This window comes from Manis pentadactyla, chromosome 5, assembly GCF_030020395.1.
Source record: "Manis pentadactyla isolate mManPen7 chromosome 5, mManPen7.hap1, whole genome shotgun sequence".
Taxonomy (NCBI): Eukaryota; Metazoa; Chordata; class Mammalia; order Pholidota; family Manidae; genus Manis; species Manis pentadactyla.
The window spans coordinates 26382124-26454212 of record NC_080023.1 but is presented as its reverse complement, the minus strand read 5'-3'; the positions used below and the strand labels follow the sequence as shown (position 1 = coordinate 26454212).

Here is a 72089-nt window from a genome sequence, read left to right as displayed (position 1 = left end):
CATCCTACACATGCCTTGGATACTGTGGAAAACTCATAAGTATTTGGAATGAGTGTACATTTGTTGAATTCTAAATTCCTTAAACTTAGAATGACAATACTGCAAGTATAAATAATTTTTTAATAAAAAGTAAATATTATACATCTATTTATATAAATTAACTTTTTTTTAAATTTGGAAAATAATTTAAAATAAATAGCATTGATTATTGAAGATAAAAACTTATAAATCATCCTTTTATGATTCCGCAGAAGCTAGAAATGTGTTCATAAATATTGGGCACAAACTATGTGCTTATTATCTATAATTACTTTTAATTTTAGATTTTATTCATATTTGATTCATTTACCTCATATATATATATAATATACAACATATATAAAATAATATTTATTATATATAATTATATATATAATATACAATTTGTGTGCACCAATACACATGTGTATATAATTTTACTAGGCAACAGAACTGCTCTGTAGTTTTTCTTTTATATTATAAAATAGGGACAGTATATTTTTGTAAACATGTAGAGGGTTAATATATGAAAAATACTTGTCAAAAAGAAAATGCTAAGTTTTAGCATTTTTAAAATTCTCATTACTCCAGTACTTTTAACCAAATGGTATTAAATGCTTGAATGCTTTGGATTTAAATTTGTTTCTTTATTAAATGGTTCTTATTAACCTATGCTTCAGTGTAGAAAAGGAAAATTGGATTAATATCAGTGTTTGCAGAGCACATACATTACATTTTTGGTAAGCAATGTAATAAATAGTTTCTTTTATGTACAAAATAACCTTCTATTTTTCAAAATTTTTAAATTTAGATTTTTTTTTTAACATTCTAGAAGGCTAAACTCACAAAGTAAATCAGCAGAACTTTTGAAATCACAGGTTTATTCCATAATAGTTCATTACCAATAATACAATGAGAAAAAAACTAAAATAGCTGAACACAACACAAAATCACACTTTTTGAAAAACAAATACAGATCATTTGCCAAACAGAAATTTAGAGTATTTTGAGAAATAAGGACCTGCCTTAAATGGAATTTCTTCCATGAAATTATTAATTTTCTTCCAATTTTCTTTTTTTCTTGTTAAGGAAATATATATAAGAAACAAATCAATACACACAAAAGTAACAAGCTCTCAATTTTGGTTTCTCTTTGCTAAGAATGTGAATACAGTAAGTTTTACACTAAAAGGCAGTAGACATGTTTTCACAAATTGTGTTTTTGGTCATACCTGCTGAGAAAATTGAAAGTACGGCCCTGATCATCTCCTTTGCCCTCCTCTGTTTTGCCCTTTATATTGATATGCCATGTATATCAGTGAGACGGCACGTGTATCACACATTGCAGAAGTAAATATTAAAACAGCTCTCATTTAGACATTGTCAAAACAGGTTACTCAGCAAATTTCAGTTTCATGTTTTAGGAGACATGTTAGCAGATACCTGGTTTTAATTAAGTATATTGATATATGTGCCAATTTTATTGCTTCTCTTTTTCTCTACTTGTGTCAACATATAAGATATTAGATGTTTTAGTAAATTATTGCTTGGTTGAGCTTACTCTTGTAAGAAAAAAGATATACTATGACCATTCAAAAGGAAGTATTTTAAGCATTAAGAAACAGAATAAGCATTTGAAATTAGAAATTGTGATGAAAAAAATGCTCCAAATGTCCCTGCATTGTGCCATGTTTTCTACAGGTGGTGGTCACAGAATCACTGAGAGCCCCTTTTTCAGACTGGAGAATAGCATGAGTTTCTATCAATCATTTCTCCAGAAAGGTGAATCATGGAGTAAACCATTTTCCAGTGAAATCACTATACATTTGCTCCACCAGTTCACACCTTACTCTGAAATAAGATATATAGTATATTTCTTTTCTTCAGTTCTCTTAGTTCTTATTATACTTATCTATAGGCTTATAGATTTCAAATGAAATTGATTCTAAACTGGCTCTATTCAATATTTAGGGCTGTTTTAATTCTCCAGGTTCTTGATAAATCTATTAAACAATTCCCAGTGGTACAGTGGTTCCAGTGAAAGATATTCTTGTTTATCTGGAAAGATGGGTTTTTCTAGTGATGTTAATGAAGAGAGAACATTACATAAATTTTACAGCTCTCCTCCTGTATTTCTTTAGTTTTCTTTTCGAAACAATCATGTGAGTTACAGAAACTGTGATATAGGAAAGTGAACAAACTGGCCCAAAGCACAAGTAATAAAGATCAGAACTAGAATACAAATCTGTATCTTGCAACTCCAAGTCCCGATCCCTCTTCCAGCAGCACAGTCACTTTGAGTCATTCCTTTGGGAAATATACTATATATACCCCAAAAACCATAAATGAAATATTTCAAAATCATGAGAAATAAATCTTGATTTCACATACTTACGAGAAAGTTTGGAGATGTTTTGGCTACATGATAGACACAATTAGAGAACTTTTTTCTAATAGCATAATACTGCAACACTCTCTGAATCCTATACATTTTCACCATTTTGTGAAATATCAAATATACTCATGTCAAGTGATATCGACACCAATGGCAGCTTCTGGACTTAGGTCTAATACATTTTGAAAGCCACCGTTTTACCAAATACATTCTTCTTGTAAGAGAATCATCACTTTTCATCTTTAAAGCTTCAACCTAAGGACTCCCACTTAAAATATCTTTAGTTATGTTTCTAAATTAACCAACACTTTTGCTGGGAGTGAGTAGTTACAGCACTCTACTTGTGGTGAAACTATCCATATCAATTTTATAGGAAGCATTTATATTAAATGTGGCTGTTAGTTTGATTTCTGGGATGTTTAGAAAGACAGTTGTTAGGATCTTTCTTTAAACTACAAAATATCTAACAGTTACATATAAATTTGATATTTTTGAAGTCTGTTGTACTTAAAAATACAACTCAGTTGTGTATCTAAAAATTTTCCAAGCACAGGGGACTTGAAGAATACTGAAACTAGGACTAATCATCACTAGTAGAATTGATTCAGCTCACCAGATATATACAAACATTCACCAAATTAAGTAGTTTCTTCACATGTAATTATTCAGTTCCAACATCTTACAAAATGAAAGGGTTAAGATATCCTGGTATTTCGTATAACAGAATGAGTGTATACCAATTTAATAATAAAAGAAAAAATGATCATTTTTGCTTTATGTCTTTACTTAAAAAAAATTGATTATTTAAAGAATCCATTCGTGTATTATTAATTTTTAAAGGATTGGCCAGGGAATTTGGTCTTAAATATGCAATAAATGCAAATTGGTGAAAATCTCTTGGGTGGCCAAAGCCAATATCGTGTGTGTATCTCTTGACAAAGGCCAATGTCTGTCTTCCCAGAGCCTGAGCAACTGCAAAATAGTCTGGGATCTGACACTCAGTATTTCAAGACAAGAAATGCCTATCTCTGAAGGGTGAACACACACTGATAAAATTGGCCAGAGTGGGGAGAAAATTAAAAAGAAAATTGTTTAATTTATAATGAGAAATAGAGTCTCTAAAGAAATACGGTTGGATACAGCAAATTCATTCAATATGTGGAGGTGAATTTGCGTAGTTCTCCTATGATTTATTACGTAACGATTTGAAAATGTCAATTTTAAGGCCATTTTCCTCATTTCCGTATCTTTTGGGAAATCTTCACTGATGCCTCTCTCTCTCTCCCCCTAATGTGATAACCCCTTTTTCCCCTCTCCAAAGGGAAAAAACTCAATTATTATTGACAAGAATAAAGTCTACTGTACCAATTTTTAAACTTGTATCTACTGTGAGAACAATCAGCCAAATTTCTACCTAAAAAGAATTTAATTCTGTGCTTACATCTATCTAATTACATTCTGCCTGGCAGTCCATTTTGTGTGATCTGTTTTTCTTATGGTTTTTAGAGGTACTGTCCCTTGTAGATGCCTTTATTCCTCATGTCGCCACAAAACCTGTGGCAATCAGCTTCCCTTCATGTTCTGGGGTTGATGTTTCTCATCTGGGGCAGCTGTATCTGCTCCCAAAATAAAAATATGCATGATCCCTCTTCCCACCCCCTTTTAAAATCATATGGGAAATTTATATCTTTATTGATCAAGTTTGAGGTTCTGGACATTTATATTCAAACACACTCTATTTTATTTTAAAATAATATATGCTCTCAATGCAGTATCAAATGTTTTTTTTTCTATTATTCTTAAATTTTTTCAACAAAATTCTAATTTAATGAATGCTTTTCCTTTTTTTCTTTTGATTTTAGAGGACACAAAAAATTCAGCATATTACAAGAATATAGCTTATTCATATGGGCACTGGAAAGTCTACTTATATCTTCGTTCAAAATCATTTCATGCTTCTGAATTGCTTATATCTTCGTTCAAAATCAGATCATGCTAGTTAACAAGATCTGAGAAAAATGTTGAAGATTATCAATAAGCTTTTGTTGTTGGCAGGGTATGCTTAGTAGTAGTTAGAAAAAAGTGGTCGGAAAATAAATGGCAAACACATTGCAATCTCTAATACAAATATTTTTCCATTCATACCTAGTTGTGGAAAAAGACATTTTAATAATACATTCAGCAAAACATTTAGCCCATGTAAGGAATTTCCATTTATAAATCATTTTTTTCACAATGAAATTTTTAGAGCCTTCAATGCAAATTTAGTTCTTTTACAATATGCTAAACTTGTTAAAGATTGTATAACTCAGTATCAATGTGGCAACCTACATTAACTTTATAATCAATCCTACTGCAGCTGATAATCAATATATATAGTCAGCTGATAGATAATTTTGTTTCAATGAAAATTTTTGTACAACTGGACAAAAGCATTAAAATTGCAACTGTACATCCTATCAGCTATCTAATGGAAAATTTTGCATTATAATTAGTTGGAATTATTCCAGTGATGCAGGAAATTCTAACTAATAGGGCTCTCAACAAAATAACCTTTCCTCATGAGTTCACCCAGAGGAAATTATATGCAAAATAATAGAGTAAGACAAAATAAAACAAACTGTACTTTATTATGAAGTGATCTTAATGTCCCAATCACACTACAAAATCCTACTACGTCATACTGGATCATGTGCAATATTCTTTTGACCCAACCTGGGTAGTCTACTTAGCCGAGTATAAGCACATGCTGTTCTCCCAAGTATATGCGTACGATTTCCTAAGAATGTTCTAACATTGTTCTTAGGGGAACTGCCAGTAGCCACACCATTCCTTGACCCCTTCCTCAAATGCATAGGTATGTTTCCACATAAATATCTTTGCACTTTCTGATCCCTCCCCTATCTACTCCCTGGCTTCTTTATGTCTCAGTCTCTCATATTCTTCAGATTCTAATTCAAATTTCACCAACTCAGAGAGTCCTTCCCAGGCATTCTATTTAAATCCACCACTTATCTCTATCTCTTTAAATTTTTTATTCCCCTTCTCCAACTTTTCTGATTATCAGTTGTATTTACAAACTCCTAAGACATAATATATTTTACTTATTTGTCTTATTTATTAAACTTCCTCCTTCTGGTGTGATATCTCCTTTACAGGGATAGGGAGCCTAAAGTATATCTTTGGAAAACACATTATCATAAATGCTAGGATTTATAGCTATGTGTCACTTGAGAGCCATCAGCTTGCAAGCAACAAAATGGACTCTGGTAGCTAAATCTTCACAGTCCATGGCACATGAGAATTATTCAATAAGTAATTTGTACTGAGTGGATAAATTGTTCTCTTTTTTCTTTTAAATAGCCTTTTATTAGAAAAGTAATGTATGCATTTATGAAGGGCCTCTCTTTCTAAGAGCAATCATACATCCTTTCAGGAATAAAAGTTTTTATAAATGTGTATGCATACACATATATTTATAGTTTTATACACAAATGGGAGCATACTAAACTCAGGTAACAATAGTCATTGCAAATTATTCTATTTTAACATAGATATCTATCATTTCTTAGGAACACTATGTTGTATGGATGTATCATGAATTTACTCTCTCTAGAACTCCTTTATGAACATTTAATATAGTGTTATTAATAAATGATGGTTAACTCTTAGATATTTTCAAATATAACAGCCTTCTGTACAGAGTCAGAGAAGAGTGACAATTTTAGATAAAACGTGAAGGAGAGACTCTTAAATTTGTCATATTTATGTTAACAACTAAAGGAAGTAAGGAACCAAGACAAAAAGGTATCTAGAACACAGATTTCCAGCAATGGAAACGGGTGCAAAGACAGCAAGATAGGAAAACATTTCTGATGTGTTGAAGAGAGTCAGTAGGAACAGAGGGTGGCTTTTGCCAGTTTTCCTGAAAAAAGGTTGGGACAATCCTAGGAAATTGTAAAGTGTGTTTTTTCTTTTTGCAGAATGACATCCTAAAAATAATGAAAGGATTACTTCGCTTAGAAAAGTATTTTAAGAAATTACTTACAAAAATAATAGAATATATTACTTCTCTATCTCTAACCTGTTACCTTAAAAACATGTAATATTTGGGGCTAACATGGTCTCTTCAGTCTCCTTCATGGCTGATATTGTATACATTAATAAGCATATTAGGTAAAAGGATATAAACTTCTAAATTCTCATGATAAGGAAGTAAAGAAAAAAAATACTCAAGTTCGCTGTGGAAGTTAGTGGCAGAGGAGAAACTCAGACCTAAAGAATCTGTGAACTATATCACTAGCTGTATTACAAGAGCATTTAGGTCTGATTATAATTAGATGCATCCATTCCTAGAAGAAGGAAGACATCAATTAGCCTTGACATTCAATGGATGCTGTCAGACTTGACTTGGAGAGTCTCAAATGCCCAGGTGCCTAAAGCTGTCACATTCTCTTCTAGTGAGTAAGGATTTTCTACCTTTTAAATGGATATAGCTGCCTGGTCACGTGATAGACTCAGCCTAGTATCTGTAGAACAAGCTGACTAAACCAATCTGCCCAGCACTTGTCTGTCAGGTTTCTAAGAAAGAAAGTCCTCTTCTTGGGGTACATCAACTAATGAGATGCGAGTATTGACAGACCATCATGACTAGTATATCCAGAGAAAGTCTGTGCAAAGTATGAAAAGAGACAAAAACCATATGGCATTGCTGAAGCCACGGGGCTCAGCCAGCCTGAAGTCTGCCATTTGGACTTGTCCATTCAAAGGACCAGTAAAAACTACTTCATTGCATCATTCCCTTCCTTTCTTCCCCCTCCCTTTCTCTTTTCTCTTTCTGTCTCTTTCTTTCTTTCTTATATTTGGTTTAAGGTATTTAAACTGGGACTTTATCTGCAGCCAAAGTATCCTAAATACTGATTTATTAATATATCTAATATTTCACTTAGTTTCACATCTACTTTATATTCTATGCCTGTAATAGTATCTAGGAAATATTACTGAACAATGAATGAATTTTCCCAGGACAGACTGTTATAATATAAGGACGAAAAGATGATAGCTTCTTTAATATCTGTTGGACATAAACAGTTATTACATAACCTCTAAGAGGCTAAAATGCTGATTTTTCTACCACCTGATATTACAGTCATATAACATGGGATAAAGTCTCTGAAAAATAAATGAAAGCTAGACATATGTACTTTCTGGAAACAAACTTTCCTGTGTCCACTGCATTCCTTACTCACTGTCCCCAGCTCATAATGCAGGGCATAATTTCTCACCAATTGGATGCTATATGTGGTCTCCTTGCTTTGGTTCATATATATATATTTCCACATATTATAATATTTTTAAAATACAAATATTAATCTATTACTCTTAAACTTAAAATATTTCAATAGCCAGACAGGGACCTCAGGATATATTCCAGTTCCTGCCTCTTCAACCTCTCCTTCACCACCTATCACCTGGCACTGTGCCATCTCAAATAGTCAATGCTTTTTTTTCTTCTCAGAACTCTGAATCCATGTTTATTTGGTCTGTAATATTTTTCAGGCTCCTTTCATCATGTTCAAAAACTTTCATCATTCAGAATTCCGGTTACCATCACTTCCCCCATCCCAGAGCTTTTCCACATGCCCTGCAGATTTCTTGATAGCAGGAGTGTAGAATAATGGCCCTCCATCTCCAGTACCTAGCACTTGGAAAGCACTCAGTTAGTGTTTGCTGAGTGGATGAATCAGTGAATGAGTGAATGAATGATTACTGAAACAGACAAACTTGACTTTCATCTCAGAGCTTGATTCATTTCCCTTTTCTGCTTTTAGGTTTACCCCTGGTTAGAGAAAGAGGACAAGATTAAACGATTTTCTGAAGCTTCATTTAGCTTTTGCCTTGAAAAGTAAATTATGTATTTTTTCGCCTTGCTAGATATCAAAATGGCTCTAATCACACCTGGGAAAAACAGAATGATTATCTACACACCTCAAAATGAAATTACAAAAAAAAAAAAAATCCTGCCTGTTTCCTAATCTGTGTTTTCAGCTCAGCAGCAGAAAATGCAAGCCTTTTGTCATCTCCAGTTTCTGTCACTGAAGATAATAGCAATGCTTGGTTAATGGCTCAAGGAAAATAAAATGAACCCACTGAGTTCTCTGTTTTATTTATTCTATTATGATATTTTATAGCATGCAATTTCATTTATGGTATTATTTACCATTAAGTAATATACCATAAGTGATGTGACAGGGCTTAAAATAATGACAAAATATAAATATAATATTTTAGCTGTTTAACTTGAAATTTAGGATTGGAAAGCATGCTAAGTCATCTGAAGGTGTAATTCTTAGGGGATCCTTACTGGTATTTCAGCATATTGACAGTGGTTTATGTCTATGTTTATTTTTTCCTTTTGTTTTTGTTCACATGAGCTTAATGTGGTCATCACAATTCCTTTACAAGCAGCATTCTGTCTCTCAGTGCCAATTCTCAAGTTGCTAGTTAACACTTTTATATTGAATTCACAATGTAAGAGAGTATTTCTCCTTCTGGCCCTTCATTCCCTTTTTGAGAGCCAGCAAACCCCACTAGACGTTGTACGATCCAATATGGATGGTCATCTGCTAGGTTTACTTTGGGGAAACTTTGTCCACGTGTAACACAGCTGTTATAAGAGGAGAGAGAGCAGGTTGTCTCTGCTAGTTGACCAAAGGCAGTGATTTTATTTTCATATATATTATTTTTAAAGAAGAGAATAAGTTTAATCAGACTGGACATGACATCTGTTCTTTTTTCTTAACTGTATCCCGGTTCTGCTTCTCTGAATCTCAGGTTCCTAATTTGAAGAGAAGGAAAATATTGCAATCTAAAAAGGGATAATTAAATGCTATAATACATCAGGGACACAACAGACACTTAACATATATTAAGCACTCGCTGAAGAGTGTGTCTTAGAGGTAATTCCATCTCATGACAAAAATCAAACCACAAGTTTCAGACAATATCTGTAGAATAATATTTAATGTGATGAAAGAGGAGCAGAGTAAGAAAAAATATATAAATGGATGTGTATCAACTTCGAGAGTTCTGTCATCTTTTTTGTTTTTTTTAGCTCTACATCCTTAAAGAAAGTTTTTCTTTAATTCTTGCTGCTAGATGCTGCCTTTCACCTCAAACTTCCAAGCAATATAACAGGATTTTGATTCCTTCTCTTCACTTCTCCTAATAGATGACGTTTGAGACTATATGTGAAGAGAAAAAGTTAGGAATTTTGTTAGATATTTATTAGAAACTTAACTGGAGATATTTGGTAGGGAGTTAGATCTATAACTCTGCCCTAAAAGACAAGAGTGGATCAGAACTCCAAGAGAAGCAATGCTTTAAAATTAGGAGTTTCTGGTGGAGGAAGTTTGGTCATGATTACTGAGTGGCAATGATAACCCTGAACTGGGGCACATTAATTTCATGCCCCAAGTTCCACGATGTAAATGAGTGAGCTTCCATGTAATTTCCCTTCTCCTATGAGGATCTTCTTAGTAGGTCTAGAATTGATCCCCAAAAGAAAATCCAGTCTTTGGGTCATCTGGGAAAATGGTTCATAATTCTAACATATCTTTTTATGTTCACTTAAGGCCTACTTGCTAATGTCCACCTGGCAGACTCAAGAAAAACAAAAAGAAGTGAAAAAAAGAAAACTCAACTTTTGGCACTAAATTGCCTCACCAGAAAACAAAATCCTACAGTCTAGTTTTTACCTGTTTTTCTGAGTGATTATCTCCACTAGAGGCTGACTACTTTTTGAAAGAATAGTTTTAAATTTGTCATTTATTTAGAAAATGACCTTTATTTGAAAGAATATATTGATAATCACTAATCTTCACTTAACAACTTTAGCTTAACATGATTTCTAGTTTTGTTTTGTTTCTTTCATTGTTAATGTAGAGTATCAACTAAGTGACTCACTTGCAAGTCTTCTCAAGCAGACTAGGTAAAAAGTGTGTTGACTCCCATTTATTTAGAGGCTGAAGTTAGCATAGCTGGATTCATTAACTCAACAATAATCATTTTACTTCCTACTCTGAGGTCTTCTGCCCTTTGGGCTTCAGATGGTAGCTTCTAACATATCTTGGCTACATATTCACACTCAGAAGGAAAAGACTGACTTTATTTTAACAATCCCAGCAAAAATCCTATTGTCTGTTCTTAAGGCTTGTTGGATCACAGGTCTATTCCTGAAGCAAAGAAGCTAGCCCGATTAGTGGACTGCTCAGTGCTCAGACCTGAAGTACTGAAAGAAGCATGGAAGTATGGTAAGTAGACCAAAAAGATAATGCTCACAGCAGATGATGAATGATACATCAACACAATTTTGTGCCATTAAATTTAAAGTCTTTTAAAATGAGAAATATATTATATTCCTAAACATATGAATGATTTTCATTTTTCTTAAAGGAGATTAAAAAACAATGACCCAAATTACCCTAAATATGTTTGCATAGTAACATTTTTTTAAAATTTTATTTTGGTATCATTAATCTACAGTTACATGAAGGACATTATGTTTACTAGGCTCCCCCCTTCACCAAGTCCCCCCCACATCCCCATTCACAGTCACTGTCCATCAACATAGTAAGATGCTGTAAAATCACTTCTTGTCTTCTCTGTGTTGCACAGCCCTCCCCATGCCCCAACCCACTCTATACATGCTAATCGTAATGCCCCCATTCTTTTTTTTCCCACCCTTATCCCTCCCTTCCCACCCGTCCTCCCCAGTCCCTTTCCCTTTGGTAACTATTAGTCCATTCTTGGGTTCTGTGCTTCTGCTGCTGTTTTGTTCCTTCAGTTTCTTTTGTTCTTATACTCCACATATAAGTGAAATCATATGGTACTTGTCTTTCTCTGCCTTGCTTATTTCACTGAGCATAATACCCTCTAGCTCCATCCATGTTGTTGCAAATGGTAGGATCTGTTTTCTTATGGCTGAGTAATATTCCATTGTGTATATGTACCACCTCTTCTTTATCCATTCATCTATTGATGGACATTTAGGTTGCTTCCATATCTTGGCTATTGTAAATAGTGCAGTGATAAACATAGGGGTGCATCTGTCTTTTTCAAACTGGAATGCTGCATTCTTGGGGTAAATTCCTAGAAGTGGAATTCCTGGGTCAAATGGTAAGTTTATTTTGAGCATTTTGAGGAACCTCCATACTGCTTTCCACAATGGTTGAACTAATTTACATTCCCACCAGCAGTGTAGGAGGGTTCCCCTTTCTCCACAACGTCGCCAAAGTTTGTTGTTGTTTGTCTTTTGGATGGTAGCCATCCTTACTGGTGTGAGATGATATCGCATTGTGGTTTTAATTTGCATTTCACTGATGACAAGCGATGTGGAGCATCTTTTCATGTGTCTGTTGGCCATCTGAATTTCTTCTTTAGAGAACTGTCTATTCAGCTCCTCTGCCAAATTTTTAATTGGGTTATTTGCTTTTTGTTTGTTGAGGTGTATGAGCTCTTTATATACTTTGGATGTCAACCCTTTATTGGATCTGTCATTTAAGAATATATTCTCCCATACTGTAGGATAACTTTTTTGCTCTATTGATGGTGTCCTTTGCTGTACAGAAGATTTTCAGCTTGATATGGTCCCATTTGTTCATTTTTGCATTTGTTTCCCTTGCCCGGGGAGATATGTTCAAGAAGAGCTCACTCATGTTTATGTCTAAAAGATTTTTGCCTATGTTTTTTCTAAGAGTATTATGGTTTCATGACTTTCATTCAAGTCTTTGATCCATTTAGAATTTACTTTTGTGCCTAGGGTTAGACAGTGATCCAGTTTCATTCTCTTACATGTAGCTGTCCAGTTTTGCCAGCACCATCTGTTGAAGAGACTGTCATTTCCCCATTGTATGTCCATGGCCCCTTTATCGAATATTAATTGACCATATATGTTTGGGTCAATGTTTGGAGTCTCTATTCTGTTCCATTGGTCTGTGGCTCTGTTCTTGTGCCAGTATCAAATTGTCTTGATTACTGTGGCTTTGTAGTAGAGCTTGAAGTTGGGGAGTGAGATCCCCCCCCCACTTTACTCTTTCTTCTCAGGATTGCTTTAGCTATTCGGGGTCTTTGGTGTATCCATAAGAATTTTTGAACTATTTGTTCCAGTTCATTGAAGAATACTGTTGGTAGTTTGATAGGGATTGCATTGAATCTGTATATTGTTTTGGGCAGGATGGCCATTTTGACGATATTAATTCTTCCTAGCCAGGAGCATGGGATGAGTTTCCATTTGTTAGTAACCTCTTTAATTTCTCTTAAGAGTGTCTTATAGTTTTCAGGGTATAGGTCTTTCACTTCCTTGGTTAGGTTTATTCCTAGATATTTTATTCTTTTTGTTGCTATTGTGAATGGAATTGTCTTCCTGATTTCTCTTTCTATTAGTTTATTGTTAGTGTATAGGAAAGCTACAGATTTCTGTGTGTTAATTTTGTATCCTGCAACTTTGCTGAATTCCAATATTAGCTATAGTAGTTTCGGAGTGGAGTCTTTAGGGTTTTTTTATGTACGATATCATGTCATCTGCAAATAGTGACAGTTTATCTTCTTCTTTACCTATCTGGATTCTTTGTATTTCTTTGTTTTGTCTAATTGCCGTGTCTAGGACCTCCAGTACTATGTTGAATAACAGTGGGGAGTGGGCTTCCCTGTCTTGTTCCCTATCTCAGAGGAAAAGCTTTCAGCTTCTTGCTGTTCAGTATGATGTTGGCTGTGGGTTTATTATATATGGCCTTTATTATGTTGAAGTACTTGCCCTCTATACCCATTTTGTTGAGAGTTTTTATCATGAATGGATGTTGAATTTTATCGAAAGCTTTTTCAGCATCTATGGAGATGATCATGTGGTTTTTGTCTTTCTTTTTGTTGATGTGGTGGATGATGTTGATGGATTTTCGAATGTTGTACCATCCTTGCATCCCTGGGATGAATCCCACTTGGTCACGGTGTATGATCCTTTTGATGTATTTTTGAATTCGGTTTGCTAATATTTTGTTGAGTATTTTTGCATCTATGTTCATCAGGGATATTGGTCTGTAGTTTTCTTTTTTGATGGGGTCTTTGCCTGGTTCTGGTATTAGGGTGATGTTGGATTCATAGAATGAGTTTGGGAGTATTCCCTCCTCTTCTATTTCTTGGAAAACTTTAAGAAGAATGAGTATTTTGCTTCTCTGGATGTCTAATAAAATTCTAAGGTAAATCCATCTGGCTAGGGGTTTTTGTTCTTTGGTAGTTTTTTGATTACCACTTCAATTTCGTTGCTGGTAATTGGTCTGTTTAGATTTTCTGTTTCTTTCTGGGTCAGTCTTGGAAGGTTGTATTTTTCTAGGAAGTTGTCCATTTCTCCTAGGTTTCCCAGCTTGTTAGCATATAGGTTTTCATAGTATTCTCTAATAATTCTTTGAATTTCTGTGGGGTCCATTGTGATTTTTCCTTTCTCATTTCTGATTCTGTTGATGTGTGCTGACTCTCTTTTCCTCTTAATAAGTCTGGCTAGAGGCTTATCTATTTTGTTTATTTTCTCGAATATTCTTCTCAATTTTATTTATTTCTTCTCTGATCTTAATTATGTCCTTCCTTCTGCTTACCTTAGGCCTCATTTTTTCTTCTTTTTCCATTTTCGATAATTGTGACATTAGACCATTCATTTGGGATTGTTCTTCCTTTTTTAAATATGCTTGGGTTGCTATATACTTTCCTCTTAAGACTGCTTTTGCTGTATCCCACAGTAGTTGGGACTTTGTGTTGTTGTTGTCGTTTGTTTCCATATATTGCTGGATCTCCATTTTGATTTGGTCATTTATCCATTGATTATTTAGGAGCATGTTGTTAAGCCGCCATGTGTTTGTGAGCCTTTTTTTTTTCTTTGTACAGTTTATTTCTGGTTTTATGCCTTTGTGGTCTGAAAAGTTGGTTGGTAGGACTTCAATCTTTTGGAATTCACTAAGGCTCTTTTTATGGCCTAGTATGTAGTCTATTCTGGAGAATGTTCCATGTGCACTTGAGAAATATGTGTATCCTGTTGCTTTTGGATGTAGAGTTCTGTAGATAACTATTAGGTCCATCTGTTCTAGTATGTTGTTCAGTGCCTCTGTGTCCTTACTTATTTTCTGTCTGGTGGATCTGTCCTTTGGAGTGAGTGGTGTTTTGAAGTCTCCCAGAATGAATGCATTGTATTCTATTTCCTCCTTTAATTCTGTTAGTATTTGTTTCACATATGTTGGTGCTCCTGTATTGTGTGCATATATATTTATAATGGTTATATCCTCTTGTTGGACTGAGCCCTTTATCACCATGTAATGTCCTTCTTTATCTTTTGTTACTTTATTTTGAAGTCTATTTTGTCTGATACTTGTATTGCAACACCTGCTTTTTTTTCTCTGTTGTTTGCATGAAATATCTTTTTCCATCCCTTGATTTTAAGTCTGTGCATGTCTTTGGGTTTGAGGTGAGTCTCTTGTAAGCAGCATATGGATGGGTCTTGCTTTTTTATCCATTCTATTACTCTGTGTCTTTTGATTGGTGCATTCAGTCCATTTACATTTAGGGTGATTATTGAAAGGTATGTACTTATTGCCATTGCCGGCTTTATGTTTGTGGTTACCAAAGGTTCAAGGTTAGCTTCTTTACTATCTTACTGTCTAACTTAACTCTCTTATTGAGCTATTATAAACACAGTCTGATGATTCTTTATTTCTCTCCCTTCTTATTCCTCCTCCTCCCTTCTTCATATGTCGGCTGTTCTGTTCTGTGCTCTTTTTGGGAGTGCTCCCATCTAGAGCAGTCCCTGTAAGATACCCTGTACGGGTGGTTTGTGGGAGGCAATTTCCCTCAACTTTTGCTTGTCTGGGAATTGTTTAATTCCTCCATCATATTTAAATGATAATCGTGTTGGATACAGTATTCTTGGTTCGAGGCCCTTCTGTTTCATTGCATTAAGTATATCATGCCATTCTCTTCTGGCCTGTAGGGTTTCTTTTGAGAAGTCTGATGATAGCCTGATGGGTTTTCCTTTGTAGGTGACCTTTTTTTTCTCTCTGGCTGCCTTTAATACTTTGTCCTTGTCTTTGATCTTTGCCATTTTAATTATTATGTGTCTTGGTGTTGCCCTCCTTGGATCCCTTGTCATGGGAGTTCTGTGTACCTCTGTGGTCTGAGAGGCCATTCCTCCCCTAGTTTGGGGAAGTTTTCAGCAATTATTTCTTCAAAGACACTTTCTATCCCTTTTTCTCTCTCTTCTTCTTCTGGTACCCCTATTATGCGGATATTGTTCTGTTTCGATTGGTCACGCAGTTCTCTTAAGATTCTTTCATTCCTGGAGATTCTTTTATCTCTCTCTGCATCAGCTTCTCTGCGTTCCTTTTCTCTGTTTTCTAGTCCATTAATGGTCTCTTGCATCTCGTCCATTCTGTTTTGAAGTCCTTTCAGAGCTTGTTTTATTTCTGTATTCTCATTCCTTAGTTCTTGCATATTTCTCTGCAAGTCCATCAGCAAGTTTATGACTTTTGTTTTGAATTCTTTTTCAGGAAGACTGGTTAAATCTATCTCCCCAGGTTCCTTCTCAGGGGAAGATGTAGAAGATGTTAAGCTGTCTAGGTTATTCTTGTCTGGATCAAATTTTTTTGCCTTTTCATTTTGATAGGTGCAGTGGTGTGCTATTGACACATCTATTAGCTGGGGGAGTCAAGCCTCTTTCCACTTGGCTCCTGGCCTTTCTTTACTGGGACAACTGCAACCCCTAGTGGCTCGTGTTGGGCAATTGTGTGTAGACTGGGTCTCTGTAACTTGCCCTAGCCGGTATGGAGTAATCTCCCTTGCTGTGGGCGTGACCACCCTCAGGCTGCTGCTCTGCTATGCTGGGCCACTGGAGGGGTAATGGACAGGGGTCTGTTTGGCTGTTTACCTCTGTGAGGGGTCTCAGAGCTGTTGCACAGGGGGTTAGTGCACCCAGAGTTCCCTGGATTTTCCAGCTGCTGGACTGTGACCTGGGATGCTTCCGTCCAGCCGTGGGGTCCCTGTCCCTTTAAGACTTTCAAAAAACACTCACTTTTCTTTGTCACAGGGTTGCCGGCTTCGGGACCCGCTCACAGGTCTTACTGTCCTTTTTCCCTAGCTTCCAACACCCCACGCATGAACTGTGTCTGCGCTCCGGTGTGGATGGCTGGGGCTGGGTGTTCAGCAGTCCTGGGCTCCCTCTCCCTCCAGGCTCCGACTCCTCTCCTCCTGCCAGGACCTGGGGTGAGGGGCCTCGGGTCCTGCTGGGCCGGGGCTTGTATCTTAACCCTTTCACCAGGTGCTTGGTTCTCACAGGTGTGGATGTAGTCTGGCTGTTGTCCTGTGTCTTCTGGTCTCTCTTTTAGGATTAGTTGTATTTGTTGTATTTTCAAAAATATATATGTTTTTGGGAGGAGATTCCCACTTTCCTACTCACGCCGCCATCTTGGCTCCACCTCTAGTAACATTTTTTTTAATCACAGGTATTTTTCATTGGATACCAATAGAAAGAAGATAAGCTCTAAATAAATTATAGACAAAATAAAACAAAACAATCTCAGAGACACTGGTGTGTGTGTGTGTGTGTTTACAAATAAAATCAGTTCCTTTTTCAAGTTGCTATTATCTAAACATGTATTTGATCATGATGTTTTATTAAAAAATACCTTAACTGAAACTGAAAAAAATTAAATATCATTGACACCCATGCAAATTTCAAGTATATTCTTTGCCAGAACAAGTTTTAAAAACAATGTCATACTAATCTTTAAGATTTTAAACCCTACTTTAATGCAAAGATGGATATGATTCCAAATGTCTGACTAATGATGGATTTCTGAAAGATATCAACTAAATTAACCACTATTGTATAAAATACACTTATAAAATATAATAAAAAATTTTTTTTCCTGAGAAAATAATAATCCAAATATTAATTAAGAAAATATATGTCACATTCAACAAGTTGCAAAGAATTTTGTTCAAGTAAATTTTGCTTATTTCTTATAACCCTCTATTTGGAGCAAAATTTTAAGTTTCCCACTTAATTTTTCTAATAGGTTTCAAAGGTCAGATTGTTAGGCTGGCATAGGAAAAAATGATTCCATTTAGAATGCCTAGATTTAATAAGATGACCAAGTTTTTCATTTCATAATAATAAAGAAAAGGAAATGGCCACAAAGTTTAAATGGTTCTACAATTAAAATCTCATTATTTACTGAAAGGATATAAAAAAGAACATTGGAACAACAAACAGAAAGGTGGGCCAGGTTATAAAAATGAATAAATAAATGAAGTTCTTCATTAGAATTTTCAAGTATTGGTAAAAATGATTTCTTCACCCAGTGATACTCCCACAACTGAATGGCTTGATAGAGATTTGACTAAGATTTTGCATTTTTAACAGTGTAGTAATAAAAAGAAATAAATAAATAGTGAGATTATGTGGTTACAGTAACCCACATAGTAGTTCACAGGACAATTCAATGCATCGTAAGTACTATGAATTTACCAAAAGCTATGGAGAATATTAACCTTTGCAAGGGTTCAACTGATAATTAATTACTGAGAACACTCAAATGAGCTTCAGGTTTAAGATTAAAACGATATGACTTTATAATGAGTCCATAATAAAACTGTTTATTTAGTTGATGGATTATGTGGTGTGTTGGTAAGTTATTCATTCATTCCCAAAAGGAAAAATACAATAATGATCGTGTTCATGTTAATTTAACTAATTGTATTTTATTGTGTTTTTTTATTTAAAATACCCTTTAAGAAATAGTTTCTAATATAATTTTCTTATTACAATTGTCAGAATGATTAAAAAGTTCATCTATATTTTTGCACAAAGTAATAAAGGTCCAAGAGAAGAGACCTTTAAAAAATATTGTCTTGAATTTATCAATATATACATAATAATGGCAGAATTTTTAAATCAAAAGAATGCTTCATTTATCAACCAAAATAAGACAGCTGATTTAATCAGCAGCTGTTGGTTGATCATCTGGAAGAATAAAAGGATATATTTATAGGAGAAAAAAATAACATGCTTTTTTCCCAACCTATAACAGTCTCATATTCTTAGAATTGATGTCTATACCCTGCTGAGTAAATTTGAAAATGGTTATTACTGTAAATAAAATAGACTTAAAAATATTTTATAAGTTATATTTATGATTTTGCATACATATTGAAGTTGTATAATCTTTTAAATATGGCTAGGGTTGTAACTACTAGGTCAGATAAAATAACTGATATGTTTTTATATGTTCCATTTAGAGTATATTCTACATTGACTATGATGCTAGTCCTTATCCAAATATAAAGTTTAGTCAACAGGTGTGAGTTCCATGGAGTATGCATTTATATCATTTTATATACATTCACTGTTCATTTATATATCTTTGCATATTGTATCTCCATTCAATGTACCAAAAATTAAACTAAATATAAGGCTATGATAATCACGACTCTAAAGAAGGGATCAAATATAATCTTTTGAGTAAATAATTCTATTAAGCATGGTTTTAGTCATCATCAAATAGTTATTTTAATAATTTTGAGGGTGATACAGTTTAAACTTTTATTTCTTATGAAATATGTTGATTCAGACTAATGTCAGATAACTGTAATAAAATAATTTAATGCCTGTTAAGAATTGATGGAGAAGGCAGAAAATAAAAGTGAATCTGTATTGTAATACTTTCCCCAGAATTAAAATTGCACAACTATTCATTTTTTGGGGGGTGTTTAAGAAAACTCCTATTATCAACATCCTAGTACTAACAGAAGTTGGTTGGTTATTGTAAAAAAGTAACATAAAGTGAGAAATCCTAGTCAATGATACCAAATATACTATAAGACTTTATTTTAAATTCACAAATTGAAATGTACCTCCATTCACCTATATCTTAATAGAAAACCAAGGACTTATAGAATATGCACAAACTATAATTTAAAACAACATTAAAGAATACTTTGTGACTTTTATATTTTTATTCCAGTTTTTGTCACTGTCTGGAATATTCTATTATTTAACTCTAGAATATTTTAGTATCTTTATCAAGTCTTTCTAAATATCTACTTCCTTCAGATCTACTCAGTGAAATCACTTGTTTTTGTCAACACATCATAAACCTTCATATCTACATGCATCAAGCTATAATCACACTTCTTCCCAAGCTCCATATATTGCTGAATCTAGTTTGGTCAGTAGTATCAGCTTGTTGACTAATAAACATGAACATTTCCCCCTTTAGTTACTGTCATGAATTATTTTAAAATGTTCATTGCCACTGGTAGAATATCCTTATTCTAGAACATCCAACACTGATTTTACTTCTATTTTTATAACATGAACGTTGCTTTTAATTTTAATTCTCTAAGATCTAATTTAAAGCACACTTCTCCCAAAACTTACACTCTCCACCCTATAAGTTGGACACTGCTAGGTTGCTGTACAGAGGTTGCTTGCTTTCCACATATGCCTCTTACGAGCCTCATGTTAGAGTGTAGAGGAAGGAAAGGTAAAATATTTTGTTTCACTAATATACCATCAATGACTGGAAGAGTACCAGATACATATTAAATACTCAATAAATACCTATTAAATGAATGAAATAAATGAAGCAATAATCTTCTAATTTTATCATAATCCTTATTGATTATCAATATAGTTGCTTAATAAATATTCCACTGATTCAAATGATTATTATTCCCTAGACATAAACACTTTAGGTAGCATATTATTTTTCTTTTTTTGCCATTTATTTTTGTCAGCATTATAAGAATTATTTTATATAACACTTTAATTAATTATAAAAAACAGGGCTTCTTCTTTTTGTGTTTTATATCAAAAACAGGGTTAGTGTAATCATAGGTTTATGATAATACATTCAATAAATTTGCCAATATTTTTTAGGACTAATTGACATTAAACGATTAGAATTTGTCTCTAAATACTTGAATATTTAAACGCACAGCACTTTCCTTGCGATAACTAAGTAGTTACAGCATAAAGATTGCTGTGAACTGAATATATGTATAATAATAATAATCACAACAAATAAACAACTTTCGCTTGTTTAATTCATTTCTCTCAGGTTGCAAATGCAAGTCACACATTTAATAAAGTCCTGACTTCTTAGAAGTGCAATAAAATAGTTGAAGCTTACAATTACATTTTCTTCAGAATTTATTTCACCTGCACTGAAAACAAGGTCATCCTTATTTACAAATGTTGATCTGTAAATGTGAAAGAGAACACTGCAATAAAGGTTAGGCTTTGAAGTTAATGAAACATACGAGTTAAAAAAAAAAACCTCTTCTAGTGCCACAGACAGTGAGGCAAATACAACCCATTAGCAATAATACATTGTGATTATTTTTTAATGAAAGCAAAGGAAATAGAGTAACAAAATAAGGGTGGTAGTACAATTAGATAACTGAAAAATACGGAGCAGTCAAAAGGAAAAGAGTAATATAATATGTGACAAAATGATAGTATTCTATAATGTTTTTACATCAGTATGAGCCATAAAAACATTTTGAACACAGTTAAGTGGTGCTCATTTTTAAAAAATTTGAATACTAAGCACAGACATTTTGTTTCATATAGTGACCAAATTTATTCTGTAAGTTATTATAAGAATAAAAAAGACTGGGAGATAAGCAACTTGAATAAGCATGCAAAAATTGGGGACAATTTTTATACTGATGTCTTTTCTATACTCCTCTAATGTCATTATATAATTTCCTCTATATTCAGAGACAGAATAATAAATAAGCAATTCCTATAAATATACGTTTATATTTTCATATACTATGCTTTGTATGAAAAATATATCTGAAAATACAGTCCCATAATACTATAAGATTTTAGTTAATAAACCAACCTACACTGTGCAGAGCCATAGGCAAACCACTAAAGTGGTCATCTACAGGATACCTATTCAAGGAGAATGGAGGAGTATTCCAATCAATAATGAGAATAATTCTAAAAGTTTATTTAAGGTTAAATGGCTTATTGGATATTTGTATTAGCCTCAGATTGAGGATCCGATAAAAAGCTCAGTGATTTAAACAAAGAACTTTCATTTTGTTTCAGAAAAGTCTTAAGAAGGTAAAAAAAATCTCTTAAGAAGGCAAAAATCATCACAGATGTAAATTATTATTTTTATTTATATATTATTGTTATGTAAAAGTTCAACAAAATGTTTCTGAAGACTATATATCAAACATAAAAAGTCAAAGTCGCTTAAAAAAAAGAATGCTAATAAATTTCATTCTACTTATGTGGATGAGAAAATTGGCACTCAGGAGGTTACTTGTTTTAGACAAAATAAATTTAGAACAGATAAGAGGAATTCTGATGATAAATAATTATAGTTGACACCATTTTTGCCTGTGATGATTGATGCTCATGTCATGATATCCATTGTTTTAGAGCCCATCACAGGATTGAGTGGTAGAAAACTAGAGCAAAATTAAATAGAGAAACATATCTTTTGTCTTTGGAAACAAAGAAAACTCTATTTTCCTTAGAAAATAAGAGTCAACATACCACAATGTTCCATAATATTGCCTAGTTATGCAGAAAATCCATGTATTTTTAATAACATTATATAGTATAATAAAATAAATGATAATTTTTCAATAAAGACTGTAGCATGGCATGACTTCCCACATAGATATTGCTATAGAGGATATATGTAGATATTGACATATAAAACATTTTAGAAATTGAAATATAACTTTTGGGAGAACATACTATACACAAATGCCCTTCTCACCTCCCTTCCATAGTCACACTAATGTAACATAGTAAAAACTCCATAAATTTAAAGCAAAATAATGGGGTCCATCAATGCGGAGGGGTTTCAAGAGATTTTGTATTTTTGTTTATAGCGTTACCATGGTAAAAATTTTCCAAAAGACTTCCAAAATTAAGAATCTTGCAACTCTTAGATAAATTATACTAATAGAGTAGAAATAGAGTGCTTGATTCCAAATCTTTTTTTTTTTTTCAGGTTTACAACACAGTGATTCAACGTTTATATACATTATAATTCTAGGTACGAGCTATCACCATAACAAGTTGTTTCAATATTTTGACTATATTCCTTATGCTATACATTACATCTCGGTTACTTATTTACTTTACAATTAGAAGTCTGTACTTTTTTTTTTTTTTTTTTTTGGTGAGGGCATCTCTGATATTTATTGATCAAATGGTTGTTAACAACAATAAAATTCTGTATAGGGGAGTCAATGCTCAATGCACAATCATTGATCGACCCCAAGCCTAATTTTCATCAGTCTCCAATCTTCTGGAGCATAACAAACAAGTTCTTACATGGAGAACAAATTCTTACATAGTGAATAAGTTACATGGTGAACAGTACAAGGGCAGTCATCACAGAAACTTTCGGTTTTGCTCATGCATTATGAACTATAAACAGTTCAAATATGAATACTCATTTGATTTTTATACTTGATTTATATGTGGATACCACATTTCTCTCTTTATTATTATTATTTTTAATAAAATGCTAGAGTGGTAGGTAGACACAAGATAAATGTAGATAACATAGTTTAGTGTTATAAGAGAGCAAATGTAGATGATCAGGTGTGTGCCTGTAGACTATGTGTTAATCCAAGCTAGACAAGGGCAATAAAACATCCACGTATGCAGAAGATTTCTCTCAGAACAGGGGGGATGAGGTTCTAAGCCTCACCTCTGTTGATCCCCAATTTCTCACCTGATGACCCCGCTGCGACTGTGCCTGTCTTAGGTTGTTCCTCCCTTGAGGAATCTTACCCGTCTCTGGCTAACCAGTCATCTTCCGGAGCCACACAGGGAAATGTAAAGTTGGTAAGTGAGAGAGAAGCCTTATTGTTTGAAAAGGTTAGCTTTTTACTTCTTTGCATATTTATGCCCTGTGGCTTCTATGCCCAGCATTTGTCTTGAGGTATCTTTACCACTTGGAAGAATTATGATACTTGGTAAATTTGATATGATGCACGAATTCTATTTAAGGGTTGTAATTAGGAAGGAAGAAGAAAAGCTATAGAAGTAGCAGGCAGAAGAAAACATGGGAAGATTGATTATTTCTTTGACATATCTTCTTGTAGAGTAACTTCAGCATGTATGGGTTTTAAACTACTAAATAAATTGCGCACACACATTAGCATAATAGGAGTATAGTTACATAACCAAAGCATACCTGTAATTACCAGCCATCTCTAGTGAAACCAAGAAAACCAGTTAGGCACCTTAGGCATTTGTGAAAACTTATCTATGACATGGTGGATATTGTCCAACTGAACTTGAACAGTCTGAGAGAAATCAGACAAATTAAAACAACCCATTCCTGGGGACTGTTCACATCTCATATGTTCTTCTAACAGTAAATAGTCTGTAGTTGTAAGATTTTGGAGCGCTACAATTTGCACTTCTCCTAATTCTTGGTTGAGTTCCAACAGTATAGATCCAGTCCAATTTGTTGTTTTACTGTATGCACAGGCCAGCTTAGATATCTCCTTCTTCATTCCCATGGCAAGTCCAGGAACTGGTGGGATGAGTGCATCTACACCAGTAGCAGTGTGTGGATCTTTGTTGGGGTTTTTGATGATCATCTTCTGGCATGAGTCTTCCAGAGAGTGCTGATGTTGGAAGTTCTTTTTCATATCGTATCTTAGTTCATTTTCAGGGTAGCCAAATTAGGCTTTGATCCTCTGTATAAACACAAACAGACCCTTTGCCTACACATTTATATGCCCTTTATACCCTTGTGTAGGACTCATTGGAGGTCACTGCAAAGGAACTGCAATTTTTTTTTTTTTTGGTTTCACTAATCTACACTTACATGTCGAATATTATGTTTACTAGGCTCTCCCCTATACCAGGTCCCCCCTATAAACCCCTTTACAATCACTGTCCATTAGCATAGCAAAATGTTGTAGAATCACTACTTGTCTTCTCTGTGTTGTACAGCCCTCCCCTTTCTCCCACCCCCCCATGCATGCTAATCTTAATACCCCCCTTCTTCTTCTCCCCCCTTATCCCTCCCCAGTCCCTTTCCCTTTGGCACCTGTTAGTCCATTCTTGAGTTCCATGATTCTGCTGCTGTGTTGTTCCTTCAGTTTTTCCTTTGTTCTTATATTCCACACATGAGTGAAATCATTTGGTATTTCTCTTTCTCCGCTTGGCTTGTTCCACTGAGCATAATACCCTCCAGCTCTATCCATGTTGCTGCAAATGGTAGGAGTTGCCTTATTCTTATGGCTGAGTAGTATTCCATTGTGTATATGTACCACATCTTCTTTATCCATTCATCTATCGATGGACATTTAGGTTGCTTCCAATTCTTGGCTATTGTAAATCATGCAGCAATAAACATAGGGGTGCATTGGTCTTTCTCAAACTTGATTGCTGCATTCTAAGGGTAAATTCCTAGGAGGGCAATTCCTGGGTCAAATGGTAAGTCTGTTTTGAGCATTTTGATGTACCTCCATACTGCTTTCCACAATGGTTGAACTAATTTACATTCCCACCAGCAGTGTAGGAGGGTTCCCCTTTCTCCACAGCCTCGCCAACATTTGTTGTTGTTTGTCTTTTGGATGGCAGCCATCCTTACTGGTGTGAGGTGATACCTCATTATAGTTTTAATTTGCATTTCTCTGATAATTAGCGATGTGGAGCATCTTTTCATGTGACTGTTGGCCATCTGTATTTCTTTTTTGGAGAACTGTCTGTTCAGTTCCTCTGCCTATTTTTTAATTGGGTTATTTGTTTTTTGTTTGTTGAGGCGTGTGAGCTCTTTTTATATTCTGGACGTCAAGCCGTTATCGGATCTGTCATTTTCAAATATATTCTCCCATACTGTAGGGTTCCTTTTTGTTCTATTGATCGTGTCTTTTGCTGTACAAAAGGTTTTCAGCTTAATATAGTCCCACTTGTTCATTTTTGCTGTTGTTTTCCTTGCCCGGAGAGATATGTTCAAGAAGAGGTCACTCATGTTTATGTCTAAGAGGTTTTTGACTATGTTTTCTTCCAAGAGTTTAATGGTTTCATGACTTACATTCAGGTCTTTGATCGATTTTGAGTTTACTTTTGTATATGGGGTTAGACAATGGTCCAGTTTCATTCTCCTACATGTATCTGTCCATTTTTGCCAGCACCATCTGTTGAAGAGACTGTCATTTCCCCATTGTATGTCCATGGCTCCTTTATCAAATATTAATTGACCATATATGTCTGGGTTAATGTCTGGACTCTCTAGTCTGTTCCATTGGTCTGTGGCTCTGTTCTTGTGCCAGTACTAAATTGTCTTGATTACTATGGCTTTATAGTAGAGCTTGAAGTTGGGGAGTGAGATCCCCCCTGCTTTATTCTTCTTTCTCAGGATTGCTTTGGCTATTCGGGGTCTTTGATGTTTCCATATGAATTTTTGAATTATTTGTTCCAGTTCATTGAAGAATGTTGCTGGTAGTTTCATAGGGATTGCATCAAATCTGTATATTGCTTTGAGCAGGATGGCAATTTTGACGATATTAATTCTTCCTAGCCACAAGCATGGAATGAGTTTCCATTTGTTATTGTCCCCTTTAATTTCTCTTAAGAGTAACTTGTAGTTTTCAGAGTATAAGTCTTTCACTTCTTTGGTTAGGTTTATTCCTAGGTATTTTATTTTTTTTGATGCAATTGTGAATGGAGTTGTTTTCCTGATTTCTCTTTCTGTTGGTTCATTGTTAGTGTATATTAAAGCCACAGATTTCTGTGTGTTGTTTTGTATCCTGCAACTTTGCTATATTCCAATATCAGTTCTAGTAGTTTTGGGGTGGAGTCTTTAGGGTTTTTATGTACAATATCATGTCATCTGCAAATAGTGACAGTTTAATTTCTTCTTTACCAATCTGGATTCCTTGTATTTTTTTGTTTTGTCTGATTGCCGTGGCAAGGACCTCCAGTACTATGTTAAGTAACAGTGGGGAGAGTGGGCATCCCTGTCTAGTTCCCGATCTCAGAGGAAAGGCTTTCAGCTTCTCGCTGTTCGATATAATGTTGGCTGTGGGTTTTTCATAGATGGCCTTTATTATGTTGAGGTACATGCCCTCTATTCACATTTTGCTGAGAGTTTTTATCATGAATGGATGTTGAACTTTGTCAAATGCTTTTTCAGCATCTATGGAGATGATCATGTGGTTTTTGTCTTTCTTTTTGTTGATGTGGTGGATGATGTTGATGGACTTTCGAATGTTGTACCATCCTTGCATCCCTGGGATGAATCCCACTTTGTCATGGTGTATGATCCTTTTGATGTATTTTTGAATTCGGTTTGCTAATATTTTGTTGAGTATTTTTGCATCTACATTCATCAGGGATGTTGGTCTGTAGTTTTCTATTTGGTGGGGTCTTTGCCTGTTTTTGGTATTAGGGTGATATTAGCTTCATAGAATGAGTTTGGGAGTATCCCCTCCTCCTCTATTTTTTGGAAAACTTTAAGGAGAATGGGTATTATGTCTTTCCTGTATGTCTGATAAAATTCCGAGGTAATTTCATCTGGCCCGGGGGTTTTGTTCTTTGGTAGTTTTTTGATTACCACTTCAATTTCATTGCTGGTAATTGGTCTGTTTAGATTTTCTGTTTCTTTCTGGGTCAGTCTTGGAAGGTTGTATTTTTCTAGGAAGTTGTCCATTTCTCCTAGGTTTCCAGCTTGTTAGCATATAGGTTTTCATAGTAGTCTCTAATAATTCTTTGTATTTCTGTGGGGTCTGTCGTGATTTTTCCTTTCTCGTTTCTGATACTGTTGATTTGTGTTGACTCTCTTTTCCTCTTAATAAGTCTGGCTAGAGGCTTATCAATTTTGTTTATTTTCTCGAAGAACTAGCTCTTGGTTTCATTGATTTTTGCTAATGTTTTATTCTTCTCAATTTTATTTATTTCTTCTCTGATCTTTATTATGTCCCTCCTTCTGCTGACCTTAGGCCTCATTTATTCTTCTTTTTCCAATTTCGATAATTGTGATATTAGATCATTCATTTGGGATTGTTCTTCCTTTTTCAAATATGCTTGGATTGCTATATACTTTCCTCTTAAGACTGCTTTCGCTGTGTCGAACAGAAGTTGGGGCTTAGTGTTGTTGCTTTAATTTGTTTCCAGATATTGCTGGGTCTCAATTTTGATTTGGTCATTGATCCATTGATTATTTATGAGCGTGTTGTTAAGCCTCCATGTGTTTGTGAGCCTTTTTTTTTTCTTTGTACAGTTTATTTCTGGTTTTATGCCATTGTGGTCTGAAAAGTTGGTTGGTAGGATTTCAATCTTTTGGAATTTACTGAGGCTCTTTTTGTGGTCTAGTATGTGGTCTATTCTGGAGAATGTTCCATGTGCACTTGAGAAGAATGTGTATACTCTTGCTTTTGGATGTAGAGTTCTGTAGATGTCTATTAGGTCCATCTGCTCTACTGTGTTGTTCAGTGCTTCCATGTCCTTACTTATTTTCTGCCCAGTGGATCTATCCTTTGGGGTGAGTCATGTGTTGAAGTCTCCTAGAATGAATGCATTGCAGCCTATTTCCCCCTTTAGTTCTGTTAGTATTTGTTTCACATATGCTTGTGCTCCTGTGTTGGGTGCATATATATTTAGAACGGATATATCCTCTTGTTGGATTGAGCCCTTTATCATTATATAGTGTCCTTTTTATCTCTTGTTACTTTCTTTGTTTTGAAGTCTATTTTGTCTGGTATTAGTACTGCAACCCCTGCTTTCTTCTCACTGTTGTTTGCCTGAAATATGTTTTTCCATCCCTTGACTTTTAGTCTGTACATGTGTTTGGGTTTGAGGTGAGTTTCTTGTAAGCAGCATATAGATGAGTCTTGCTTTTTTATCCATTCTATTACTCTGTGTCTTTTGATTGGTGCATTCAGTCCATTAACATTTAGGGTTACTATTTAAAGATATGTACTTATTACCATTGCAGGCTTTAAATTCGTGGTTACAAAAGGTTCAAGGTTAGCCTCTTTAGTATCTTACTGCCTAACATAGCTCACGTATTGCACTGTTATATACACTGTCTGGAGTTTCTTTTCTTCTCTCCCTTCTTATTCCTCCTCCTCGATTCTTCATATGTTGGGTGTTTTGTGCTGTGCTCTTTCTAGGAGTGCTCCCATCTAGAGCAGTCCCTGTAAGATGTTCTGTAGAGGTGGTTTCTGGGAAGCAAATTCCCTCAGCTTTTGTTTGTCTGGGAATTGTTTAATCCCACCATCATATTTCAATGATAGTCGTGCTGGATACAGTATCCTTGGTTCAAGGCCCTTCTGTTTCATTGCATTAAATATATCATGCCATTCTCTTCTGGCCTGTACGGTGTCTGTGGAGAAGTCTAATGTTAGCCTGATGGGTTTTCCTTTATAGGTTACCTTTTTCTCTCTAGCTGCTTTTAAAACTCTTTCCTTATCCTTGATCTTTGCCAATTTAATTATTATGTGTCTTGGTGTTGTCCTCCTTGGATCCTTTCTGTTGGGGGTTCTGTGTATTTCCGTGGTCTGTTCGATTATTTCCTCCCCCAGTTTGGGAAGTTTTCAGTAATTATTTCTTCTAAGATACTTTCCATCCCTTTTCCTCTCTCTTTTTCTTCTGGTACCCCTATGATACAGATATTGTTCCTTTTGGATTGGTCACACAGTTCTCTTAATATTGTTTCATTCCTGTAGATCCTTTTATCTCACTCTATGTCAGCTTCTATGTGTTCCTCTTTTCTGGTTTCAGTTCCATCAATGGCCTCTTGCATCCTATCCATTCTGCTCATAAACCCTTCCAGAGTTTGTTTCATTTCTGTAATCTCCTTTCTGGCATCTGTGATCTCCCTCCATACTTCATCGCATATCTCTTGTGTATTTCTCTGCATCTCTGTCAGCATGTTTATGATTTTTATTTTGATTTATTTGTCAGGAAGACTGGTTAGGTCTGTGTCCTTCTCTGGTGTTGTCTCTGTGATCTTTGTCTGCCTATAGTTTTGCCTTTTCATGGTGATAGGAATAGTTTGCAGAACTGGGACGAGTGACGGCTGGAAGAACTTCCCTTCTTGTTGCTTTGTGGCCCTCCTCTCCTGGGAGAACAGCGACCTCTAGTGGCTTGTGTTAGGTAGCTGCTCTCAGACAGGGCTTCTGCTTCCTGCCCGGCTGCTACAGAGTTTATCTCCGCTGTTGCTGTGGGCGTGGCCTGGCTCGGGCAGCTGCTCCAAAGTGGTGGAGTCGCGTTGGAGGGCAAGCGGCAGGGAGGCTATTTATCTCCTTAAGGGGCCTCCCTGCTCCCTGCAGCCCAGGGGATTTGGGTGCCCAGAGATCCCCGGATTCCCTACCTTAGATTAAGTGTTCCACCCTGCCACTTTAAGACTTCTTAAAAGCACCCACCAAAACAAAACAACCACAAAAAAAAAAAAAAAGAAAGAAATGGCTGCTTCTTTTTCTTTATTCTCCAGCGCCAGCCTCAGGCATCTGCTCACCGGTCTTGCTACCCTGTTTCCCTAGTATTGGGGTTCCTATCCCTTTCAGACTTCCAAAAAGCGTTCGCAAAAACAAAACAGAAAAAAAAAAAAAATGGCCGCTTGCTTTTCTTATGTCCTCCAGCGCCAGGCCTCCAGTACCCTCTCACCTTTCTTGCTGCCCTGTTTCCCTAGTATCCAGGGCCCTGCGCACGCACTTTGTCTGCGCTCTGGTCCGGATGGCTGGGGCTGGGTGTTCAGCCGTCCTGGACTCTCTCTCCCTCCTGTTCTGCGTAATCTTTTCCTGCTGTGAGCTGGGGGGAGGGGCCCTTAGGTCCCGCTGGGCCGGGGCTTGTATGTTACCCCCTTTATAAGGCGCTGGGTTCTCACAGGTGTGGATGTGTTCTGGATGTTGTCCTGTGTCCTCTGATCTTTATTCTAGGAAGAGTTGTCTTTGTTATATTATCATAGATATATGTGGTTTTGGGAGGAGATTTCCACTGCTCTACTCATGCCGCCATCTTGGCTCCCTTCTTCCCAAATCAATTTTTAAGAAAAGGGAACTAGTGCTCAAATACCAAAGAAGGTAAGAAAAGAGAAAATTGAAACTGTAAAAAAGGTAAGATCACAAAATAAATTCAGAATACATATAATTAAAGTAAATGTAAGTTTATTTTAATTTAAATTACTAGAAGGCAGACATTGTCAGATTGGTTAAAGAATAAGAAAAGAAAGAATCATCTATTGAGAAGTCTGATGATAGCCTGATGTGTTTTCCTTTCTATGTTATCTTTTTTCTCTCTCTAGCTGCTTTTAAAAGTCTGTCTTTATCCTTGATCTTTGCCACTTTAATTATTATATGTCATGATGTTGTCTTCCTTGGGACCCTTGTGTTGGGAGATTTGTGCACCTCCATGGCCTGAGAGACCATCTCCTTCCCCAGATTAGGGAAGTTTTCAGTTATTACCTCCTCAATGACACTTTCTATATCTTTTTCTCTCTCTTCTTCTTCTGGTCCTCCTATAATATGAATATTGTTCTGTTTGGATTGGTCACACAGTTCTCTCAATATTCTTTCATTCTTAGAGATTCTTTTTTCTCTTTGTGCCTCAGCTTCTTTGTATTCCTTTTCTCTAATTTCTCTTCCATTTACTGTCTCTTCTACTAATTTAATCTGCTTTTAAATCCCTCCATTGTATGCTTCATTTCAGATATAGAATTTCTTAATGATTGAATCTCTGACTTAAATTTGTTCCTTAGTTCTTGAATATTTTTCTGCACCTCCATAAGCATGTTTATGATTTTTATTTTGAACTCTCTTGCAAGCAGATTGGTGGGTTTAGTTTCATTAGGCCCTTTTTCTGGGGTTTGTGAGATTTTGGGCTGAACCATGTTCTTTTGACATTTCATAATTCTGTGTGGTGCCCTCTAGTGCCCAGAAGCTCCAGTCTCTGGAGCTGCTCAGGCCCTAGAGTGAGGCTGGGGCAATGGAGCTGGTTCCTGGGGGGGAGGAAAGATCTGTTTCCTGATTCCTGTCTGTGGTGCCTGTCTCAAGTGTCAGAGCCAGTGGGCCAAGCACACAGGTGTAAGCCTTTGTGCTTGGCGTCTATAGCTGTTGTAGGCTGAGCCTCCTTCTGGCTGGCCTGATGCCAGCACAGTGATTGCTGGTTTGCGAATCAATGCCAGCAGGCTAAGAGGAAGGTGCAGCAGGCTGTGTGTCAAAGTGGGGGGCCTCGGAGCTGAGTAGGCAGCCAGGGGGATGGGGCACCCAAAGCTCCTCAAAGTTCCAAACCAGCTGGGCAAAACACACCCAGACCACCTTGTCCAGTTCTCCCCTCCCCCGTGCAAAAAGCTCTGTGCAAACCCTGCCCCTTCAGCAGCCCTCTTGCTGCTAGGAAACCTCTCCCACCACCTGCCTTTCCCTTGTCCCAGGGCAGCTGTGTGTGGTTCCCCTCCTCCACATATGGCCGCAATCTGTCTCTCAAGCATTCCACCTGTCTGAGCTCCCCAGCGTCCAGAGCACCACACAGTGTAGGTTTCTGCTCCCAAAGCAGACGTCCAGGGCTCATGTTCAGCAGTTCTAGGCTTCCACCCCCTCCCCCACTCCGTTTCCTTTCCTCCCGCCCATGAGCTGGTGTGGGGGAAGGGCTTGGGTCCAACCTAATAAAGGCTTTCCTACGTTACCCTGTGTTCATGAGGTCTGCTCTGTTCCTGAGGTCTGCATGCAGTCTGGTTCAGCCTTCTTTCTTGTTGCTGTTTTAGGATTAGTTGTAGCAATTAACTATATTTTCAAACTATTTGTGGTTTGGGGAGCAATTGTCCGTCTCACCTTTCATGCTGCCATCTTGAATTTCTCAAGAAAGAATCACCTAAATAAACAACTATACAAAGGAGCCATAAGTCAAAAGGCTAGAAAAACTCTTTTGTTAACCAGAAAAAAAGAAGCTAATCTGAGCAAAACTGAAGTAACTTTGTTAGTATCTGGTAAAAGGGATTTTAAGAAAAAACAGTAAAACAACCTATTTTTTAGTAAAAACACATTGTTATCTGATGATATAAGCTGTAAATCAACCAAACAATATGCTCATTCTAAACTTCAGCATGTTTTAATATTTTTGACACAAAATACAGAAAAAAGACATTTGTGAACATTCCTTCATTGTAGCAGATTTCAAAATACTTTCCTGTCAGAAATGCAACATTGCCTTATTATTGGAAAATTAACATAAATTATCATACTATACAATTAATTAAAAACTATATCTTCAATTGATGTGGAAAATCTTTTATAATATTGAACACCCAATATTAATAAAGCTCCTGTTAAACCAAAGTTGAAAGGGAACTTTTTATCCAAATAAAGGAGATCTGCAAAAGAGTATTCAAAATCACATTAAATGTTGAAGTGTTTGAATCATTAATTTTTAAATCCAGAAGAAGACAAGGACATCCACTGTGTCTGATTTTGTTGAGTATTTCAACTACAGTTCTATCTAGTAAATTAGAGAAAGAAATAGAGGAAAGGTTGATCAGGCTTAAGAATTAGGAAGGAAAAAATAAAACTATTGACAGATTGTATTAGTGTTTATATAAAGGAGCCATAAAATTGTATAGATATGTTCTTAGTACTAACGAGAGTTACCGAGGTTACTGAACACTAGATGAGTGAAATAAATCTCACTGTATTTCTAGAACAGACATTGTATTAAAATAAATTTTAGAAGTACTATTGTTAATTAATTATGAACTAAAACAAAATACATGGAAATTTCATTTCATAAAATTTGTGTAAATCTCTGCATGTAGAAAATTATAAATCTATGTTAAAATGTATTCAAAATGGTCAAAATAAATCTAGAAATATGCCATGTTCATGAATAGGGAGTCTCAAAGACATAAAGATGCCAGTTTTTCTAAAGTTTACATTTTCAGGGCAATTGCACTTAAAATCCCAGCATAGCTGCTCATGAACTTACCAAGGTTCATTTGCAACTTTAAAACTTATAAAAAGAAAGTTTAGTAATTAAGATGCACACTAATGATGTTTAGATAGAAAAGTAGTCACCAGACAAAAATAGAAAACCTTGAAGCTTATCTATGTATGTATGGAAATTTCATATATGACACATGCACTGATGCAGATCAGTGATAATTAATTAGTGAGCAATTGGTTTTGGGAAAAATTACTATCAAGTCAATTAAGGATTTTATAAAGCGATGTTTTAACACTTCAGAAGAAATACTGAAGAATATTTTTAAATGTTTCAATTAAGACATAAGGATTTACCACATTTTTTCTATATATTTGATTAGAATTTAAAATGTCTTTTTTCATGTGACATTGTAAGTTAAATGAAAAGGTAAGCCAGACTGCAAATATACAGTTGGCAGTTTTAAAACCATTAAAGATTCATCTCCAGAATATATAAAATGCCCTAAAAGTCAATTTTTTAATATAAGTAAATGGAAGAAAGTAGACAAAGGTTATGAAGGGTGCTCCAAGAGGAGCTAGCACTAATGAGAAGAAAACATTTTTTAATGCTCAACATTACCTGTAATCAGGGAAAATCATATTAAAACCCAATAGGATTTGTCCCACCTGACTAGAAAAAAATTAAGTTAAATAATTCTGTGAGTTCCAGCAGGCGGTAAACAATAGGAATCCTTTTACAGCACCGGTCAGGGTGTCACATTTTGCAACCACTTTGGAAATACGTGGCAAACATCCTAACATACATCCATAGCATGATAGAAAATCTGGACAGCTTGAATCTAGAGAAATTTTAATCCAGTACAGAGAAAGATTTCTCTACTCTTTTTATAATAAATGACAAAACAATACAAGTTTCCTCTGACAGAAAATCCAATGAAATCTATTGCAGAGATGAAAGGACTATTCTAATGTTTCACACATAATCGTGCATGAATTTCAAAATCCTGTGAGTAAAAAAGTAAGTTGCAGAAAATACTTATAACAGGTTTTTATTTGTATAAATTCCAAACACCTATAAAGCTTAAAAAATGATTGGTTAGGGACATATATATTTAATAAACCTTATAAAAGAGATACAATTTGGGAGCGGCATACTGAGACTTCAAAGGGATGAATCACACTGTATTTAAACTATGAGTGAAATGAATATGAAAGAAAAAGTAAAGAAAGTGCAAGAATGAGGAAACAGTGATCTAACCAGAAATAAAATAAAATCCTGAAGGGACAACATCGTGGGGAAAAACCAATCTAATGAGGAGAAAAAGTTGGATCATTTTCAGATAACTATCCTTAGGAAAACAAGGATCCATAACTGGCAGGGTAAATTGGAGCTATAGTAAAGGTACAATATTTTTTGGTTTTAGATAATAGGCAAAGTATACCCTGAAGGAAAACTTGTCATATCCCTTCCATCTGTTCTTAAATCAGCCATTTTTCAAATAAATTAATATTATTAAAAAATTGGCTTCTTTTAAAATAAATTTGAGATTACTCTGGTTACTTAATAAAATCCTGATTAACTAAACCTGAATTGATTACGTTGGTGATTTTTTCTTACATATATCAGTACCTCATGAAATAATTTCTTGGGGAGGTTTTTATTCAGTACACACATGAAGCTACAGCTGAACAGGGTTCCCAGTTCCAGGCAAGTACACTATGGATTTGGCGAGACCAAACACTGACAATGGAACACTGGGCATTAAAAAGGGGCTCATACCAACCTTTGTCTCACAGCAGTCACCAGCTGTCTACACGCAGCAAGCCTGCCGCTCTCTCTAGACCCTGCCCTGGCGCTGCCTCTGCTTCGGGCTCCCCAGTGTCTAGCCCTCTTCTCTAGGCCCCACTCTCCTGCTTGCCTCCGCTCTTAACATCAGGCAGAACTCTTCTGATATAAATACTGGCAGAAATGGCTTACTGCCAACGGGTATACAAGTATGCACCTGTGCAGTAGGCCAACTACAAGCTTATCGTGTTTATACAATGGACAAAATTAGTATCAGGTGAAATTCCTGGCCATAGAATTTCCATTTTCCCTACAATGAAAATTAAGGCCATTGTTTCAAATGGTGACTTTACAGAATACTGTGCAAATTACCCAGTTGTGTATATTTAGAAGAAGCACATTGCAAAGTTGATTAAAACTCATGCTTTGCACTTTGGTATGGTTTCCAACAAGTCCTGCATCCATGCTATCGGCAAATTTGGACATCTACATAGTGCGATAATGTCTCTTTACAAATGTTCTATTAAAAAGATCCACAGCATGGATGTTGCCTGACTTCAAGTTAAAATTAGGTTTGGGAACCCCTAATCACATTTATATGCAAACTAACCATAGGTAAACTGATTAATTATAGAGGTCATTTGATAAAGTTACATGTTGATCATAAAATACAAGATTTCACTGAAGAATTCTATTTTCTTGCTCTTTTAAAATGTTTCCATAAATGTTTCTCCAGCAATTTGAAGGAAATTAATTTTAGAAAGTTATAACAAGAGATTCAATAGGTTTTTCTACCAAGTCAAATGAAAATGAAACTTCTATATTCAGCTAAAATGTTTGAGAGAGATGTTTATGTGTAATAGTCTGCTTCGATTTGGTTTTACATGTTTTCTGTCATATTTCCCACTTTTTATCATTAGTATAGCTTTGCTGGATTAATTAAAAATATTTATATAAAACCTGAATGTTTATCCTAATATGAATCCCTCATCCTTACCTTTTCCACATGTTTTCATGATGAAATTCTACTCATGATTCTGCCAGCTAAATGCAAACTCTTCTATGATATTGTATTACTCTGTTCTGACATATCATCATGTTTCATATGCTTATTTTTAACACAATATTTTCACTTTACATGATCATGAATGCATAGGCAAATCTTCTCTTATAAGCTGTGCTGAGAGCAAAGTTAATTGTTTTGTCGTTAGAGGCGCAAATTGTTTAATAAAATGTTCTGCACAAATTAAAGCACATCAGCTGATCTACCAAATTGAAACTGTCAACACGTGTGAATGTTTAACAGTTTACTTACCTATCATGCTATGTAACAAATACATAATATAACAGGAATGTTCGCAACCTTATAAAATACCTCTTTAAAAGAATACCTTTACACAAAAACTAGAGCTTTATCTGGAAGTAAACAAATTTAATTTAGAAATTACTAATAAAAATATGTAAAGAACTTCAATTACTATTTATCAACAATTATTTAACTGAAAATTATGTTATGACCGCATTAAACCTAGAAATATTAATAATATTAATAATGGGGAAATATTTTTGAAATAATGAATAGATTAATAGTTTTCAATGTAAACGTTAAAATTTTAAAAGGAAATGATTAAAGATATTTCGTAATTAGGGTAATGTGTAAACATGTTCTATTTTTCAGTACACAGATGAACAGAAGACAGTTTAGAAGCTGCAATAAAGAAAAAATTAATTAGTAGGCTTTGAATTTAAAATCCAGCTGTTCTACATATAAGCTAAGTAACTTTGAGCAAGTTACTACATCTTTCTGATTTTTTGTCTCCTCCTTAGGAAACTAGTAATTACTTCACAACATGGTTTTGACATTTTATTTAGATATAATTGACATACAACATTGTGGAAGTTTAATGTGTATCATATGTTGATTTGTTACATATATATATATATATAGCAATATGATTATTAGGTAGCTAATACCCCTATCCTGTCATCTAATTATTTCAATTTGTGGTGAGACTATTTAAGCTTTAGTCTCTTAGCAACTTTGAAGTATATAATACAGTATCGTTAACTATTATCACGATGCTGTGCATTAAATCTCCAGAACTTATTCATTTTCTAGTTACAAGTATACCATTTGATCAACATCTTCCCAATTCCCCTAACCCCAGCCACTGAGAACCACCATTCTACTGTTTCTATGAGTTCTGCTTTTTTAGATTCTACATAAAAGTGATATCATACAATGTTTGTGGTATCATAGAATATGTCTTTCTCCCTTTGACTTATGTCACTTAGCATAATGCTCTCGAGGTCCATCCATATTGTTGCAAATGGCAGGATTTCCTTCTTTCTCATGGCAAATAATATTCCTGTGTGTGTTTGTGTGTGTGTGTGTGTGTGTGTGTGTGTGTGACAACTTCTTCATCCATTCATTCATTCATTCATTCATTGACAGAGACTCGGGTTGTTTCCACATCTTGGGTATTATGAATAAAGTTGCAGTGAACAAGGAAATGCAGATTTTTTGTAACATGATTTCATTTACTTTGATTATATACCCAGAAGTGGAATTGCTGGGGCATATGGAAGAGATATTTTTAATTTTTCAAGGAACCACTGTGTTTTCTACATTGGCCAAACCTATTTACATTCCCACCAACATTGCATAGGGTTTCCTTTTCTCCACATCCTCACCAAAACTTTTTATATCTTATCTTCTTGATGGTAGCCAATCTAACAGGAATGAGGTGATATCTCTGTGGTTTGGATTTGCATTTCCATGATGATTAGTGATATTGTGAATCTTTCCATGGACCTGTTGGCCATTTTTTAATTGAATTCTTTGTTTTCTTTACCAATTAATAGATTTTGAATATTAATCCTTTATCAGATATATGGTTTGCAAATATTTTCTCCCACTTTGTAGGTTGCTTTTTTATTTAGTCAATTGTTTATTTTGCTGTGAAGAAGCTTTTTAGTTTGATGTAGTCCCTCTGGTTGATTTCTGCTTTTGCTGATTATGATTTTGGTGTCATATCCAAAAAATCATTGCTAAGGCCAAAGTCAAGGAGTTATTTCCTTATATTTTCTTCTAGGAGTTTTACAATTCCAGTTCTTAAAGTTTAAATATTGAGCTAAAAAATGCATACCTAACATAGTCATAACCACATACTAAGTATTTTATTAATACTAGGACATTTTCCTTCTTTTCTCTTAATTTCACATAAATGAAATGTCTGTATGCCTGCCTAATTATATTATGCCTATAAAGCACAATTGTGGTTAGTTATATTGAGAGATGAAAACATTCCAAATGTATGTAATGCTTTGTTTAAATAAAACTTCTGACTTGATAAAATGTCAACAGATAAAAATGTGTTTGCTTAGCTGACTTCCTTGGTAATAAATTCAGAGTTGTAAAATTCAAGGACATTCTTCATACAGTGAGAAAATTTCCTTAGCCTTAGAGAGGTCCAATAGCAACTCCATTGTTAGTTTTCTAACTGCTTTTCCCTTTGTGAGCATTAGTGGCACATAATTCAATTTTGAAATATGTTTATATGCATTTAATATAGCTGATATTACTCATGGTTCATTAAATATTTCTTTTCTGTTATCCATATTTTAAGCATTAAATATAAAATATATACAATTTTATCAAAATTTAATTCTGCTCTAATTCCATTTTATAAAGACAGCTTAAAATTAATATGTATAAGATTCTATAATCAATTGTTTCACTTTTTCATATAACTAAAATAAAATTATGTTATGAGGTCTGCCATCCTGATCTGAGAGGTACACAAACTTTAAAAAAAATGTGATTTTAAAAAAATAAATATCCACTTATCCTCACAAAATCCACTTAAAATGTACTACTGCCAATTATCCTGGTTGTCATCCTATTCCCTGAAGTTTTACTTAGGATTCATCACAGGTAAAGAAGCTGCAACCAAATGTCTGAGCAAGAGAAAATATAGAAGTGCAGACACTGTAATGTAGGAACACTAGCAGAAGGATAAAAAATGCACCAGCAGATCCAAATCGTCCCCTTTTTTAGGGGGAGATGCTTGGGACAATACTTTCATGAGTAAAGAATGTGGGTCTTTCTATGTGACCTACCTTTTAGAACAGTGAAAGTTAACCGCACCATTAGAACAAACTGCAAGTGTTTGAGACCACCTTAAAATATGAAAGATATGAGTGGAATACTGCTGGCAACCATTTTAGAGCTAGAAAAGAAAAAGGAAAATCAGTATTCTTGCCCTAATTTTAAAGGAAGATATGCATATCCAGACAAATTATCTTAACTACCATCAATTACGTAAGTAATGGTCCTATGGAATATCACCAAGATAAAAATGTAGTCAAGCAAAATAATCATATTTTTAACACCAGAAATCTTTACACACACAGGAAAATGTCTCTTGCCTTTACCGGATATTTGATATTTCATAATCTGGCCATTGCACTCCTTCACGATGTGCCTGCTAAGTCTTTTCTACATATATCTATTGAATTGGCTGTCTTTTTAAAAATTGATTTGTCATCCTTTTTTAGTTATGTCCAATGCAAATGTCTTCTCCCACCCACTGTCTTAATTGTGTCTTCTGATAAACAGAAGTTTCTAATTTTATGGGAGACCAATTAATCAATCTCTTAATTTATGGTTAGGGCTTTACATGACCTAGGAAATCTTCTCCCTCAAGTTGAGGCTATTCTTCTATGTACTTTTCTGGGAAATTTATTTTTACTTTCCATATTTATATCTATAGTCTGTCTGTAATAGTTTTTTTTCTTCAGTGTTAAATAGAAAATATTAAAAAATTGTCTTACTATGTGTTAGAAAACTGGGCATTATGTTGAAAATGTGATAAAGTACATACTTGATATATTGACAATTCTAAGAAAAATTTTCAATAGTGAGCCATAAAATACCATGGCTACTGTAGATTTTGTAAATACTCTTTTTATATATTATTAAAGCTTTCTTTTATCTCTAGTTTCCTAGGAGTTGTTTACTTTGGATGAACGTTAGATTTGTAGAGATATAAAAGTGCTTTACATTCCTGATGTATTGGTGATTTTTAAATTATTCTGAAAGCTCATTCTTCATTTCTGGTAATATTTTGACTTGAAAATGTACTTTGATACATACAGTGCACCTGCCTTCTTTTGATGAATATTTAAATGGAGTGCTTTTTCTATCATTTACAGCTCATCTTTTCTGTATTTTTGATTTGGGGAGATCTCTCTGGATAGCATCACAGTTTCTTCCCTGTTCTCAACCTAAAAATTTTGCCGTTCAATTGAAGAATCTGGTTCAGTTTATACTGTACACTTAAGATTTTTCAGCCCTGTTCAAGTCCCCCGTTTCTCTCATTTCTTGCCTTCCTTTGGATTACATTACTTTATATTCCATTTTTTCACTATATTAGCTCTACTGACTATTAATTTTTAGATATACACATTTTTAATATACTATTCTACTTGTATCTACCATAAAATGTATAAGATTCTTGATTAATTCAAGCATATTTTTAATTATTCTTTTCATAGCTTTCCAGGCTATGCAAAGAACATAGAACACTAACACTCCGTTTATTCTGTTCTTAGCTGCCATGCTCCTCATCTCACGTGTTTAAATTGTGAATATATTTAAGCTGTCTAAGTTATTGTTATTATTGCATCAATCTTTATTTAGATTTATCCATATTCTTGCACTCTGTATTGCTTTTTATTACTTCCTGCATTTCCATAATTTCACCCCAAATCACTAAAATCATTATGTTTGAAGAATTCACTTTACTATTATTTTAAGTGTTTGTTAATGATGATTTCTTCTACCATTTGTAGGAACAAATCTTTATTTTGCTTTCAATAATCATGGATTTTTTTCTGGCTGCAAAATTCTAGTTCAGCAGTACTTTTTTTCAGAACTGCAGGAAGTTCATTTAATTCATCTTTTCCAGTACTTCTGTTTGTTAAGTGAGCTGTCAGCCTTATGCCTGATTTGTTGAAGACAGTGTGTCATTGAATTTTCTGGTTTCTGTTCATTTTCTCTTTGCCTTTGGTTTTCAAAAGTTTTGCTATTATTTTCCTGGGTGCACTTATCTGAATTTTCATGCTTATGTTTATAGAATTATTTCAATCTGTTTCTTAATCAAAATGATTATTTTCAATATTTTTATCTGTTAGCTTTTAAAATATTGCTTGCAATTCTCTCTTTCTCTTTCCTTCTCTCTCACTCATTCTCTGTATCTTCATGGTTCATGGTACATAGTACTCAAATTTTCCTGGAAGTTAGGTTTTTCATTGTGTGTCACATGTCACTTTTGCTAAATTTGGGAGTTTTTTCATTATTTTCTCAATATGTTTCATCTTTATATATTTTCCTGATCTATTATTCAGCTTACTAACCCTTTTATCAGCAATGACTAATCTGTTATTAATCCTGTTTACCAAATTCTTAATCTGTGAAGGTGTTTTTTTCATTATAATAATGATCATTTGATTATGTTTAGTTTCATTTATCTTGTGCTCTATTCTACATACATATTAAATGTGTATGATATCTCCACCAGTCTGTTGTGGGTATGTCTCCATTGTCTTTATTTCCCCCTGCAATGCTTGGTAAATTTTTTTTTTTTTGAGAGGGCATCTCTCATATTTATTGATCAAATGGTTGTTAACAACAATAAAATTCTGTATAGGGGATTCAATGCACAATCGTTAATCAACCCCAAGCCTAATTCTCAACAGTCTCCAATTTTCTGAAGCATAACAAACAAGTTTTTACATGGTAAACAAGTTCTTACCTAGTGAATAAGTTCTTACATGGTGAACAGTGCAAGGGCAGTCATATCACAGAAACTTTCAGTTTTGATCACGCATCATGGTAAGATTTCTCAAGGAAGGAACAACCTAAATTTTTTAATAGATGCAATGTTATGTATGAAAATTCTACACAAAATTTGAAATCTAACTGACAGTGTTTCTCTAAAGAGGATTTACTGTTGTTCCAGATCAGCAAATCAATGCTATATATATCTTACATATATACATATTTATGTAGCATATTTATACATTATAGATGCTATATGTATATAAAGAATAAAGAACATATTTATATTAGTAATCTAAATTACATTTCTCTTCCTTCTATATCAATCTATATTTTTTCAAATTTTATTTAACATCGTATTGCAAAAATAGTACACAGAGTTCTAGGGACACTTCACCCAGCTTTTCTCAATGATAGTATCTTTTACAACTATTATCTGAACGACTATATCAACAAATGCTACCATGCTACCAACTAGATGACTAGTCAGAACATACATGTATATAACTCTTTTTTATTTGGTGCATTTTATATGATTTTGTTTACCAGAGTTTAATGTTATGATAGACAGTCATGCTACTTCCTGTTGTTTTTGCTATTACAAACAATGTTATTGTTAACTTTAGCTATATACTATATACCTTTGTGAATTTATATAAGACCACCAAAATTCACTAACAGAAGGGAATAGCTTGGTTATATATATTTGTCTTTGATGAATAGTACCAAAATATTCTACAAAAATCCTATGGATTTATAATTTCAGCACTCAAAACTCTCCAAAATGTTGTAGCATCACACTTACTAATCAAAGTAAAAAATAGCACTTTATTTTTGCATTACCTTGCATTTCTTTGAGTAATACTGAATATTGTTTCATATGTTTAGTGGGAATTTATGTATTGTATTCTATGAACTGTCTGCTTATATTCTTTTCCTACTTTTTCTATTGAGTTATTAATCTTAAAATCACTTTGTATATTAAAGAAATGGCAACTTTGTCATATGAACTGAAAATATATAACAAGTATATAATTCACCTCCTGCAATATTTTATCTCCTTTTCTATAAAAGATGTATTTATGTACTTAAGGTAGTCAAATTTAATGATCTTATTCCTATGACTTCTGAATTCAATCTTTCTCCCATCCTTCAGTAGACTGTAAATTTATCTCCATTTATTCCCCCACATATTTCTTAACTTTATTCCTGAGAATTACATTTTTTCTAATAACATTAAAATTATTCTCCTTTTCCAGTTTTCATATATGGCTTTAAAATTATTATAAATAAATTGATTTTATATGATAATGTTTTTACTCAAACACTCACTGAATATTCAAACTTTAAAATAGCTTTCTTCTTGATTGTCTTGCATTTTCCAGTTACTCAGTCTTATCATCTGCAAATAGTGATAATTTTGCCCTTTCCTGTGCAATATTTAATGTCATATTTACTTTTCACATCAAAATGTCTTAGCCAGAACTCCCAGAAAAATGTTAAATAATAAAGATCAGCATAGATATCCTTGCAGTGTCCTAAACCTTGATGGGAAAAGCTTAGTGATTCTCCATTTAGAATGCCGCTGACTTTTGAATATTTAGATATCTATATCCATATAATATATTTATGCATATCCATGTGCTAAATAATAATTAATCTGTTCTTTCATTAAATGCTAATCAGCATTGATTCCCAATTAAACATCAGAAAACTTTCTATCATTTATGGAACTCATTGTTTTTTTTTCTTTTTTGTTTTATTGATAAGGTGAATGATATGTGCACATTCTTAATTATTAATAATAATTTTTGAGTAATATATATATACATACATACATATATATATATATATATACATATATATATATATATATACACATATGAGTACATACACACACACACACACACACACAACCACTGGATTGAAATCACCAAACTTTTAGTAAAGATTTTGTGTTATATTTATTGGTAAGCTGAGTCTATAATGTTGTTTTTTGTGTTTTCACTGTAACACTTTTTACATAATTTTGTTATTTATATGAAAGCTTGAATCCAAAAAATGATTAGCACATCTCTTAATGTTTTTGTGCTTTGGAATATTTTCAATAACATCAGAATTATGTCTTCATTGAAATTTGAAATAAATTACCTAGGAAGCCATCAAGCTTGGAATATTTTTCTGGTAGTTTTTTGTTATGTTTCTTAGTTTTCCATGGTTAATACTCCATCTAGTTTTCTAAATCTTTTTTAGTCATTTTCTGTTACTCCATGGACATATCCATATTTTCAAATGAGGTTGAGTAGAGGCAATTCTACTTTTAATGCGCTGTTTAAGCACTGGCATATCTCCTGAATTTCAACCTTACATACCCCTTCATGTAATCCGTGGCTCCCATGAATATCTAATACATTTGAAACACTTACTATGTTCCAAACCAAGCTCTTGATACTTCTCTCAGAACTAATTTACCTCAGCAACAGCAATGTCAGTAAATAGCAATACTAAATACCCAGGTTCCGAAGGTGGAAAATGCTTAGGTGTTTTTGACTCTTCATTTCAAAATCCACGCTAATCCTGTTGTCTCGACCTTCAAAATATATCCAGGAACCAGACCCTAATAACTTTCTTTACATTCACACTATCTACGGTGTCATCCTACCCCATCTAGAGGGCAGCATTCAACTTCTGAGTGGTGTCTTCACTTAAGCCTTGGACTCTGCAGTCTATGGCAAATATTGTCTATTAAAATGTGAGATCATGTCACAATCTTGCTCTAAACCCCACCTGGGTATTCCTCTCCCTGTCTCCCTTCCTTTCCATTTACTTTTTTACCCTTTCCCTTTACTTCTAGAAAATTGAAATACAAAAATTATGTAGGGCTACAGGCCTAGCAGTTTTTTTTCCACCAAAGTGCAGGAGGAGATACTATGGTGGCCCCGATAATGGTGTTTTTTAGAGACTAAGTGGAAATAGTCTATGAAAGTAGCAGAATCACTGACTGGTGGGGAATATCATACCATCAGTGGGTAAGGAGGCACAAGATGGTGGCCTGGGGTGGTGTGTCACAGCCATTGAGTAAGCAAGGCCTATACGTGAGGGAAGGGAAGCATGACAAGAACAAAAGCAACCACAGAACCGCATTTAAAGCATCTGCTAATGTCACATCTGCTAGCATTTTAACTGTAGAAGCAAATCTCATGACGAAACCATAAGTGCTCTAGATATGGAGACATATACTCTGTCTACTCTATTGGAAATCACATACCAATAATTATGTGTGATACTATTCCACATTCAGACTGAGAATTTGGGAATACTAAGGTTCACCCATGCCATAAACTTATTTTCCTCCATTAATAGTTTCAGATTTTTTCAAGACAATATTTATCTTTATAGAAATATATATATTGTGCAAGATCTAAAGGAGTCAGTATAGGATCTCTATGTCTTGTATTGTACATAAACTCTACATTGCATTATACAGTTTACAATCTGGGGTTTGGGTTTGTTTTACATCTAGTTTTATGATAGTAAATTTTTCCCTACTATTCAATGTTTTTGTCATTTTTCTTGGGTTTTAGGGAAGATAATAAAAGTCATTTACCATTATACTTCTTAAAAAATTTTCATTTTTAATTTCACTCTATTACCAGAAAAAAGAATACGTCGAATCCTTGTTTATGTTACAAGATCCACAATTTGACTCTTTTAGACCACATTACAACAATTATTTACTTACCTTTCTGATACACATTTTTTTGGAAACTTTTTCTCTAATTAGCTCCAGAATTTGTTGTATCTTCTTCCTTCCTATCAATTTCTTCTACATACCATAGGTTCATTTGCATATTTATATTACTATTTTAATCAGTTTTAAGTAACATGCTCAGTAGCAGAAAAGAAGAAAGAAAAAAAGTTCAGGGCTATTATCAAGGAAATTAAAGGTACTTTTCAGTGTCTCTGTTGTATCTGCAGAGCCTCAAAGAAGACCACACCGAATGTAAAGGCAAACTACGGAGTATCTTACCAACTGATTCCTATTGCATCACGCAATTTATTTAATTGCATCCGTGCCACTGAAAGATAATGAACTGATCATCGAGAAGCCTGAATTCTACTCTGGATAGCAACAAGTGATCTTTGACTTTGGTCAAGTCAACTTTGCCCAGGTTTCTCAGGATTTTTTATACATCAAATGAGTGCTCTGGATTTTATGTAAAGTCTGTCCTTAATTCTCTGACGGACTTTTTTTTTTTTGCCAGCTGAAAATAAAATAATTTAAAGTGGTTTATAAGGCATGGTCTATATTCATTATTTTATATTCTATGTGTAAAGAAAAGAATAAAAAGCACGAGAAATTGGGGAAAATATCAAATGAACAAAAACAACTGAATACATTAGGATTTGTAAGTGTCTTACAATTACACTGATGGTGACAATGGCATTAATATAATGTTTGAGGATTGATTTGGAATCTCTTCTAATAATCATATGGCAAAGTAAGATTAGCAATTGTGTTTCTTGATGGGAGAGTGAAGTGAGAAAAATGTAGCAGAAAAAGGTATAAGAAGTGAAGAGAGGAACCAGTGATGTATCAATTATGGGACACAAAGAATTAACCTAAGAATAAATGTCCAGTTGGCAAAGGGCAGAATCAGGGTTACTTTACATGTAATCTGAGTTTATTTATGCAATTTCTTTTCTGTGAAGTATTTATACTCTTTGTAATTCACTCTAGTTAACCTGATGATTTACTACACTCAGGATCATTTGCTATGTACCTTTGGACATACAGAATAAAGCTTTCCTGACACCCCTAAAACAGGGGCTGTAAGGTGTTATAGTAATGTTGATTGTAAAATTTTTATCACTATAAATATAATGTAAATTTTTGAACAGTGGTACACCCATATTTCTACAACTGTTCAAAAATTTACATTGTATTTGGACACTATTTGTATGACTTATTTTGCCGACTTTCAGATGTAAACTATTTTTGCTTTGGTGGCTTATCAATTTATTGGTAGGCGTCCATCATCAGAGAGCAATGAATGTACAAAGAGCTTCTTGCAAATGTTCCCACTGGGTCCTATTATTACTTTGGATTGGATGAATTTATTATCAGGAAATTCTTTGCCTGCATTTTTAAAACATTTATCATACCATGCCATTTAATTTGCATTTCTGTTTTATTATAGTTTGTCTTATTAAAAAGAAAGATATATCCAATCATTATTGTTTGTATTAATCACATTTGAACTATTAAATGTTCCTACATACAACAATAACTCTTGTTAATAGTCTTAATTTGTACTTTCTCCTTTATTTTCTTATTCATTGTTTTTTGATGTTTATCGATTTAGTTTCTTTGGGAAAACCAATCTATTCCTAAAATTAAGTAATTATTGAATGTAATTTTCAAGAAAATACATGTACTGAAGGGAACTATCACTAGTACAACTTAAAAACAGTGGTTTTTAACAACTTAAAAAAACAACTTAAAAAAAGTGGTTTTGCAGAATAATTTTGATCCCCTATGACTTTACAAAACATGAAATGTTTTATATCTTATCAGGATTTTGCCCATCCTCTGAAATGGTGGCCACTGCCCAAGGAACCGCTTCTTAGAAGCCTAAATTTCAGTTCCACAGGGTGTTTTAGTCTGCTTGCGCTGCGGTAACAAACTCTTGGGCACCTTAAACAACATATATATATATATTTGCTCACAGTTATGGAGGCTCAAAGTCCAAGATCAAGGTGCTGAGAGGGTGGGTTTCTCATGGGACCTTTCTCCTTGCCTGCAGCTGCACCCTTTGCGCTGCGTCCTCACTCTGCCTTTCTTTTGCACACACACACTCCTTGTGTCCCTTCCTCTTCTTATAAGTATACCAGTCCTATAGAATTAAGGACTCACCCTTACAACTTCATCTAGTTTAAAGTACCTCCTTAAAGGCCTATTTCCAAATATAGTAACGTGGGAGTTAGATTTCAACCAATGGTTTTTCGGCACACAACTCATGCTATAACAGGACCCTTCATCTATGTTAACATATTTTTAATTATTTGAAAGTCCTCTCTTGGTTTTCTTAGGCATAGGTATGATTTCTTTCTGTTACCTAATAAACATCTCTGTACCTCATCAACAAGTCCTTATATTAAATTAGCTTTGAAAAACCAGTGTGGATATATTTATATTGGCCTTGGCCATTTGACTTGCCTTGGCCAATATGATGGTGTCTCACCTGACAAAGGTAAATTGTTCTTACCCCTTGAGCTTCAGACATTTACTGGAAGAACTAAGAGCTTCCCTTAGGTAGCCACTGCCTCTTAAGCCTGGTCCCTACAATGAAGACGTGTGGAGCTTCAGTCACGTCAATCCAAGGCAGAGATGGCCAGATGAGATTTACATAGATCTGGGAGAATAAGTCACAGAGATTAAGGGTGGTGGTTACTTAGCACTGTGACAATGGTCTGCTGATAACATTTCTACACATTCTTCCTTAGTATTTCTACTGGGAGTTCTTCCCCCCAATATCTAGCATTCTCACCCCAAAAATACAATGGAGCATCAATCAGTGACTGAAATTGTGGTCAATAGATTAATTAGGGCACCTTTCATTATTAAAAAGAATTCAATTGTAAGATAACAATTATCATTGTTATTATTATTTTTATTCTCTAAATTACATGTTAAACATGAAGATTAATGAGTTTCATCTACACCTTCAACAAACCTGGGGTTTTGCATTTTTTAAATTTTGTTATCATTAATCTACAATTACATGAAGAACATTATGTTTACTAGGCTCTCCCCTACCCCAAGTCCCCCCAACAAACCCCATTACAGTCACTGTCCATCAGCATAGTAAGGTGTTATAGAATCACTACTTGTCTTCTCTGTGTTGCAAAACCCTCCCCTTTCCCCCACCCCCCACATTATACATACTAATCATAATACCCCCTTTCTTCTTCCCTGCCCTTATCCCTCCCTATCATCCCATTCTCCCCAGTCTCTTTCCCTTTGGTAACTGTTAGTCCATTCTTGGGTTTTGCGATTCTGCTGCCGTTTTGTTCCTTTAGTTTTTCTTTTGTTCTTATACTCCACAGATGACTGAAATCATTTGGTATTTGTCTTTCCCTGCTTCACTTATTTCACTGAGCATAATACCCTCTAGTTCCATCCATATTGTTGCAAATGGTAGGATTTGTTTTCTTTTTATGGCTGAATAATATTCCATTGTGCATATGAACCACAAGTTCTTTATCCATTCATCCACTGATGGACACTTAGGTTGCTTCCGTAACTTGGCTGTTGAAAATAGTGCTGTGATAAACATAGGGGTGCATCTGTCTTTTTCAAACTGGAGTGCTGTATCCTTAGGGTAAATTCCTAGAAGTGGAATTCCTGGGCAAATGGTAAGTCTATTTTGAGCATTTTGAGGAACCTCCATACTGCTTTCCACAATGGTTGAACTACTTTACATTCCCACCAGCAGTATAGGAGGGTTCCCCTTTCACCACAACCTCGCCAACATTTGTTGTTGTTTGTCTTTTGGATGGTAGCCATCCTTACTGGTGTGAGGTGATATATCATTGTGGTTTTAATTTGTGTTTCTCTGATAACTAGCGATGTGGAGGATATTTTCATGTGTCTGTTGGCCATCTGAATTCCTTCTTTGGAGAACTGTTCAGCTCCTGTGCCCATTTTTTAATTGGATTATTTGCTTTTTGTTCGTTGAGGTGCATGAGCTCTCTATATATTTTAGATGTCAAACCTTTATCGGATCTGTCATTAACGAATATATTCTCCCATACTGTAGGGTACTGTTTTGTTCTATTGATAGTGTCCTTTGCTGTACAGAAGCTTTTCAGCTTGATATAGTCCCACTTGTTCATTTTTCCTTTTGTTTTCCTTGCCCTGGGAGATATATTCATGAAGAAGTCACTCATATTAATGTCCAAGAGATTTTTGACTATGTTTTTTTCTAAGTTTTATGGTTTCATGACTTACATTCAGGACTTTGATCCATTTTGAATTTACTTTTGTGTATGGAGTTACACAGTGGTCCAGTTTCATTCTCATACATGTAGCTGTCCAGTTTTGCCAGCATCATCTGTTGAAGAGACTCTCATTTCCCCATTTTATGTCCATGGCTCCTTTATCGAATATTAATTGACCATATATGTGGAGGTTAATGTCTGGAGTCTCTAATCTGTTCCACTGGTCTGTGGCTCTGTTCTTGTGCCAGTACCAAATTGTCTTGATTACTATGGCTTTGTAGTAGAGCTTGAGGTTGGGGAGTGAGATCCCCGCCACTTTATTCTTGTCTCAGGATTGCTTTGGCTATTCGGGGTCTTTGGTGTTTGAATTGGTATGAATTTTTTAACTATTTGTTCCAGTTCATTGAAGAATGTTGTTGGTAATTTGATAGGGATTGCATCAAATCTGTATATTGCTTTGGGCAGGATGGCCATTTTGACAATATGAATTCTTCTTAGCCAAGAGCATGGGATGAGTTTCCATTTGTTAGTGTCCTCCTTAATTTCTCTTAAGAGTGTCTTATAGTTGTCAGGGTACAGGTCTTTCACTTCTTTGGTTAGGTTTATTCCTAGGTATTTTACTCTTTTTGATGCAATTGTGAATAGAATTCTTTTCTTAATTTCTCTTTCTATTGGCTCATTGTTAGTGTATAGGAAAGCCACAGATTTCTGTGTGTTAATTTTGTATCCTCCAACTTTGCTCTATTCCGATATCAGTTCTAGTAGTTTTGGAGTGGAGTCTTTAGGGTTTTTTTATGTACAATATCATGTCATCTGCAAATAGTGATAGTTTAACTTCTTCTTTACCAATCTGGATTCCTTGTGTTTCTTTGTTTTGTCTAATTGCTGTGGCTAGGACCTCCAGTACTATGTTAAATAACAGTGGGGATAGTGGGCTTCCCTGTCTTGTTCCCGATCTCAGAGGAAAAGCTTTGAGCTTCTCGCTGTTCAGTATGATGTTGGCTGTGGGCTTATCGTATATGGCCTTTATTATGTTGAGCTACTTGCCCTCTATACCCATTTTGTTGAGAGTTTTTATCATGAATGGATGCTGAATTTTGTTGAATGCTTTTTCAGCATCTACAGAGATGATCATGTGGTTTTTGTCCTTCTTTTTGTTGATGTGGTGGATGATGTTGATGGATTTTCGAATGTTGTACCATCCTTGCATCCCTGGGATGAATCCCAATTGGTCATGGTGTATGATCCTTTTGATGTATTTTTGAATTCGGTTTGCTAATATTTTGTTGAGCATTTTTACATCTACATTCATCCCAGATATTGGTCTGTAGTTTTTTTTTTTGGTGGGGTCTTTGCCTGGTTTTGGTATTAGGGTGATGTTGGCTTCATAGAATGCGTTTGGGAGTATTCCCTCCTCTTCTGTTTTTTGGAAAACTTTAAGGAGAATGGGTATTGTATCTTCTCTGTATGTCTGATAAAATTCCGAGGTAAATCCATCCTTCCGGGGTTTTTTTTCTTTGGTAGTTTTTTGATTACCGCTTCAATTTCTTTGCTCGTAATTGGTTTGTTTAGATTTTGTGTTTCTTCCTTGATCAGTTTTGGAAGGTTGTATTTTTCTAGGAAGTTGTCCATTTCTTCTAGGTTTTCCAGCTTGTTAGCATATAGGTTTTCATAGTATTCTCTAATCATTCTTTGTATTTCTGTTGTGTCCGTCATGATGTTTCCTTTCTCATTTCTTATTCCTTTGATGTGTGTTGATTTTCTTTTTCTCTTAATAAGTTTGGCTAGTGGCTTATCTATTTTGTTTATTTTCTCAAAGAACCAGCTCTTGGTTTCATTGATTTTCTCTATTGTTTTATTCTTCTCAATTTTGTTTATTTCCTCTCATCTTTATTATATCCCCCCTTCTGCTGACCTTAGGCTTCATTTGTTCTTCTTTTTACAATTTTGATAATTGTGACATTAGACTATTCATTTGGGTTTGTCCTTCCTTCTTTAAATGTGCCTGGATTGCTACATACTTTCCACTTAAGACTGCTTTCGTTGCGTCCCACAGAATTTGGGGCTTTGTGTTGTTGTTGTCATTTATTTCCATATATTGCTTTATCTCCATTTTAACTTGGTCATTGATCCATTAACTATTTAGAAGCATGTTGGTAAGCCTCCATGTGTTTGTGAGCCTTTTTGATTTCTTGGTACAATTTATTTCTAGTTTTATACCTTTGTCATCTGAAAAGTTGGTTGGTAGAATTTCAATCTTTTTGAATTTACTGAGGCTCTTTTTGTGGCCTAGTGTGTGGTCTATTCTGCAGAATGTTCCATGTGCACTTGAGAAGAATGTGTATCCTGTTGCTTTTGGGTGTGGAGTTCTATAGATGTCTATTAGGTCCATCTGTTCTAGTGTGTTGTTCAGTGCCACTGTGTCCTTACCTATTTTCTGTCTGGTGTATCTGTCCTTTGGAGTGAATGGTGTGTTGAAGTCTCCTAAAATGAATGCATTGCAGTCTATTTCCTTCTTTAGTTCTGTTTGTATTTGTTTCACATATGCTGGTGCTCCTGTATTGGGTGCATATATATTTAGAATGGTTATATCCTCTTGTTGTACTGAGCCCTTTATCATTATGTAATGTCCTTCTTTATCTCTTGTTAGTTTCTTTGTTTTGAAGTCTATTGTGTCTGATACTAGTACTGCAACACCTGCTTTTTTCTCCCTATTGTTTGCATGAAATATCTTTTTTCATCCCTTGATTTTTAGTCTGTGCATGTCTTTGGGTTTGAGGTGAGTCTCTTGTAAGCAGCATATAGATGGGTCTTGTTTTTTTATCCATTCAGTGCTCTATGTGTTTTGATTGGTGCATTCAGTCCATTTACATTTAGGGTGTTTATCGATGGGTATGTACTTTTTGCCATTTCAGGCTTTAGATTCGTGGTTACCAAAGGTTCCAGGTTACTTTCTTTACTATCTAAGACTCTATCTTAACTCACTTAGTATGCTGTTACATACACAATCTAAAGGTTCTTTTCTAGTTCTTCTCCTTTTTCTTTTTCCTTCATTCTTTATATATTAGATATCAAATTCTGTACTTTTTGTCTATCCCTTGATTGACTTTGGGGATAGTCTATTTGATTTTTCATTTGCCTCACAATCAGCTGCTCCACCCTCCCTACCGTGATTTTACTACCTCTGGTGACAACTATCCAACCCTAGGAACACTTCCATCTATAGCAGTCCCTCCAAAATAGACTGCAGAGATGGTTTGTGGGAATAAAGCTCTCTCAGCTTTTGCTTATCTTGAAATTGTTTAATCCCTCCTTCAAATTTAAATGATATTTTTGCTGGATAAAGTAATCTCGTTTCCAGACCCTTCTGCTTCATGGCATTAAATACATCATGCCACTGCCTTCTGACCTGTAAGGTTTCTGCTGAGAAGTCTGATGTTAGCCTGATGGGCTTTCCTTTGTATGTGATCTTATTTCTGCCCCTGGCTGCTTTTAATAGTCTGTCCTTATCCTTGATCTTTCCCCTTTTAATTACTATGTGTCTTGGTATTGTCTTCCTTGGGTCCATTGTGTTGGGAGGTCTGTGCATTTCCATGGCCTGAGAGACTCTCTCCTTCCCCAGATTGGGGAAGTTTTCAGCAACTACCTCTTCAAAGACACATTCTGTCCCTTTCTCTCTCTCTTCTTCTTCAGGTATCCCTATAATGTGAATATTATTCCTCTTGTATTGGTCACACTGTTCTGTCAATATTCATTCATTTTAAGAGATCCTTTTTTCTCTCTGTACCTCAGCTTCTTTGTGTTCCTCTTCTCTAGTTTCTATTTTATTTATTGTCTCCTCCACCATATCCAACCTGCTTTTAATATCCTCCATCGTGTTCTTTAACAGTTGGATCTCTGACCTGAATTCATTCCTGAGTTCTTGGATGTCTTTCCATACCTCCATTAGGATGTTGATGATTTTTATTGTGAACTCCCTTTCAGGAAGTGTCACGAGGTCCATATCATTTTTTTCAGAAATGATCATTTCATATCATTCAATATTTCTCAGGAGTTGTATTAACAATTTTACTCTGGACAAGGTTCCTTTGGCGTTTCATGTTTGTATACGGTGCCCTCTAGTGTCCAGAAGCTCTATTCTGGAGCTTCTGTGCCCCTGAAGCAATGTCGGGGGTCGCAGGGGAGAGGTACTGGTGCCTGGGGGGAGGAAAGAGCTGTTCCCTGCATCCCGGCTCCTGTGCCTGTCTCCACTGCTTGAGCCAGTGGGCCTGTCACACAGGTATAAGTTTTTGTCCCAGAGAAGCCAGATATGGATCCCTGCTTTCCACAAGCAGTCAGAATCCCAGTCTCCCCAGGAACTCTGCCTGTATTAACTATCCAACCCGGTAGTCATGTGAGTCTCATGAAAGCACCATGAAATGTAAGTTTGTGCTCCCAGAGCAGATCTCCGGAGCTCGGTATTCAGCAGTCCCAGGCCTTCCACTCCCTCCCTGCTCCGTTTGTCTTCCTCTCGCCAGTGAGCTGGTGTGGGGGTGGGGCTCGGGTCCCACGGAGCCACAGCTCTGGTACTCTGAGGTCTGCTCTTTTCTCCAGGTGTGTGCAGTCTGATGCCGTCCTCTTTCCTGTTGCTCTCTCAGGATAAGTTGCGCCAATTAAATTTTCTAATTGTATCCAGTTTTAGGATGAAGCCTCTGTCTCTCCTCTCATGCCGCCATCTTTAATCTGGGGTTTTGCTTTTTAATAAGCTTTGTAGTTAATTCCCAAATGATCCTTATAACTGATTCATTTTCTGTGAATAATACCATTCTGCTCACATACCATTTTAGTAAACTTGGTATTTCATTTACCTAGTGTTCAAGAGCATTTAGTACTTTGAAATCAGTAAGACATTTTTTATGTGACATACACCTTTCATGGTAACACAGACATTACTAGCACGTTTTCTAGGCAGGAGTTATGTTTTATTCATCATTTTTTATATGTAGAAACTATCTCCAATGGGTTTCAATAAATGTTTGCAGAAAGACACCGATGGAGAAAAGGAAGTAAATGATAGGAACAGGGAGACAGATGAAATGGAATTGGCCTTGGGAACAAGGGAAAGGATTGCCCTGACTTGACAGTCTTTAAAGATAATCGTTTGAGAATAATAAATCTTTCAAACTTGTTAAAAGGACCACAATCACCTAGTTATCACTGACAACCTGGGCTTTGACATGTATGTCATTAGTTTACACTGCCTACTAGTAGTAGAATTTTAACTGACCTACCCAAGACAATAGATGGGAATTCACTCAAGGACGTTGAATATAGCATATCATTTAACATTATTTAACATTTTTTCAAGAAATATTTTGGTTTGACTGTCTCATGTCTGCTTTAAGAGTTTTGGATTATTATTCTGGCTGAATGTATATATAGTGTATATATATATATATATATATATATATATATATATGCATAGATGTACATATATGTGTGTGTGTGTATAACATGTGTGCATACATCTTCTTAAAAACTGAATGAAATTTATTCCTCATTTTTCATTGAATTCCAAGAGACTGTTAAATCTTTCTACACTCTTGCTCCTGGATTCATACATCGATTAATGTTATTGTAACTATCAACATTTGCACAATGTCTTACTGTGCTCTGTCATCATAAGACATCTGAGAAGCATTATTCAATGTGTAAAGACATTATTTAGTCACATCTCAGTTGTCTGAAGGTGTAAGAGAGTAGTGAAAGCAAAAGCTTGACCTAAGACTTTAGCATACAGCCTTCCTACTTTTTGATAAATAAGCTTAAACCTAAAGAGATTAATTCAAGCTATTCCACTGTGGCCTACAGCCTTGAAAGTGTACAGAAGATGCCAAAGGCTTCTCAATCAGATAAAAACACGCACTTGTTATTTTCTATAGTGGAGCAATAGAGTGGCAATGTTATTTGTAAGGAAATCCCTGACCTACTTGAATGCTTACCTTTTTATCCCACTGAGAGCATTATTCAGCCTAGAGAAATGGATACACAGAGGCCAGCAGGAATTTATTTGGTTTTACAGCTTTATATCATGTAACAGACTTTGAGGGCTTAAGAAATTAGGGAAGCTTCATTAGAATAATGTAATTAATCCCACAATAAAAATGCTGCAAAGAGATAAAGTAAATCAGAGGATTTACAAGACAAAGAGAAAACTATGACAAGTATATAGGAGAATGACAGAATCTCTTCGCTAAGAAAGTGATTAGGAATTAAATTGACTAGACTGAATTCTTTCTGTGGGGATTAGGGGAAAAGCTAACATATAAAAGAGATGTCTTAGTTTTAGTCAGTTCAGGCTGCTATTACAGAGTACCATGGAATTAGTGGTTTAATAAACAACAAATTTATTTTGCACAATTCTGGAATTTAAAACCTGGAATATGAGATGTCAGCTTGGTTGAGTCTGGTTGGAACCGTTTTCCAGTTTGCAGACTGCTAACTTCTCCTTATATCCTTCTATGGCAGAGAGCAGAGACAGGGAGCAAATTGTCCTGTAACTCTCATAAAGGTACTAATCCCATTTATGAGGGCTCCAACCTCCTGACCTGGTCTAAACCTGTTTCCCAAAGTCCCCACCTCCTAATATTATCACATGGTGGGAGCTGGCTTTCAACATATGAAATTTGGGAAAGCACTCAGTTCATGATGGGGACAATAAATATAGGATGCCAATGAGGAACAAGCATTAATTAAATTATCTCAAAAAAACAGCTTGAGTACTTTAATTCAATGAATTATTGTATCTTGTAATGCATCACAAATTGTGTATTCTGAATTTAACCAAAATTACAATTTGTCTATGTTATAATTTTAGTACCACATTTTTGTCTTCAATTTTCATCAAAGAGAAATTCACTCATATTTAATACTTGGCAACTTAGAAGCTTTCGTTTCTTATTTTCTTCTTTTCTCTTCTCTTCTCTTTTTTTATTTTTTAATTTGAGAGTGTGAGTGATAATGGAACTCACAATGCAATTTTCTTATCACATGACAATAAAAGCTGCCATTTCTTTCAACACTAATAAACTGAAATGACAGTTTCCTTTCTATATGTGTTTAATTATATGTTATTATGTTATAGAAGCCAATGTACTTTTAAACAGAATTTTAAAACTTACAAAACAACAATACCATCCCAATTCCTGTTAAAATGTATATATTTATAATCATGTTTTTCCTGATTCAGAGAATAGGTTACCCTCATCTATTATTGCAGCAATTACTAATTTTTCATGAGGTAAGACCTTATAAAGCTTCACTAAACTTAAGCTATTTCTACCTGTGAATGAGTTAATTGCTAATTTGATCTTTTCTAAAGGAAATGAAGCATCCACACCCAATCAATCTTCTGAAGTAAGCAAGGGATGAATTCCTTTTTTTCAGAAATCAAGAGAGCATATCCTCCTCCAGTAATTCTGATGAAGGATGTAAAACTCCGTAATAGAACTGGAATGCTTGGTTAATTGCCACTGCTTGCATAACTGAGTGCCCTCATATGTCTGCTTAGTAGGACAAAGCTATTGCAGTGAGTTTACGGATAATGTTCAAGATTTTATGGATGTTTCCTAATAGGCTTTGCATTAATTATAATGATCATTCTGTAGATTATTGGTATAATAATAATAAAAGTATTTATTAAAGACTAACTTCATGCTGGATTTTACATGCACTTTAACTCTTTTATCCTTTCATTACCCAATCCATAACCCTTTCTTAACCAAGAAGGAAAGCTTGGTTTTATAGAGGTGACACACGATAAAGTCAGTCTGCAGACAAAGTCCCACAGTGCAGAGCTCAAGATGACACCAAGCAGTCTTTTGAAAGACTGGTGCCCTTGAGCACTTCAGTTACTTATCATAGAATAGTTTGAGGTAACAATTTCTAACACCTTATTTCTCTCCTGTTTTTACAAATTAGTGGATTTTTTTTGGACTGTTTGCAAATAAAGGCTGAATCTACAAGATTGTTATATTAGAGGGGTTAATTACAAATAATAAAAGATACTTCTTTCAGCAGTAGAGGTTGATGAACTTCAGTCAAGAAAAAGTAAAAACCATTCTAGAAATATAAATAATCATAGACATGCTTTGAGAGCTAAGCACGTATTCATGCATTTTTCATTAAAATTTCATACTAACCTATAAAATATGATGTACAAATTGGGGAAAATGTTGACCTAAACTCATTCTATATAGTTTTTGCAATATACAGAGCCTTTCCCAGACATTCACATTTCTGCATTTTTAGAGGCTTCTTTGAAGAAAAGAACATAGGAAGCAAAAAAAAATGTATAAGGCACAAACTTTTTGTTTTATATTTTCCACAGTTTTTATAAAGCTATTTTTTACTTTATTAGATCCTTGAAAATATTTGTTGCACTAAATTTAAATTTTCAAGTTAATGTTTTGGTAAAATACCTATATGAATTTTTTTATTTTAATCCACAAATCGATAAGAACTTGTTCTAGGACATATACAAACATGCAGGGGTAAAAGAAGAATGTTTCCTTGACCTCAAGAAACATTTAGTTTAATCAAACATAGCTTTTGAATTATACACTAAAAGGTGACAACCATAATCCATTAAGTTTGTGACCTATGTAAATAATGCATCTACAGGTTAGATAAACAAATTTGCCAATAAATTTGCACTATTGGATTTTGAAGTTGAGAAGTACAACACTTACTGCTAATATCCATTCTTCCATTCATACCTATCAATAGAGCCCTTTATAATTAAGCTGAGCAAATTGCTCAATTAGAACAAAAAGTAGGTTCCCAGTTTATCTTGTGTCTTGGTGGGATAATGTGACTAAGATTTTGCCAACAGGATATCATCCAAGGTTGTCTGGGTAATTTTCAGGAAGTACCCTTAAGGATGTGAGAACATGTCATTTCTCTGATTTTCTTCTCTTCTGATAGGATTCAGATGTGAGAACAGGAGCTTTGTCTTTCTTTATGGATAAAGTTAACATATAATTTATTGTACAATCTGGAAAATTAGAGAATGAAATGAGATATTTTTAATAATCAACCCAAAACAATAGGTGTAAAGTAGAAGTGTCATGGGATAATTAATATATATTGTTACTTTAAATTTGGGCTTTTAGGAGGAATCCTGGAATGGATAATTGTGGAGGCACAAAATATTTAAAAAGCCTACATACTTGGTACCATGAAGCCTCAAGATTTCATGTACCTTGCAAGCATCTTTAATGTGAATCCATAGTACATTTCAATCTTCTTAGAATTATTATTGATGGGTTTCTATCATATGTGATAAGCACTAATCCTAACTAGGACAATATTTGCAATAAGTTAAGACAGAATCTAAAATATTTTCACTGTCTTTGGGTAAGAAAGTGGTTAATGAAAATATACCTACTGTGATCTGGAGAGCCAACCTTTTTTCAAGTCTTGGAAAGATATTTGGTTAAATCATTCCCAACTGTTTCAATAGGGATAAGCTAAGTTATACCAAAAAAACAGAAGCACCAAAAATCTCAGTGTCTCAATACAATAAACATTTATCATGATAGTAAAGTCCATATGTGATTCTAAACAGATCCACATTCCCCACTGCATGGATTTGGGGATTTGCATCCATCTTAACTCAATGAAGGAAAGGAAAAATGGGTAACATTCAAAGGTTCTTCTACCCGTATATGACTTAAATCAAGTCACTTTATTTTCATTAGAAAAAGAAAATTACGTGACTATGTTTAACTTGTAGTGTTGGGATATGCAACTCCATATGAACTGGAAAAGGAAGAAACAACAAATATTAGTAAGGACTAGTGAATTCTACCAAATCTGCCAGCCAGGAAGAGCAGATCAAATGCAAACAAAGCTAGAACAGTGAGGCAAATCTTAGGAAAAAACCAGAATGTTGGGAATTGCTATTTTATTCTTGCTTCTTAAAAGCAAATTCCCATAAGAAAAAGAGATAAAATTAGGCTAGGAAGTATCAGTGTACAGAAATAGATGGAAACAAATTTAGATTTTCTAAAGAAGGTATTCTTGCATCATACAGGGCAGATTTAGTCCTATAATTTGAAGCTTTACAGGCTTAAAAAAAAGGAAGAAAGAAAGAAAAAGGGAAAAGAAAAGGAAAAAGCCAAAACCTGAAGTCAGAGATTAATGGTTAGAAGATATTGCCATCACTCTCAAACTTGCAATGATTTAGGGGAAACACATATTTTAAGATAGAGATTAGCAAGTAATAGAATTTTCATGCTTGTGGCCATAACAAAAGAAGAAAATTTACTTTATTTATATTTATATATAGAATTGATAAAAAATTAACAGGTCTAGACCCTTGACATCCTATAACTGGAATTCTAATAAGAGATTCAGACAATATAAATATAAATAAATTATATAATACTTTAGAAGATGGTAAGTGCTTTGGGAAAAAGCACAAAGTGTAATCAGTGATAAGGGACATGAGAGGCCTTGGGATACAGGTAAATTTTTAATTAAATTGAGAAGATTAGACATCTATAAAAAGTTGACATTTGAGAAACGATGTAAAGCAGAAAAGGGGTCAGCTTTCTGAGCGTTAGGGAGAAGAGAGTCTCCAGAAATGTGTACCAGCTAAAGTGACAGTAGACCCTTCATGTTCAATGAGCTACAAGGAAGACAGTGTGCCTAGAAGTGTGCGTAGCTCATGAGATCTGGAAGCACATACTGAGGCATAATATCTAGCAGCGTGTTGGACTTTGTTTTTCTGTTTTGTCAAAAACATTTGATATTTCTCTAAGTGAAATGGAAGGCCATTGGTGGGTTTTGACTGGGAGAATGCATGATCTGATTATTCTTTTAAAAAATAACTCTGGCTCCACAGTTTTGAGACTAGAATATGTAGTCAAGGAAATTAGCAGTGGAAATCTTTAGAGTGTTTTAACAATAATCAAGGAAAAAGATGATTAATTGGTTGTATTGCACATAATAAAAAACTATCAGACGCTGAAAGTCTTCCCCAACCATTTTCACATGAAAGAATGAGCAAAGTTCAGTAAAGTCCTCACTGCATATTTTTGACTGGAGTAACACAAAGGTTGATTTATCATTCACTTAGGTAAAAATGATCAAAGGTAAACAATTTGGTGGCTGGAGTATAAGCAGGATAAAGAAAGATGAATGTGTTAGGTTTCAGAAATCTTTGTGGATGTGTTTGAGGAGAGAGGGCAGACTAAAGATAAATAATTGGTGCTTCAGCAAAGATATGATATTTAAAGTCTGGAGGCTGAATCAGATCGTGAAAGGGTTACTACAGATAAAAAGGAGGAGAGGGAGAAAAATGCAATCAGCCTTAAATCACTACAATTTTAAAATATATGGGAGAGGAAAAACTGAAAAGGAAACTGCAAAGGAGTGGCTAATGAAACAGGAGGAAAACCACTAAATCATTAAAGGACGGTGTCCTCCATGTGAAGTGAAGAAAGTTTTGTCAAAGAGGACTACCTAGAGTTGGCCAAAATGCAAGGTCTGAAGAAATAGTCCCAAAGACTGCATTCACCTCTGACACTAATTGCAAATTCAGAGGCTTCTCGAAATTACCCACAGATATGAAAATTTTCTGTACGGCTGAACTCCGTCTCCAGTCTCCCATTCCCTGGAGACTGAGCTGGTAGCATGGCTCACCGTGAATCACCTTGTTAGCGTAAATGATCAGGTGTGGTCCTGTAGAATCCTTCACTAAGAATCAACCTTATTGAAGATAGAAAGTTAGCATAAGTATAGCCATCTTAAAAGCTTAGACACCATTTTCTAACCTAGAAGGAAGAAAATAGGAAAATATTAGAACCTTGAAAAACAAGTTAGTCAGCCAGCGTTGATTGCAGTGACCTTTAGTTAGCCAACCTCAATCAGTTAATCATATATACCAAGCTTACCTTACTAAGAACCACCCTAACATTCCGAGGGTGATCTTATCTCACTAGCCCCCCAGGATGTGGCGTCAGCCAAAATGTATGTGTTTTTTGGAAAAACAATGTGATGTGCTTGTGGAAAAATACTGCCCTTTTTGAAAATGCTATAAAAACCTCTGACTCTAAGTGCTCGGGGTCCTTGTTGAGACCCGCTGCGTCGGGCTGACACTTGGACCCCAGCTAGCTGGTCTCTGAATAAATTCCTCTTGCTTGTTGCATCAAGAGACGCCTTCTGTGAGTGATTTGGGGTGGCGCTCTCCTCTGGGAGAATCCAACATTTGGGGGCTCGTCCAGGATTGTGCGCTCGCCCCGTTTCACTCCTGAAAGTCGCCCTTGGGGGGAGAGGTAAGATTAAGTGACGCCTTGAGTTGTCTGTGTTCTGTTTTCTGTTTCTTGGTAAGACCGGTCAGAATTCTGAAAAGGGGTACCCTTGTCTGGCAGTCGTCCCGATCCTGTAAAGGGATCGAGACTGCGGTCGGTAGAGGTACTTGGAGAACCGCAGGCTGCAACCCTGGGGGACGCCTCAGGGAGATTGGAGGGCCAGGGACGCCTGGTGGCCTCTCATCTGTTTTTCCAGCAAAGTGAATCTGATGAGATAAGGTTGATATTCGGGCGCCAAGAGTATCAGCCCACTGATTCTTTTCGGTTTTTGGTCAGAAATCTGAAGAAAACTAAGTGGGGCCGCTGTGTGTCTAATCTCTGTGTGTCTCTGTTTTTTGTGTTCTGTACGTGTCTAATAATTGTTATACTGACCATGGGACAGACGGTAACGACTCCACTCAGTCTGACGTTAGATCACTGGACAGAAGTGAGAGCGAGGGCACACAATTTGTCAGTAGAAGTTAAGACGGGGCTATGGCAGACTTTCTGTACCTCCGAGTGGCCCACTCTTAATGTAGGGTGGCCCCCGGAGGGGACTTTTGACCTCTCCACTTTACTTGCAGTAAAAGCTGTTGTTTTTCAGAGTTCGTCTCAAAGACATCCGAATCAGCAACCCTATATTGTGGTCTGGCAGGAGTTAGTGGAAAATCCACCACCCTGGGTAAAGCCCTGGGTGCAAAAGAAAATGAGCTCTCGAGTCTTAGTGGCCCAGGCTCAACCTCAGAGCAAGGGAAAAGAAACTACCAAAATTCACCCTGACACTCAAGATTTACTCATGGTTGATGATCCCCCTCCCTACCCTCCTGCCCCAGCCCCAGCTCCTCCAGCCCCGGTGCCTCTAGCCCCGGAGCCCTCAGCCCCGGCACCTCCAGCCCAGGTGCCCCCAGCCCCAGCGCCCCCACTGCCTCTAACTTCAGGCACCAGGGCAATGGGACCGCCTCCGGGACCGGCCCAGGGAACTCGACGCCGCCGAGGGGCCGCAGTGGACCCGCCGGGTATTTTTCCCCTCCGATCTTATGGGGCCCCCATCCTAGGAGAGGAAGGGGACCCGCCTTTCCAACCTCTGCAATATTGGCCATTATCCTCTGCTGATTTATACAACTGGAAAGCTAACCACCCTCCTTTTTCAGAAGAACCGCAGAAACTAACTGGACTGATAGAGTCCCTAATGTTTTCTCACCAGCCCACTTGGGATGACTTTCAGCAGCTTTTACAGGTGCTCTTCACCACGGAAGAAAGAGAAAGGATCCTCCTGGAAGCACGAAAGAACGTGCCTGGAGCTGACGGACGACCATCACAACTCCCTCATGATATAGAGAGGGGGTTCCCACTGACCAGACCCAACTGGGACTTTAATTCTCCAGAAGGTAGGGAGCGACTAACCATCTATCGCCAGGCTCTGGTGGCGGGTCTTCGCGGGGCCGCAAGGCGCCCCACCAATTTGGCCAAGGTAAGAGAGGTTAGTCAGGGAGCCGCTGAGGCGCCTGCAGTGTTCTTAGAATGCCTGATGGAAGCCTTCAGGCGGTATACTCCCTTTGACCCCACTTCTGAGGAACACAGTGCCTCAGTGGCTCTTGCTTTTATTGGGCAATCAGCACCCGATATTAGAAAGAAGCTTCAGAGATTGGAAGGCTTACAAGATTTGTCGCTGAGAGATTTAGTGAAAGAAGCTGAGAAAGTTTATCATAAGAGAGAGACTGAGGAAGAAAAGGAATTGAGGAAGGAGAAGGAAAGAGAAAGTAAAGAGGAAAAAAGGGACAGGAAACATGAGAAAAATTTAACAAGGATCTTGGCCGCAGTGGTAGAAGGTAAGGGACGCCCACCCTCTAGCGGCAGAACCAGTAAGGCAGGGCACCTGGGCAACCGGCCTCCTTTGGATAAAGATCAATGTGCATATTGCAAGGAAAAAGGGCACTGGGTAAAAGAATGCCCTAAAAAGCCACTAAAAAAGCCTCCGAAGAAAGTGTTGTCCCTGCTGGAAGACGAGGATTAGGGAAGACGGGGCTCGGAGCCCCTCCCCAAGCCCAGGGTAACTCTGAGAGTGGAGGGGCAACCCGTTGAGTTCCTGGTAGACACCGGTGCTCAACATTCTGTATTGACTCAGGCAAAGGGCCCCCTCTCTGATAAAAAATCTTGGGTGATCGGGGCTACAGGCCAGAAACAATATGTGTGGACTACCCAGAGAACAGTGGATTTAGGAGTAGGACGAGTAAACCACTCGTTCCTTGTCATACCGGAATGCCCCACACCCCTGTTAGGAAGAGACATCTTAACCAAAGTGGGGGCCCAAATATCCTTTCAAGCTGGGGAACCTCTGGTGACCAATCAAGAGAATAAACCTTTGAGCTTAAGCGTCCTGACTATAAGATTAGAGGACGAATACCGTCTTTTTAAGGGACCGGAGCCCTCCAAAATTAGTCAGGAGTGGTTTGACCGGTTCCCAGGAGCCTGGGCGGAAACGGCCGGCATGGGGCTCGCCAAGAACCAGCTCCCTGTAGTCATAGAACTAAAAGCTTCAGCCTTACCAGTAACTGTGAGACAATATCCAATGAGTAAAGAAGCCAGGGATGGAATTAGGCCACATATCCAGAAGCTTATGGAACAGGGGATATTAGTAAAATGTCAATCACCATGGAACACCCCCTTGCTGCCTGTAAAAAAGGCAGGAACGGGAGACTACCGACCAGTACAAGATTTAAGAGAAGTTAACAAAAGGACACAGGACATTCACCCCACCGTGCCAAATCCTTATAACCTACTAAGCTCCCTGGCCCCGGAAAACACCTGGTATTCAGTTCTAGATTTAAAGGATGCTTTCCTTTGTCTGCGCTTGCACCAGAGCAGCCAACCGCTGTTTGCTTTTGAATGGAAAGATTCCTCCACAGGAACTACTGGACAATTGACCTGGACTCGTTTGCCACAAGGATATAAGAACTCACCCACCCTCTTTGACGAGGCTCTACATCAAGACTTGGCTTTCTACCGAGCTTCTAACCCACAGGTAACTTTGTTACAATATGTTGATGACTTATTGATAGCCACCCCTACTCGGAGAACCTGCCAAAAGGCCACTGGAGCCCTTTTGGCTGAGCTTGCCAAATTGGGGTACAGGGTATCTGCTAAGAAGGCACAGATCTGCCAACAACAAGTGACTTATTTGGGATACTCCCTGAGAAATGGGAAAAGGTGGCTTACTGAAACCCGAAAGCAGACTGTGACGCAGATTCCGGTTCCCACTACTGCACGCCAGGTTCGCGAGTTTCTGGGGACAGCAGGGTTTTGTAGACTATGGATACCCGGATATGCTTCTTTGGCTGCCCCTCTGTATCCCCTCACTAAAGGAGCAGCCCCGTTTGTTTGGGGATCTGAACAACAACAAGCCTTTGATGATATCAAAAAGGCCCTCCTCTCGGCACCCGCTCTGGCATTGCCAGACATAACTAAGCCATTTATCCTTTTCGTGGATGAACAGAACGGAGTGGCTCGAGGAGTATTGACCCAACAATGGGGACCTTGGAAGAGACCTGTCGCCTATTTGTCTAAAAAATTAGACCCCGTGAGTAGTGGATGGCCCACTTGTTTGAGAGTAGTGGCAGCTGTGGCCCTCTTAGTTAAAGATTCTGACAAGCTAACGCTGGGACAAAAACTCACTGTGGTTGCTCCTCATGTGCTGGAAAGCGTAATTCGACAACCACCCGAAAGATGGATGTGGAATGCCAGAATGACTCACTATCAAACCTTACTCCTGAATCGTGAACGTGTGGAATTTGCCCCGCCTGCCATCCTAAATCCGGCTACTCTGCTCCCTGATGTGGGAAAAGAAGTGCTTCATACCTGCCAGGAAATCCTGGCTGAGGAGACAGGGACCCGTCGGGACTTACGAGATCAGTCCTTAGAAGGACCGGGACTCCTGACCTGGTACACAGACGGGAGCAGTTACATCATGGGAGGTAAAAGGATGGCAGGAGCTGCAGTAGTAGATGATGACCGAATTGTGTGGGCCAGTGGACTCCCAACGGGCACTTCTGCACAGCGAGCAGAGCTCGTCGCCCTGACTCAGGCTTTAAAGATGGCGGAAGGTAAGAGACTTAACGTCTATACTGACAGCCGTTACGCTTTTGCCACTGCTCATACACGGGGCTATATATATAGACAGAGAGGGCTGCCAACTTCTGCCGGGAAAGATGTTAAGAATAAACAAGAAATCTTAGATCTGTTAGAAGCCATCCATAGACCTAGAGAAGTAGCAATAATACATTGTCCTGGGCATCAAAAAAGTGACTCTCTAATAGCTCAAGGAAACAGAAGGGCGGATCAAGCCACAAAACAAGCAGCCCAAGGAACGAACATCTTACCCCTCCAGGTGTACCCAGAAGCCACATGTAGTAAGAACTTTCAGTATACCCCCGAGGATCTTGCTCAGATGGACAAGTTGGGGATCCAAAAATCCCCACCCCTTGGAATGTATAAATCAGAAGATGGGAAAATTATCCTGCCCCAGAAAAAGGCAGGAGAATACTTAAGGCAATTACATCAGTTGACACATTTGGGGGCCAATAATCTAAAGACCCTGGTTCGAGATTCCCCTTATCATGTCATCGGTCTGGGAAAATTGGCAGACGAGGTTGTAAGAAATTGTGTTCCTTGCCAATTAGTAAATGTGAACAAACATCAAGTAATATGCGGAAAGAGGCTTCGAGGAGATCGGCCAGGAGCCTACTGGGAAGTTGACTTCACTGAAATTAAGCCTGCTAAGTATGGATATAAATACCTCCTAGTTTTCCTAGACACCTTTTCAGGATGGGCAGAGGCGTTCCCCACCAAAACTGAGACAGCTCAGATGGTGTCCAAGAAGATCCTTGAAGAAATATTTCCCAGGTTCGGGATCCCAAAGGTAATCGGCTCTGACAACGGTCCTTCCTTTGTTGCCCAGGTAAGTCAGGGATTGGCCAAGATCCTGGGGACAGATTGGAAATTTCACTGTGCATATAGACCCCAGAGCTCAGGACAGGTAGAAAGGATGAATAGAACTCTAAAAGAGACCCTGACTAAATTATCCATAGAGACTGGTTTATGTGATTGGTTAGTCCTCCTTCCTTTCGCCTTATTTCGAGTCAGAAACACCCCCAGCCGTTTTAAATTAACACCTTTTGAAATAATGTTTGGAGCTCCAGCTCCACTAAATGCAGCTCACCTCCATACATCCTCTGAATGTGTGACTAATAAGTTTCTGCTTGAAAGGTTACGGGCTCTAGAAGCTGTGCAGAAAGAAGTGTGGGCCTCTATCCGAGAAGTCTATTGGCCAGAGGACATCTCAGTACCTCATCAATTCCAAGTGGGAGACTCTGTCTACGTGAGACGACACCGAACGGGAAATCTTGAGCCCCGGTGGAAAGGACCCTTCATCGTCCTTTTGACTACTCCCACAGCTGTGAAAGTGGATGGCATCTCCTCCTGGGTCCATGCTTCACATCTAAAGAGAGCGCCTCAACCAGGCCCGGATTGGCGAGTAATTCGAACTGATAACCCTCTTAAACTTCACTTATGTAAGAATGATTGTGTCACTGATGATTCTGATGGCCCAGTTACTTCCAACCCTCCAGAACCCCAATCCCCATGAACCCAGGTTACTGACATGGCAAGTTTGCTCTCAAACAGGAGAGGTAGTGTGGTCCATTTCTAAGGTTGCCCCCCCTTAAGACTTGGTGGCCGTCCCTCCACCCCGATGTTTGTGCCCTGGTTGCTGGGTTAGATACCTGGGATATACCCAATATACCCTGGGAACACGCCCACAAAACTCTCAATCACCCCCTAGTGAGCGGCTGGTGGCCCGCCGGTTTTGGATGCAGTACACCCGACGTTCGAAATAAGACAAAAGCCACTACTTTCTATGTCTGCCCCCGTGACGGACGAACCCATCAACTAGCCCGACAGTGTGGGGGCTTGGAATCTTTTTATTGTAGCTCTTGGGGCTGTGAGACTACGGGTAACATTTATTGGAATCCTGTGTCTGACTGGGACCTCCTTAAAGTAGCCCAGAACCACACATCCCCCAACTGTGAATGGACAGGACTATGTATCCCCTTAAATATCACGTTCAGTGATAAGGGACGCCAGTATGATGGGTGGATCACTGGACGACAGTGGGGACTTAGATACTATAGATCTGGAGATGACAAAGGCCTCATATTTACTGTCCGACTTAAAGTTGAGACACTTCCAGCTGCCCCAATAGGACCTAATTCTGTCCTAAGAAATCAACCGCGTCTCCCAGCCTCGATCCTGAAACAGACTCCGGTGCCTCTGGTAGACCCTACCACTATTTCTGCTGCCCTCACCCCTGACCAAATAGCCCCCTTTCCTGACACTGGACAACGCCTCTTCAATCTTCTTGAGGGGGCTTTCCAAGTTCTAAACACCACCAACCCTAATACTACTAAATCCTGTTGGTTGTGTTTCTCCTCTGGACCTCCTTACTATGAAGGATTGGGGCTGTTGAGAAATTTTAACAGAACGACCAGTCACGAGATCTGTAGCTGGGGAAGCCATAAGAAGCTGACCCTGACCGAGGTGACTGGGAGGGGGAAATGTTTAGGTTCAGTCCCCCCCACTCATGAAGCTTTGTGTAATGAAACCATATCCGTAAATTCCTCAGGTGAAAATGAGTATCTAGTCCCTCCTCCCGAAGGGTGGTGGGCCTGTAATACTGGATTGACCCCATGTGTCTCTACTTCCGCCTTCAATTCTTCCCGCAACTTCTGTATCATGGTTCAATTAGTACCTAGATTGATGTATCATGATGATTTCTCATTCGTAGCTGAATTTGAACCAAAACACAGGTATAGAAGAGAGCCAATCTCGCTGACCTTAGCTGTATTATTAGGAATAGGAGTCGCAGCTGGAGTAGGAACAGGGACAGCCGCCATTATCCAAGGGAACCAACATTATGCGGGATTGAGGACAGCAATTGATGAAGACCTAAAGACTATAGAACAATCCATTACCAAACTTGAAGAATCTCTAACCTCCCTGTCTGAAGTAGTCTTGCAGAACAGGCAAGGATTAGATCTGTTGTTTTTAAAAGAAGGAGGATTGTGTGCAGCCTTAAAGGAAGAATGCTGCTTTTATGCAGACCATTCTGGAATAGTAAGAGATTCAATGTCAAAACTTAGGGAAAGGTTAGACCAAAGGAAAAGAGAACAGGAGGCCGGCCAAGGGCTATTTGAGTCCTGATTTACTAGATCTCCGTGGCTTACAACCTTGATATCCACCTTGACTGGGCCTTTACTTATTCTTATACTACTCCTCACTTTAGGACCCTGTATACTAAATCAGCTGATAACTTTTGTTAGAGAAAGAGTGAGTACCATTCAAGTGCTAATGTTGAGGCAACAGTATCATTCACTCGCACAACAAGAGGACACAAGCATTCCATGATTGGAATGCTCCTTAAAAGGAAGTGGGAAATGTAGAATCCTTCACTAAGAATCAACCTTATTGAAGATAGAAAGTTAGCATAAGTATAGCCATCTTAAAAGCTTAGACACCATTTTCTAACCTAGAAGGAAGAAAATAGGAAAATATTAGAACCTTGAAAAACAAGTTAGTCAGCCAGCGTTGATTGCAGTGACCTTTAGTTAGCCAACCTCAATCAGTTAATCATACATACCAAGCTTACCTTACTAAGAACCACCCTAACATTCTGAGGGTGATCTTATCTCACTAGACCCCCAGGATGTGGTGTCAGCCAAAATGTATGTGTTTTTTGGAAAAACAATGTGATGTGCTTGTGGAAAAATACTGCCCTTTTTGAAAATGCTATAAAAACCTCTGACTCTAAGTGCTTGGGGTCCTTGTTGAGACCCGCTGCATTGGGCTGACACTTGGACCCCAGCTAGCTGGTCTCTGAATAAATTCCTCTTGCTTGTTGCATCAAGAGACGCCTTCTGTGAGTGATTTGGGGCGGCGCTCTCCTCTGGGAGAATCCAACAGTCCCAGAGGCCCATCAAGAATAACAAAGACATTCTCATTACTCACATTTTTGCTATACATGGAGTGAGTGATTATATCAAAACCTGCTGAAAGATAACATAACTATTAAAGAAAAATAGCATTTTTATATGCTGATGGTAATGATCCTCTAGGGAGTAAATGTTGACAGCATATAAGGGAGAGGGAATTTCTGAAGCAAAGGTTTTGAGTGTGTAAGACCAGATAGCATCTAACTCCTAAGCAGAAAGATTGACTACAGATAGGGAAATGGTGGCTCACCTAAGTTAAGGTGAAAGGCATTAGAGTTGACCACAGACACTGAAAGATCTATTTATGGGTTAAGAAGTCTATAAAGATACTTTTCAGAACACTAATTTTTTTCACTGACATATGAAATAAAGTCATCAGTAAGAACAAGGATTGGGGAGGAGGTATTGAAAATGTAAGAAGGAGGGAGAAAGTATGGAAAAGTCTCCTAGGCATGTAAGTGAACTAACAGGTTAAAAGGAGTGTAGTATTATTTCCTTCAACAAAAAGGGTTCAGTTGAAATTAGTCCTCATAAATATAAATGTTTCTATTCATTGTGTTTTTTAGGTTTTTCCCCCAGTCAAATTCAGATGTGTGATGCAGGTGTGGAATAGGTAGAGAGTGGGATTTACTAAGATCATGGTTTTGCCAAGTGTACAAGTGTTTCTTTATTTGGCTCACTCCTTCTCTCCCACCACAGGTTTATCATTTACATTTTGAACACTTACTTTGTATCCAGGGAGGTTGGCCTCTGTAGATGACATCATTAGGGCACTCTCTGCATCTCAGTTCAAATGGAAGGCTCTGATAGGAGACTGGAGGGTGAGAGAAAAAAATTTCAAGACCTTCTTTTCATGCCCTCTCTGCCCTAAAAGGCCTTTCCTGGGGGTAGCAGATTTTGAATCTGACAGGAATTTCTGAGACAAGAACTTAATACTCTATTGTTTTCAAATGAGGTAATTAAGCCCCAGATTGTTTGGTTTGCTTCTTAGTTTGTTGTTTTTGTTGATTTTTTTACTTGACAAAGGTCTCAAACTAGGTAAATGACAGAAACAGGACTAGAACTAGTGTCTTTAGAGTTCAATATTGTGTGTGTGTATTTGTCTGTGCTTAAGGATACCCTGTTACCTCACAAGAAGACAGAAATATATTTCATTATGATTACAGAGTAATCCAATATTCATAACAAGAAACCATCAGGAGAAAAAGAGGAATTCAGGTTTAATTCAGCTTATTTTTGGTTCTTTTAAATAGTAGATTCACTCTCAATATTTTCAGTGTTTGTGTGTGGATAAAAGTGAAATATTTCCAGAATCTCTCTCCTGGCCTTAGTGCATCTCCATATCAATAGGTGTTTCAAGGGGGTGGAGAGAAGTAGTCCATCCCATATCAATAGGTAATTACAAGGGTGAGCGAGGGTATATCTGGACCTGAGAAATTCAGTGTGGTTCCTTCTTCTGCAGCCAGGTCATGAGAGACAAGGGAGAGAGGAAGTGGACGACTGTAAGCAATAAACAGGTTTCTCCCACTTTATTTCTCCCTTTGATTGATTTCAGTTTCAAACGTATTTTGTCCTGGGATTTTCCCCCAAAGTTATGTTGTGTTTGTACTTTGTTTTTAGTTCTCTTCAAATGGGTCAATGCTTATTCTCATGATTACTAAATTCATACCTATAACTTACAGATAAAAAAATT

General features: G+C 36.4%; 1 protein-coding gene across 1 annotated transcript; it reads left to right on the top strand.

Moving 5' to 3' along the window:
• Nucleotides 1-62748: 62748 nt before the first annotated feature.
• Nucleotides 62749-71009, top strand: LOC118922124 (uncharacterized). Its single transcript, XM_057503227.1, is given in 4 exon segments — nucleotides 62749-63100; nucleotides 63188-67921; nucleotides 68191-68820; nucleotides 70963-71009. Coding segments are annotated over 4 exon segments (5763 nt in total).
• The last annotated feature ends 1080 nt before the right edge of the window (nucleotides 71010-72089 follow it).